Consider the following 72,089-nt stretch of genomic DNA (forward strand, 5'->3'; position numbering starts at 1 on the left):
ATTGTGCTTGTAAAATTTCTCTTCTCCTGAAATCACCATGACAGTTCTGAAACAACCATATAAAGTATGAAAAGGGGAGGAAACCCATTTCTAGGAATTACTACCCAAATTCTTAGTAAAAGCCAACCCCTTAGCCTTGAATATTCCTCCTCTCAATTAGTAAGACTTCAAAAGACCAAACACCACTTCCTCCCAGTGAAGCTGCTCTTTTCTAGCCTGCTCACTCTTTTCTTGAGAGAGTGTACTCTTGCTTTTAATAAAGACAACATTGCTTGTTTGGCTTACATGGTGCATCCTGAGATTCTTTTCTCTCAAAGATCAACAAGAACCCGGAAAAACCTCCACTCAGAGGCCGTTAACATAACCACTTGAAAGAATGAAATTAATAATACTCAGGCCAGTCATGCTAGTTCATGCCTTTAATCTCAGTACTTTGGAAGGCTCAGGTGGGAGGATCATTTGAGGCCAAGAATTTGAGACGAGTCTGAGCAATATGATATACAATGTGTATAAGAAAAATTTTAAAGGAAAATTAGCTGGGTGTGGTGGTATGCACTTTAGTCCTAGCTACTGGAGAGGCTGATGCAGAATTGCTTGAGCCCAAGGGTCTGAGGTTGTAGTGAGCTATGATCGCACCACTACACTCCAGCATGGGCAAAATAGGGAGATGCTGGTTATCATAAGTTGGTAAGTCACAAAGTGTTTCTTTCACCTGGTGAAAATATACTTTGGCATAATGCATTCAAGTTTTATCATATTGAGTTATGTCAGAATTTGAATGAGAAATAAATGAAGTTCTTTTATTAGGGACATATTCCTTCCTGTAACTATTTCATAAGATATCAGTCTACGTTTTCCAGTGGGAGTGGATCTGATTGCCATCAATTGGTAATATGTTTAACCAAGCCAATTGGATCAATTCAGTTAGCTTTACCTATTGCCATTGTGTTTCTATTTAAAATACCTTATTTAACTATTTTGAAAGTTGTTCAGTGAAATGAGTACTTCTATCACTGGAGATTTCTCTAGGAATATCCCATAAGAGAAATACATTTTCAAATAATCATTTAGCTACTCTTATAACATCAGCTTTCCCATATGGGAAAACTTCTATACAACCAGAAAGCATGCATTGAGGTAGCAGTTGAATGAAATACATCTGTAAATATTCTAATGACCAAGCAGGTGCTAGAAGTGTATCATCTGAGATTTTTATTGTCTTACCAGAATTATGGGTTTGAGGAACACAACATTGGTTATGAACCAGTTTAGAAATATTAGAAAAGTCACCTCACCAATATACTTGCATAATATATATATCACTTTTTCTACTCAATGATGAGTCATAGAGTGAAGAGCCTTTACTAATGAAAGCTCTAAGGACTCAGGAAGGACCAGACAGACATCCAGGGTCTGTATGAATCCACATTTAATTATTGGATTTGCCTCCTTGTAAATACCAGTTTTGTTTCTTCAATTCGGGTGCATAGTACTGTGTATTAAATTGGTATCACAGGTAATTTGACTTGGATCAACCATATGGAGTTTTTTCAAATTTCATAACTTAACAATTTCAGTGTTGGCTGACAGAATAAAAATCTGTCAAAGTATTTCTTTGGTATTAAATTAATTCTTGTCCTGCTTGATATCGGGTTAACAGTTTTATTAAATCAATCAGTTTCTTCATTAGAGTTTTGTGAATTCTTGCCCAGTTCAATGGTATGATCAGCTATCTAAGGTTTTCATATAATTTCTGTAACATATATTAATAACATAGCCATACAAATGTAACTCAAAAGTTTAGTTTTGCCTAGTATTTGATGCTTCCTACATAATTTATTACATAAAATATGCCAAATTATTTTAATATCCCTCTTGTTATAAGGAGAGGTATTCTTTTGACATTTCCCAGGGCCAATCTGGAAAATACCTAAGTTAATTCAAGGCCAAGGAAAAGACTTAATTTAGAATTTTATTTTAGGAAGTATGTCAAAAAATCAAGTGTGTAAAACACTTGGTCAAGATAGGATCACAGGTCACTGTGAATAATAGCTATTCATTTAACCAGCATGATAATTTAAAAACTTCAAAGGCAAATACAGAATGTTACATAGTTGTAGAAAAAAACCTTAGCTCTTTTAATAGAGAGGTCTGTTTTCTTAGGTGACCAAAAACCTAAAGACAACATAAAAGCACAGAGAATTATCTTGGTAAAACTCAGAATCTTTATTTTCTAGGTCAATCACCTACAAAGGTAAAGAAAAACCTTTAATAATTTTCTATTAAGAACATCACAATACTCCAAGGAAAGCTTTTTGTTGTATTTTTCTTGCTGACAAATTTAGTAATATAGACATAGCATAAACTTATTTTACTAATAAATCTAGGTAGGAAGGTTTTGCATATGTAGTACATATAATGTTGACAATTCTGAAGATATTCATGCTTTAATCAAATCAACAATATTCTTATTTAACAAAGATTACCCAAGTCATATGAACTTGAAAAGCATTTGATAAGTTCTTATTTTTCTGAGAATACTTAATTTATATAAGAACTTATTTTATGTAAGCTGATTAAATAGAGCTCTTTTACAATTTAATTTTTGCAATATTAGAAGGAGATAGGAAATACATACACATACATCATCCATACCAACATATATAAATATATAGACAGAAACAGATTTTATAGCTTCCATTTTAAAATTATAGCCATATGCCAAGTACAATAATAGAAAACTCACTAATTTATTAAAGAATATCTAGATTCAAATTGTTATTTCTGTCCAATGCAACAAGATTTTCTGTCCAGATGGCTAAAGTTTTTTACTAATATTTGTGAAAAAGATTGTTAAACATTTTTCATTTGCCATCTGTAAGATCCTTTTAAAGAGCCAATCTTTGATTCATTTAATCTTTTATATTCCTCTGTGTACTAGCTAAAGAATGGATTCCATTGCTTTTGTGGCATTTTGGATTTTTCTTTTTTAATGCACCTCACAAATGAACAATTTTATCTTGGTTAAAACTTTCCCATTGTGGCCATTGTAATTCTAAGTTGTTCATAGTAAGGGTAACTCATTTTTCCAAAATTGTACAGGTTCTGGACCCATAATTTTTATATAAAAAGTTATCTAGCTTATAAGGAAGTGGTGTCCCAGAGTCCTGAAGTATCAGACTTTCAAAATGTTCCTACCTGAGGCTTCTAACTAGATCAAATCCAGTTAATTATAGAATCCAATTTGATCCTGGACACTGTTCAGTAAAAACTGCTCAAAGTCAGAGTGGTCAAACACAATTTTATGGCAGGCAGTCAAATCCAAGAAAAAAATTGCTCATGACCTTCCGCTGCTGCAAAAGGTCAATGGGCACAATGCAACTGGTGGGTACCTGTGTTTGGTCATTCAGTGCTCCTGAGGGTTGCTGAAGGTCTCCTTCAGATCCAACTTTTGACACCAAACTGTAAAAAGAAAAAAACTTTAGACAAATTAAATTTACCAGAGTTTATTTGAGTGATGAATGATTTAAGAATCACTTATGATTTATGATTTATGTACACTCAGAACCAGGGAAGGTTTGAAGAGCTCCACCCAGTAATGTGGCAGGCAGTATTTATGAATAGAAAAAGGAAGTGATGCACAGAAATAGCTTGCTTGTTTACAGTTCATAGTTTGCCTTATATGAGCTGGTGTGATGACACATTTGCCTTATATGGACATGGTCTCGTCAATTAGTGGCCTGTGGTTGGCTGAGATTCAGCTATTTGTTAAACGAATGTATTCTTAAGTTAGGTTGCACTGAGGGGATGGGTGTATGTATACATAATGAGTCTGATGCTCACCATCTAGGGGATGGACACACTTGAAGCTCTGATTCAGGGGGGAGAAGAGGGCAAGGGCAATATACGTAACCTAAACTTTTGTACCCCCATAATATGCTGAAACTAAAAAAAAAAAAAGTTAGGTTGCAGATAACCATGTAGGAATTTGAAATATGGAGGCAGCTTGAGGCTCAATTCTATTTAATTTAATATCATCTTCATTTCCTTTGCATTTTTCTCATTGTCTACCAAGCTTTCCTTACACTCCCCCAGCTCTATGTCCAGACAAATAAAATTCCTCAGTTTCCCTGACAAATTTTCTTTGTAGCTACAGTTTTTTGCTCCTGCCACAGTTTTCCTTTGTGCCTAGCCTGGAGAACTGCTGTTTATCCCTAGTCCCAGCTCCATCGGCAACAAAAAGATATATCTTTCTGGATTTTCCCAAGCACAGTTTGTCATTCCTTTCCTCTAAATTCCCGAACTTCTATTCTTCTGTTAATATTGTCTTGTTTACCACTTTGTGGCAGAATTATCTAATTTTATATCTCTTTCTTACGAAAATACTAGGTATCAAAAATATATCTTCTCAAGTTTTCTTTTTGGTTCCTATTACATTGTCTGACATTGTTATTGGTACTTAATACATGTTTGTGAAATAAATTGTAATTTCAAAATTTTCTTTACTATTTTTAACCCGTTATTAAGCTTATATATCTTATTTTAAAATACATGATACAAACCATGCTTATATTGGTATCTGAAGAGAAAGCAGGAAAATATATGTTATCATAGTCTTGGATGTAAAATTTTTAAAAAAATATAAAACACAGAAAAATAGATTTCATGATAGAAAGAAGTACCAGAAAATGTAACATTTCTATATTTTCTCAATTTTAAGTACATATCCTACTATGTAGAAGATTTTACTAATAAATTATATTTGCATAAATTATTGATTACACTGCTATTTTTTCCAAGCAAGAGGTATTGAATCTAAAGCATTGTTATTTCTCAAGGTCTTAAAAAAGTCTTCAATGTAGAGGTCAGCAATGTAGAGTTCTGCAAGTGGCAAATGTATGTTATCATGTTTTATGAATTAATTTTCAGAATAAAGAAAATTCATCATAGTATGTTAGAGCCTGGAGGAATAATACATTTGATCACTTTATTGCATATGTGAAAAAATTAAATCAAAAAGAGGTTTCCCCAGTTCAACATCAACATGTGGAAGAAGTGATTTTTTTTTTATTTTTAATAATACAGTATTGTCTTAATATGATATCCAGAAAGTTCCCTGTTTTAGGCCCACTTCTAATAATTCTAACATCTGGGGCTGAAGTATAAATGATATGCATATTCCAAGTATGTAATGTATATATCTGTCTATACCCATGACCTGGCTTGTATTTTTACCAAGGGCTCCCAGCCCATTCATCGTGGATCCCCTTCCACATCGGGAGGCTAAAGAATATGTCTTCCAAATACACTTGGTATTTTATGGAGGAAAGCTGGGCAGAGCAGTGTATACAGTGATGTTGGGCCCAGGATTCTGGGACAGTGGCTGCACCAAGTCCCATTCTGAATGTTGATTGACTTGGTCAAGTTTCACAGTGAACTAGGGTGAACTGAATTTGCCCACCCATTTCAGTTCTCCAACTCAGGATTCCCAAAGCAATTTAAACTGACTCTCTAAGCTACTTCAAGCAAGAGAAAAGTAGTACGAATCAGGGAAACACTTTGAGTGCCTTACAGCATTCAGGTTTTAACAGAAGCAACCATTCTTTCCTGGAGGGTACAAGCTCTGATTTTGTTTTTTCCCTTCAAACACTTTCAAGCTCACAAGCCCACTTTCTCTGACCTGGGGTGCCAATTTGGTTTGAATGAGTCTTTAACATAATTGTAATTTGTTCACAAACATTCAAAAATTTTGCACATGGGCATAATCAGAAAAAGAGTCATTGTATTTCGGGGTTTGTGATTTGCAGAGGATCTCTAAAGTACGTTGTGTTGCTACTGATGCCTGTATCTAAGAATGGTACTACCGTAATGACAATCTTGAAACATTGTTATTATAACAATAGTCATAATGAAGAGTTAAAGATCCCAGACTTCTGGCATGCATTTATGATTCCCAGTGATTTCCGACTGGGTATAATCAGTTGAGAATATAGACAATGTAAATTACGCTTTTTTAAAACTTATTTGGGCACATGATAATCAGCAAAAAAGATTTGTATTTATACATTGCCATGTTCTTTCCCAGCCAGTGAAGAATTTATGTAAGAATATGTATAATAACTATAAAAATACTTATAAATCAAAGCAATTGATCCATCACATTTTGTTGATTATAAAATTATTTGTAACAATGTAAAGGTGTAAGAGAAAAGATGATTCTAGTAAACTAGCACACAAATTGCAGTGTCATATTAACATTTTTGCTGAAATTAGGTTTTCCAATGTTAATATCTATAATTACTATAAAATTCATTGCATTTAGGCTATTTTAAATGTAAAAATACAAACACATATTGTTCTTTCAATTCCTAAAAATTGGTGTTAGAATAACTGTTTCCAGACTTTGTCCCAGTTACGATAAATATCATTAGGTTATCTATCTTTCAGATTTAGATTCAATTTCATCCACTGTTTAAATCTGATTTTACAAATCAAACCCAAGTGAGGAAACATGGAAATGCATCTTTCAGCAGCATCTTTTGACAGTATACGATAAACAGCATCATTTACAGGACACTGCATCATACTATTTACATTTAGAAAGAAGAAAAATGCTGATTAAGCTTCCATTTGGCCCAGGCCTTCTAGTTCATAGCGTATTAAACAATTCAGACTTTTGGTTTTAAAGCCACACACATCTCTAATCGTAACATGCCAGAAGCAATAAAACTACCGGAATGAGTAAGGCTGTTTACTTCTGACACGCTATAACATTTCTGAGCCAACAGTGTTCCAAAAACATGTGTTATGATTGTCTGTGGATTGACAGCTCAGCACCCAAGGGCCTCTTCCACTCCCCAAGGTTTGTTTTTAAACCCACAAACTGCTCTCTGAGAATAACTGTAAAATTTTATTTCTCATTCAATGACTCACACACTTGTTTCAAAGAAACAAAATTATTTGACCATTCTGTAATCAAATGATATCCATGTTGGGAGAAAAGTTAAACAAAACAAAAGAATTGCTAAACACTGTTGAGTTTTGTTTGTTATATTTGGCGACAGTCATGTACTCAGTAAAATTGCTTGTTTTTATTTTTAAATGTATGAAACACCATGGTACTTCTAGAGCAATACCAAAAATTTATAATATCAATGTAAAAATGTAAAAAGGAAAAACCTCATTACTTTATAATAATTTCAAATGCTTCGGTAAATATCTGAGTTAACACTTGCCTTATTATTAATTATAAAGAAAAATTTCCCTGTTTAAAGAATTAATAGTACTAGCAAATTGTGTATACACAATCTAGATTCATGCCAGAACAAACTGTTTTTAAGCACTCTACAGTATTTCAGAATATGTTTTATCTTATCAATATGTCTAATGATAAATCATTTTTATCTATTCCTTAAAACAATTTCCAACATAGAGTCCTGAAATCCAGTTTTAGTTATTGAATTCAGTTTTTAAAAAGTGGAAGGTATGTATTTTAAACTATTTTACAATTTAGACTCTTCCACTCAAGTCCAAAGTACTTAAGATTTTTATTTCCATTTTAGAAACTCTTGCTTGGAAGCTAATATTCTTTCTTTATTATACCCCATTTACTTTAATTATCCTTGCAAAAAACTATGGAGACAAAGGAGAATACCTGTGCCTTAAATTATCCCTTTTTAAAATTCAGAAAAAATGATAATGTGGACAATCAATTCTCATATTATAAAGATTATAAAAGAGAATATTGAAAAAATTTTAAATCATCTAAATATGAATAGTTACTTTATACCAGTAAAGTTTTAAATCATCTGAAATATTCTATTTTTGTTATTAATAGTTATAGTACATTAGACTTTTTGTTCTGTGTTGTGGTAAATATGTGCATGTATGTATGTTTGTGTTTATATGTACAGAGAGGAACGGGGGAAAGTGAGAGAGAGAGACAGAAGAGTGATATTTAACCAGAGTGCCTTTAAATTTATTACTAGGACAAAATTCAGAAACTACCTCTCTGTCTTGATCTGAAACAAGTCATGACATCATTCTAAATTTAGACCACAGACCACTTCTGGACACCCTGATTTTTTCTTTTCTAAACTATAGTGTACTACTGAATATGTATTTATTGTACACAGTCTTGTGTGTGTGTGTGTGTGTGTGTGTGTGTGAGTGTGAGTGTGTGATCTACCCGTCTGTCTGGAGTTCTTTCCTTCTATGTATTCATCTTTCAAGTATGAACTTAAATGGCACTTCCTATTCAAAGACTTCTTAGCCCACTCTCAAACTAAGTCAAGTTTGTTAATTTTATATGCTCATAATACTCCATATTTGTTGTTTAAAACTTTTTCAAAGGTAGACTTGAATAAGTACGTGTGTGTTAGCATGTACTGTTTCCTGCCCTTGACTCTATGCTCCATGAGGTAGTGACTCTTTCTGCCACTACATTCCTGTATCAACAGGACCCAGCACAACAAATGGTTATAAAGTGGGAGGTGGCTCCATGACAAATGAATATAAGGATGAATGAACACATGAAGGACCAATATTTTGAGATCCTTGAGAATTGAATTTTCTCCTAGGTGCATATTCCTTGGAATTACTAGTAGAAAAGAGTTCCAAGAACTATGGCTAGCGGGTGACACTATGGTCATAAAATCAAACAAGGTATCTACCCTAATAGACTTTACGGTTTAGTGGAGAGATAGATGTTAATCAAATGATTACATAAAAGGAATATAAAACAAAGCACTTTGATAACTGTGTGGAAATAAAAGAGAGATACATGATAGAAAAGTAGATTGTGCTAAGAGAATGCATATTAGGCTGATTTATGCAAGTCAGGAGGAGATTAGTCCAGGCTTTTCTGAGATATTTAAGATAAGGCTGAGATCGGTTGAACAACAAAGGGGGTGGCTGGGAAAAAAAAGCATTTCACTTAGTGGGAATTGCATGCACGAAGGAAAGACTGACTATGTGGCATAAAGAACACAGCATTAACAAGGAACAATGCCCAGTGCAGAGTAAAAGTTCATCAATGGCAAAAGTTGAGAGTTGGAGTATAGGTAAAAGCAGTAAGATATGATACTTGAAGCTAACGGAAAGAAAAGGTGTGGTTCTATTTAGAGCAATGTATGACCACAATTATACTTATGTTTGAAAAGATAATTCTCATTTGGGTGCATGTATTAAGTATGTAAGAGGAGAAGCGCAAGTAGAATATAACTCAGACAAGTAAGGTTATGACATTATTCCAGGTAAGAGATAATGAATGCATCTTTGAATAGTGCCTCCAAAAACAAAGAGCTTTCAAACTTATTTGACCAAGTATGCTTTACTGTTTGTTTACTTATTTGTTTTGTTTTTAATCTATTACATCCTTTAGTGTGTCAAGGAACAAGCTTCAGGTAAAGTTGATTTAATATCATCATACTTTTAAGATAACAAAACTGGGGCCTAAAAATGTTTATAAATTTGCCAGATATGCAGCAAATTGTGAAAGAATAAAGCTAGATCTCAGGGAGTAGTATAGGTAGAATTTAATGAGGCACTAGCAAGTGCTAAAAAATGCTTTGAAAGATTCTTCGTTTTTATCTCACTTAAATTCTCACTCTATATATGTATATTGTATAATATGTGTATATATAATAAGCACACATATATCTCTCTCCATCTCTCTGTGAGTTTCAGTTCTCTTTATTCCACTTCTTGTACTTCTTGGCTTTTTCCACAAGGAAGCAGAACTAATTAACTGAATGATAAGAAACAAATGCTTTATTGTACTACATACATTATTAATCATGGTCACTATGCTCTAAAAATTAGCAGAATTCTTACTAATCAACGGATGATCTCTTCTGTGCTGTCTCTGAATATCAAGCTATGTGAATAATTTAAACTGTGGTGACTTCTGTCGGTAGAGCTTCCTTATTTCACCTCTCTTTACTCCCTCCATCATTCGTGGCTTAGGGGTGTCCTACCTGTCTTTGGGAGTCATGACAACATTCTTTGTCTCTTCAGGATTGCCACTATTTCTACTTCTTATTGCACATAACCAGAAGGAGATCAATAATATCCAAAGCATCATATTTTTTTTCACTGTAGATAGAAAGGTAACCCTTGTTCTGGCCCATAGGCTTATTCATGTCATTCAGCCAGATGGGTCCATGGGTCTGCATTGGAAATAGCCCATCTTCCACCCTCCTAAATGGGTATTTAATTTTCTATATGGCTACTACTACTTCATATGTTCTTGGAGACTTCTTGGGAAGTGGTAGATACGATATTTTGTCATCCTTGATTCCCTGGCTATAATATCATCTAAGTCACAGGGCTGGCAAATTGCAGCCCATGAACTAAATTCTATGCTTGCCTATCTTGTGGATATGGATTTGTTAGAACGTAGTTGTGCCCATTCATTTGTGCTTAATTTCTGGCTGCTTTCAGGCTACCATGGCAGAGTTGAATAATTGTCACAGGCATTGTATGTTCTGTAAAGCTTAAAGTATTTATTATATTGCCCTTTACAAAAAGAGGTTTCTAACCTCGATCTAAACTAATCTTTAGCCCTAATAATAAGAACTGTTTACTTAATATATCATTCTCTTAAAAAATACCTTGATTGAATAATCTGATAGAAATACTGAGGATTTATAGTAACCTAACGTTGTCAAGAAGAAATTGTACAGTTGAGTAAAACAATAAACTTTCTTAACAATAATTGATAGGTTAATATATAGGAGAGAGTAAAAAGCTTAGAGATACTTGAATTTCCCTCTGCAATGAATGAAAAACAAAAAGACTTGAGGTATGAAAAAGAGCACTCTAAATCCTTTATATTTCTCTATTTTCATACATCAGCTCTTTAGTGATTTATTTCTCCCTTTGAATCTCTCCCTCATATTTATCTCAACCAGATTTCTCTTGTACTCTTAAAATTGACTCTGGGTCTCAATCTACCCTAGGGTAGCTTTACCTGAGGGGCCTTGATAAATAGCATTTTCTGGAGCTGATGATAAAGAAAATGTTGTGTAGCATGTGCGTAGAAAGATCAAGGATGATCCTTGGCTTGTTGGCTGTGTTGACAGCCGTCATCTAGACTAAGTGGTGACAGGCTAATATAACAAAGACATGTCAAAACAAAATGGAACAAAACAAAACAAAAAATCAGAGACATATTTTTAAAATATTTTATAAATTAATTTGTCATGCTGGTACTTTTTCAAATTAAATTAATAAAACTATCATGCAGCATGATATGTTTATGAAATATTCCAGGATATTTCTATAAAGATGTTTCAAATTTCTCTGAAATAAATCTGAATTAAAATTTATGTGTAGCCCTATTTTTATTTGATGTGAATAAAAGAATAAAAATATTATAGTTGGATGACTATGTTAAGCATATGATAGTACTAAACGACTCTCCTATCATGATTATTTGCCAGTAGAAATTTCTCCTGCAAGTCATTTATCTCTAATGGTCTCATTTATTTCTTCTCCCAAGATTGATTAACATATACAATTTAAATTACTTACAGTTGATCCCAATAGATTACATTACTATCCTATTCTATGTCAAGTCTCCTCAAAACATTCATGCAAGAAAAGTCTACATTCCACTGTATCTATTTTATAGGTGGTAAAACCACAGAGATTCAAACAAGAGCATAAATGTACCTTCAGCTCAATTGACAATTAAAAATATGAGTTTACAATCAAAATACAGCATGGAATATCAGCACTCCAAGTACTCTTTTGGGAGTATAATGTCAAATTTATGGAAATTTGATGAAATTTCTTTTATTTTTTTTTATTTTTATCCAAGTAACAGTTGCAGATAGTTTAAAGGATCAAATAATACTATAAGACTTATGACAAAATCAACAGTCTCCTAATTTCCACTTCAATTTACCATTCCCCAGAGGCAACCACTTTCAACTCTTTAATTTATTCTTTTGATCATTTCTATATATCTAAATAAATACTCATATTATTACTTTTTGATTTTTGACTCCTAGGCATTCTCTATTGACTTCCTCCATGGGAGATGAGACTTTAGATCTCCTTTCTACCCCTCCTCAACCCCCTTCCACACACATACTGACACACACACTCTTCTTAAATCCAAATTCTTCCAATATAGTTGTATTGTGATTGCCATTTAGATTACCTCAATGTTCCCTACACATAATTCATAAATATGTAAATAGCATTGATAGCTGAGTCCTGGCTCACAGAAGAGGGAGGAGGTCCAGGTTTAAATATTGAACTTTCAACAAACTTTGGAAGTAGGAGTAAATGTGAAACCAAATCTTTTGCATGTTTTGTAGTATAACATCAGATTTCTCATCAGCTTTCCTCATTGCCAGGTAGAAATCATCATTCTGAGGTTTCTAGAGTTATTTACCATGTATATATGTCTGGCTCTCATTTTTTTTTAACACTGCTTCAATATTTTCTATCATCTTTGCCTTTTTTGCTTTAGTCAATTTACAAAATCCTTTGTTATAACTTTATGGGTATTTCAAGAGTGAATGGAGAATCATACGTGTGACCAACTCACATAATTACTGAAAGAGTAATTCATGGCCTCTGGTAACTTGCATTTGAATAAATATTTTTCTGTTATATTTAATGCACATATTTTTATGGATAAATAAATAGAATTGATGTAAATATCTGATTATCCAGTAAAACTCTGAACATTTCCTCTAATTGAGTTGCATTTTGTGGGCTACAAAAATGTTGACCCTAAATGAAGATGAAAGGTGCCCTTTAAAGAGAAAATAATTTACAAAGAGTCAGCATCCAGCCCAAAAATGCACAGGAGAGTGGGAAAGAGTGCTATACAATCTGTATGAGCAATTGGGGAGTGAGTATTCAGCAATGATGTACCTGGAGTGTCTTTTTGCAAATGACCTTGATTTTTTAACAGCATTTGGAAGGCCCTTCTCTTTGTAATTTCATGAGTTGACTCTCTATCACCGATTGCTAGAAAGTATCCACCAGTCCAGTTTTGAACTGCTTGTTAATTTGCTATTATCCAGAATTGATTCTGGTTATTTGCCGTATTTTGAGTATTTTTATTATGTTTTCACCACTGGGGATGAATTGATTTCAAACTGATAGTATTCACTCCTGATAAATTATAACAAAAGCACCTGAGAAATGATAAATATGTCCTAAATCAAGGCTGTGGTATGCAAAGCACTTCGTTAGAAATCAGGAAACTTGAACTATATTGACTAATCTAACATGAACTAATCAAGTAACCTTGGATAATTCAAAAGGCCCAAGTCTCTTATTTTGGGGAAAAAAAACAAAAACAAAACAACTATGAGATCACTAAGAGTTCTTCCATTTTTGAAGACTAAATGATTCTGTCAGAGATATGTATTGGCATAGTTTTATGACACAATTTAAACAAAAGGAGATCTTGCATAATTGGAGTATAGATTTTTACTTCCACAGACTTGGGTTTGATATTGTGTCCACAGTAGGGAAATCTTACAGTTGTTTACAAGATTGCTGAAATTCATGAAACCATCATGTGGATTTGCTTTCTGAAGAATTCAGAGTGCAGGTTGGCAAATTTGCAACATGAAACGCAGCGTGAGATATAAATATATGCTTAAGTTAGTAGAAGGAGAAGAAAGATGGGTTAAAATGCATGAAATGTTTTCCTGAAATCTCAACCCACCTCCCCAACACCACCAAGGAATTGAATGAACAAAACAAGAACAGTGAAGTGGGGTTGGTTATTATGACTCTTCTCAATAACATTTCCATGAACTCAGTACTGCCTCTGTTAACCTTGGAGTAAGAGCTAAACGCATTACTGAAGCCAGCTTCATGTTTTCACCCCTTTGATAATTAAAATATGTCAATGATATATTTGCTAGGGAATTGTAAACTCTAGATTTTCACTTTTTAGAAAGGCTATAGAAAAGGTATTAGGAAAGAGCTCCTTCCAAGCTCAGTATATTGTTTAGAATGGGACTGCGGAGAGATAGAGAATAAGGTGGAGAATATTCTGTTATTTCTGAAAAAACACGGGACAGAGAAAAAAAAGAGAGCTTTCTTAAAATGTCTTGTTCTGATGTAATCTGAGCAGTTGTTGTTTTTAATTTCCCCTCAGTTAAATATGCTTCCATTATGCTGTGTGAAGAGAGCAATGATTTGTTTTGCTGTCACTGTTGGCAAAGCAGGAGGTGTAAACATGTTTTTCAAGTCCTCCAGGGGACTGCGGAGGTCTTCCTCACTTAGTTTAAACTTTGGCGGCCTTCCATTCATGAGCCTGAAAGCAGTCCTTCTCCATCTGGAATTCTCAGTGATGAAACCCTAGCAAGTCCTTAGGAAAAAAGAAAATCAATGTTTTGCCACTAATAGTATTCAGAATATTGAAACTGTATGTGGTAATGTACATGTAACGTACAAACAACGAACTTGTATTTCACAAGTGCAGTATGTGTGTGCGCCAACACATGCTCACACACATGCACCTCCCACTCTTTTTAATGGTGATCACGCATGTACAGAAAGGACAACTGTATGTACTAGGATTGGAAAGGAATTCTATCCTGTCCTGTAACCTTGAGTATTTTCTACATGTCTTTTTAATAAGAACTTGGAGACTGAATTTAACTTTCACTTGGTTACGGCCCTTCTAGGCTTATCACTTAGAAGAAGCAAATTAAAAACTTCTGTCCACCAGAAATGTCCCATGGAAATAAAAAAACTACAAGATACAATGACTCTTAAATAAATGGCTAATTCCTAAACACTGCATTTCCTTGATTATAAAATAGACATAACTTTTTATTTAAACATTTCTGAAATTAGGGAGTATCAAAAACCAATATATGAATTTAATATAATGTTGTTTTTTATGCTTTTCCAACCTCCTATAATTAAAAAGATGGAATGTTTTACAATCACTGGCATCTTACAATGGAGGTACAATGGCATGTAGGAATAATCCTCTTTACAATAAATTGTTAGGTGGTAGACAGCAGTATCCTTCCTATTTTCATAAGCTTAGGAAAAATTAATATTGGTGAACATTGATAGGCCTGGCATAGTGCCATGAATATCAAAAATGTTAAAATATAAACTTTTTGTGTCTTTTTCTTTCCTTTTTTAAATTGAATTATCTATAGTATTCAATAATCAAATATATCATACAGATTGAGTATCCTGTATCCCAAATGCTTCAGTTAAGAATTTTTCCAAATTTCAGATTTTTTTTGATTTTGGAATATTTGCATTATTCTTACTAGTTGAATATCCCAAATCCAAAAAACTGAAATCTGGAGTGCTCCAATGAGCATCTTCTTTAAGTGTCATGTTGGCGCTCAATAAGTTTCAGATTTTGGAGCATTTTAGATTTCAGCTTTTCAGATTTAGGAGGCTCAACCTGTATAGGGAAAATCTTCCTAACTGGTGAGCTTCAGCAACTGATGTGCATGTCTTGAATGAATTATCTGTTTGTCAAAATGTGCATCTAAATTGCCTACATCAGCAGGAGCTGTCACTTTGGTCATCTCAGCAGCATCCACCTTCATTTATGATATTAGTCCATATAAATATAAATATTACAATATTCTGAATTTGCTGTGATACAAAAAGGTTGTGGAATTGTATATATAAGACAGAAAAAAGTGGGAGAAAGTATTACAATTTAAATGTAACTGTTATATAAAGGACCTGGTATTGCTGACTACATGTAATGAAATTCAAAATCAGCTGTTGAATCATCATAGAATAACCAGCTAGAAAAAGTCTTCAGTGACTGAGGAGATGTTAAAATATATGATTGACAACAAACTAAAAGTATTTTAATACGCAGGTACCCAAAAACAGAAATTAAGCTATATTTCACATAAACCGTAAATCAATGACATTCTCTAAACAGGGCAAAATGGCACTCACAAATGGAAATTAAAGGCCATGAGGATGCAAAGGAGAAAGTGGTTTGAAAATGTATGTAGAGGATCACAGTGGATTGGTAATACAGTCAAGAATCTGTGGCAGGGCCTTAAAATAGATAGAAATGTCAGATCAGTACTTTCGTAAGATTGTACTTAGGCTCTAGGAAGATTACTTTGGTAATTAAGCTACTGGGAAGGGGCTGGAAACAAAAGACCCGTTTAAAATACAATTTCATCAGCCTTACAAGAAGTGATGCCAACAGGAAGAGGAAGATGGTAAAGGGCTTATGGAAGTAACTTATTGCATGTGGAGAGCAAGAAAAAAACAAAGTAAAAACAATATAAAGTTTTTATGCTTGAGTGACACAGAAGACGGCAAAGGAAATATGAGAGGCAATACAGAAAATGGAAAGACAGATACGAGGTGTCAACAGAATGTGGAGCTGGAAATTATGAGCAGGATTTGAGAATCAATAGAAAAGTCTGTATTCAGAAAGATCTGGGTTTAAACATTTCTGCATGTTATTAGTTTTAAGATCCTCTATATTTTTCAGTCTTATTATTAGTTGACATTAGTTTTCCTTTTTGTTAATCTACATTATTTTTGATATCTATCAATCATCTCTACTGTAATAGCAGTGACTAATATCATGGCATTCGTAGAGTAGTTGTAGATACTGACAATATATGTCAGAGCATAATAAAACGACCTACCAGGACTTATATTTCAGATATACTTAAGTACTTACAAAAAATAATGAACACCATAATACTCATCTCACAGGTTAAGAAAAAAGGAACATTTTCAAAGAGTCAAATCTTCTGTGTGCTCGTCTTCCATGCCTTAGAGTTAACCTCTATCCTGAATATAGTATTACCCTTGTTACTATATCTAAACAATATATATTATTTTTTACATGCTGCTAAACTTTATGTAAATAATTTCATCAGCAAATTCTTTTTTTCTTTGGTAACATTTAGGTTTGATAAATGTAGCTTTAATTCACATTTTCACTGCTGTCCACTTTTCTATTATAAAATTCCACTGTCCTATTTATAAATATTCAAGCTATTTGTCATTATTTATGCCACTACAAATGAAGCTGTAGTGAACATTCTTGTGCATGTCTTCATGTGCAAATGAGTGAGAGTTTCCCTAGGGTGATGTATTTCAAGATGGAATTACTGGTTCACAGGGAATGTATATCTTTAATTTTAACTAGATATTACTAAATTGCTTTCTAAAGGTTCTGTTATTTTATATATTCACAAGCCATGTATAAGAAATGCTTTTGTGCTAAAATCTTGCTAGCATAAAATCATCAGACTTTTATTTTTTTAAATCTATATGTAGCATGGTATCTAATTCTGATCTTAATTTACGTTTGCATAATTAATGATTTTGAGCCTGCTTTGTTTTTTTTCATATGCTTATTGATCACTGTCATTTCATTTTCCTTAAATTGGGCTTCAAAATTTTTGTCTATTTCTGTTTGGGGCTATTTATAATTTTTAATCAATTTTTAGAAGGCCATCCTTTTTACTATTTTGATGTCAGTCATGTGCCTTATAAATCTGTTCTGTCAATCTGAAGATTTTGTTTTTAACCTGGTTTATGGTGTTTTATGATGAACCGAAGTTTTAAATTTTGATGATACTGTATTTATCAATACTTTACTTCAAAAACATAATACTCCTAAATCATAAATAATTTCTTATATGTGTACTTCTTTATAAAATGTATTTTCTTTAATAGTAATTATATTCACATGATTTGAACAACAAAAAACATTTTTAAAATGGTTTTGCTGTGTATTTACATCTGTAATTCACCTCTCCATATATTCTTATCCTTCTCTCTCCTGATTTGTGTTCCAGGACTTAACCTTATAGGCTACATTACCAGGATTCCTTGTCATCTGGCTTTTGGTTGAGTTTGTACAACGGCAAGGGCAATATACATAACCTAAACTTTTGTACCGCCATAATATGCTGAAATAAAAAAAAAAAAAAAGAACAACAACAACAACAACAACAAAAGGCACAGGGAGACTAGAGAGCTAAAGGGAAGAGGGATATGAATATTTTTCACCTTTTCCTCCCTACTTGTCATCAGGATTTTTCTAATTACTTTGTCCCACTACAATCACAGATCTGTTCTTCTTGTCCTTTCTAGCAGTTCTCACTGAGCTTCTATGAAATCATTTCCTCCCCTTTTTCATCAATAGCAGGGATGGTAACGGCTTCCCACTGTCAATAATCTCTAAGTGCCTCAATCTTCTTTATTAACTTCTTCAACCTCACCTAATATTTGGTTAAAATCTCTTGGTTAGAAATCTCTTCAGTAAAATCATCTGTTGAATTCTCTTTCCTGAATGACCTTTAATGATACAAAGATATGTTAAGAAAACTTTGACCTAAACTCCATTCATCCAATTCCTGTTGCCTACTATTAATACTATCTTTCTGTTAATGCTATATACCAGAGACTTTTTATGCTTATTAAGGCAATTAAAATGTCTCCTCACCCTTTTGTTTATCACAAACAGTAGCATACAATAGACTTTATTCTTCTACTTTTTTTTTGCACTTAATAATGTATTAACATGGTATCCTATTAGTACATATTGTGTTTTTGAATAGATGCATATTATTCCATTTTGTGAAAATACCTTGATTTAATTGTTCAGCTCTCTAATGGTAGATATTTAGATTATTTATTCATAATATGCTATTACTAGCAATTATTCAATAAATAATTTAATATAAATCAATTATATAGAGAATTTTGCTGGGTCAGAATTTTTATGAATCTGTTGTTTTAATAATTCTGTCAAATTGCCTTCTCTAAGAATTGTCCCATTTGTGGTCCCATTTGCAATGTATGATAGGTTCTATTACCCTACAGTCTAAATAGCACAAAGTATCATCAGATGTTGGCAATTTTACCAATCTGATATGTGAGACATGGTATTTTCTGACCATTTTTTGTCTTTTTTATTATTATTTCAAAATATTACAGGGGTATGAATATGTTTAGTTACATGGATCACTTTTGTTATACTAGAGTCAGGGTTATAAGTGTGTCCATCACTCAGACAGTGTTCATTGTATCCCTTAGGTAGGTTTTGCCCATCCTCTCCTCCGCCTTCCCCCTGCTTAATTTTCACTGAGTTTTACTTCACTTTGTCCTGATCATTTTAATTTGAATGACCTTTATGGACTGAGTGGAACATTTTTTCATGTTTAAAAGTCATTTGTATTACTGTTCCTGAGAACAATGTGTTCCCATCTAATACTCATAGTATATTGAGTTCTGGTCTTTTTATTTTCACTTCGTAGACATTTTTATTAATATGGACAGGACAAAGTTAACCCTTTTTTTCTGTAATATGATTTTCAATTTTTTTCCATTTTTGTTTTTCATTTCACATTGTTATTATTGGGTATTACCATGAAGAATTTTTTCTACTTTCGACAGACGAATATTTTAGCCGTTTCTTTAATGAATTCTGGAATTTTTATTCAGAAAGAATTTACCACACTCAGAGATTATAAAATATTGTTCCATGATCCCTTTTTGTACTTTAACCATTTCACATTCTACATTGAAATCTTAGTTCCAGTTGGAATATTTTTCTGCTACAAATTGTGAGGTGTGGATAATTATTTTTTCTTTATTGAATAATGTTAGGTATGTTTTCAAAGCATCTTACTTTATATCTTCACCTCTATCATTTAATTAGATCTTTTAAATATGCTTAGCTTATATTCTCTTTCCAATTTTTCAATATTTCTTGTTTTTGCGTGGTCTTATTTTCTCTTTTATTTCTGCTAATTCTTAATTGTGGTGGCTTATGTGTTTCTCCTTTTGGAAATTTTGTATTGTGAGTTGAACTATGGTTGGGTTTTACATATGGGAATGTTATGTGTCCTAAATTGAGGCTGAATCACTTCACAGAATATTTGCATTTTTTTCCTGAAGGGCAGCACTAGGCAATAACAACTCTTACGTTAATGTTTTAACTTAGAGTTGCCTGGACAACATAGGCAATATAAATAACACATTTCCATCCCCAGTGGAGGAAGAAAGACCTGAACCTGTGAAATCTTGGGAAAGATTTTATTTTCTCAAGATTCTAGTTTCCAGCCTCAAGGAACCTGTGGTTTCAGGATCCTCATAATAAACTTGTTTTCTATTTCATCACTCTCATTACCTGTAGACTACACTTATTTTCTTCAGAGCACAAAGTTTGTGGTTATATTTTACCCAATGATTTTAGAATGTCTACAGCTGGAGGAATATTTTTTTTCTAGAATATTTAGTCAATTGTCTTGCTGGAGATAAGATGTTATAAGGTGATTTTTGGTGGAAATAAAGATAGAGAAATGGTTTCAAGAAAGAATAGCATTTAGAATGTATTTATTTTAAAACAAAAACGTTTGACCATGTTTTTAGGCAGGATGTAAGGTATAAGGCCAAAGGAAAAACGAAATATGCAACCAGGTAATAGCAGTCAAAAGCCATTCCAGACAGAAAGAGCAGAGCAAGTACCTAGAAAGGCACCCAAAAGCACAGGACATCCTAGAATAAAATGAAAAGTATTTTTGGCTGGAGCTCAAAAGCAGAAGTAACACTTAACACATTAACTGCCATATGAGTTGTATTTAACTCATACTAGTTTTGAGCCCTGGGGCCTCATGTAGCATATGTAACTGCAGTTGGTTTGTGAAAATCTTACTTGTTGATGTTCTTATTGTTACAATTGATATTGACAAATTAATTGCACATAACTCATGCACAGAGAAAATAAAAAATGACAAATTTTTCATTAAATTAGAAAGGATTGTTTTGTTTTCCAAGTTTTTATTCTCCTCTCGTAATAAAACACCATGGCCCCAAGTAATTTTTTTGTTCCTAGTGTGGCAGTCAATGTGTTAAGATTACAAATTGATAGCATATCTAGATCATAAATTAGGAAGAAATCTGGAACTCATTGACTCAAGCCTAACTAAAAGTAACTATAGTACAAATAATGGAGTCTCAGGATTTGGAGGTTCTGGCTAGCCTCTTCAGTTTTGACTTTGAACTTTAGTTTTTCCCTTCCTTTTCTAGAACAAATTGTTATATTCTATCATAGTTCTCATTAGTGAGAATCTGTCTTATTAATAGAGGTGAATCCTATTTCCTGCTTGTTTAGGCCACTGGGTTTTGTTAGAACAATGCCTTGACTTGTACAGTTTTACTTTTATAATTTTGAGTCTTGTACTTTGGAACCAATTCCCTGCTATAAGTTTACAAATGTCAACAGTTTTCTTAGGTATCAAAATATACCTAATTTCTGGTCTCCCATGTTATACTTGAATACAATTTGCACTTTTTGCCAACATGCTTTTGCTCCATGTTAAATTTGTTCAAAGCCAAGTCTTTATTGCTTATCAGACTGAAATTTCTTTTAGTCCTCCAGAGATTTCAATCCTCATTTCAATTTTCTGAGACTTCTATGTCTACCCTATTAAGTTGTAATTAAATACAATTTCCCTACCCACTTCCCAAAATATGATAACTAAAATAGTTTTTAATGTCGAAGTTAGAGGAGAGTTAGGAGGTAGGGATACCACATTAGCTATCTGTTGCCGATTAACAAATTAATACAAACCTGGAGGCTTAGAACAACGTACATTTATTACCCCACAGCTTTGATGGATTAGGAGTGTAGGCATGGTTTAACTGAGTCCTTCACTCAGCATCTCATAAGTTGCCCTCTAGATAGATGTTTGCCAGGTCCCCTGTGTCTCCAGTTCACTGACTACTTGTCAGCTTTGGCTTTGTACAATCCAATTCCTTATAATAATCTCTATCACTCTCTATCTCTGTCTCTGTCTCCATATATGTGTGTGTAGTATATATGCTATATACACATACATGTGTATGTGTATAAAATATATGCAAATATAGGTATGTGTGTATATATATGTATATACATATATGCACATATGTATACATTCTGTTGCTTTTGTTTCTCTGGAGAACCCTGACTAATATACCTGTTAAGTTGAACATGTTACATTAATTCTAACCAAGTGTCATCTAACGAGTCAGTAATTACTAATCAAGCATTATCAAATAAATCCTATTATTTAGATGACAAAGCTTGCTGTTACTGGTGTTGTTTTCAAATGTGAATCCTACCATCTTCATGGTTAACTGTTTTACTAATATAACCCATCTGAAAATATGTTGACACATATGTTCTTATTATAATAAACTAGACAGAGATGACTTAAAAACCTATAGGCAGTCTATGGAATCTTATTTTCTGCATAGTTAACTTTGAGGAGAAACAGGCTAATGGAATCTGACTTGTTTAATCAAAATAATTTTTGGTGTTGGAAGGGAAGAATATAGTCATTTTTAAAAGACAGTTCAAATTCTTGTTCAAGCTCTATGATGCTATGCAAACTTATATATACTGTTACTACTAGTTTAATCAAGAAGAAGTTAATTATTCAGATGATTAAGCATTTTTGTCAATGAAGACTAATGGTGCCTGTGAATGCACAGAGATTGGAATGGTTAGAAGTATAACCATAGTGATGGTCCTACTGTAATGTGTTCTAATGAAGCATCAGTTTTGCAACTTCATAAATATGTTATACAATTTTTTAAAAAATTATAGAAAAATGTAATACTTTAAAGGAAAAATGTCCAGCTTCATTAATTAGAACTCTTACTGAAGCCATCATCCAAAAAAGTATGTAAAAAAGAGCACTAGAATGAGATTATCCATTGATTCACTCATTCAACAAATGTGTGTTTGGTTAATTCTAGCATTAGGAATGGAAAGGGGACTAGGAAAGACAATCTTTATTCTCATAAATCTTCCAATCTAATGGGAGAGACAGAAAATTCCGGCCTAGTGGGAGATACAGAAAGAAACAAATTATGGTCAATTATAGTCAAGTATTTAGTACCTGTTAGAATCCTATGAAATAACCGAGCAAGCATACCTAACTTATTAATAATGAATGATGGGAAAAGGAAGGTTTCATAGTACAGTAAAAGGTGATATCTGGAGAAGCAATAAAAGTTAGAGGGTATGATAGGTAAGAGAGGAGGGCTGTATGAAGGAACTGAATACAGAGAACTCAAAATTCTCCAGGTGTAAACTTGAAGGAGTTTTAACATGACAGAAGCATAGAGCTTGATGTGTACATAGTTGGGGTGGTGGATGAAATTAGGGTTACATAGAGATCACCACATGTAGAGTCTGTGAAGCCCAAGTTAAGGGCATTGCAGCTTATCCTAAAGACAAGGTGAGGTTGCTGGAAAGTGTTAAACAAGATAAGATTAACAAGGCTAGTTTTCATTTTAGATAAATTTCTCTGGTTGATTTTATTTTTATGACAGGTATTGAGAAATAAATCACATACTATAAAATTCACCCTTTAAAATGTAAAATTCAGTGGTTTTTAAGATATTCACAAAGTTGTTTAACTATCACTACTATCTAATTCTAGAATATTTTCATCATCCTAAAAGCAAACCTCATGCTCATTAATACTCACTCTCCATCCCCTCCTCTCTTCAACCCCTAACAACTGCTAATCCATCTTTGCCTTTTTGTGTTTGCCTTGTCTGGATATAATATACATGGAATCATATAATATATTTTATATATATAATATACTTTACATATATAATATTCCACTCTATGGATATAACATGTTTATCCATTCATCAGTTGATGGACATTTGGGTTGTTTCCATTTTTGGCTATTATGAATCATGTCATCACGCACATTTATGTATAAGGTTTTGTACAGATATATTGTTATTTTACTTGTGTATATTTACCTAGTAGCAGGTTTGCTGGGTTATATGGCAACTGTAGGTTTATTATTTTGAAGAACTTTCAAACTGTTTTCAAAGCAGCTGCACCATTTTACATTATCACTAAAAATGGATGAGAGGTGCTATTTTATCCACAGCCATGCCAGTACTTGTTATTATCTTTTTTAAAAATTTTAACCATCTTAGTGGATGTAAAGTGGTACTTCATTGTAGTTTTAACCTGCCTTTCCCTTATGACTAATGATGATGAACATCTTTCCTGTGCTTGTTGGACATTTTTATATCTTTGGAAAAATGTCTTTTTGAGTCTTTGTCCATGTTTTAATTGTGATAATTTGTTTTTTTATTGTTAAGATGTAATATTTATTTAGATATTCTGGAGAAAGTTCTCTTGTATTTTCACATCCTTGATTGTGTCCTTTAGAGAACATAAATTTTAAATTTTATGAAGTCTAATTTATCTATATATTTTTGTTACTCATTCTTTTGTTATCCTATATAAGAAATCACTGTATAATCCAAGGTTACAAAGTTTTCTCTATGTTTTCTTCTAAAAGTTTTATAGTTTTATCTTTTAAATACAGGTAATTTATTCATTTTGAATTGGTTTTTGTATACAGAGTCAAGTAGGAGTATCTAATTATTTGGCATTTGGACATCTGTCATTTCAGCACCAGTTGTCAAACAGACCACCCGCCCCCATTAAGTGGTCTTAGGACACTTGCTGAAAATCAATTGTCCATAATATATGGGCTTATTTCTAGGATCTCAATTACATTTTATTGTTCTGTATGTCTATCCTTATGTTAGTACCATACAGTTTGGATTACTATAGCATTGTTGTAAGTTTTCAAATCAAAATGTGAGTCCCCAAACTTTACTCTTTTTTCAAAATGATTTTGGCTATTAGGATTAATATACTGATTTTTGAAAAAGCAAAAGAAATGAGGCTTTCATAAAGATTGTGATAAATTTATACATCCATATAGACTATATTGCTATCTCAATGATCATAAGTCCTCCAATCTATGAACATAAGATATATTTCCAGTTTTTAGGGTTTCTTTATTTTCTTTCATTGATATTTTGTAGTTTTGAGTATACAAATACTACACTTCCGTTGTTAAATATACTCCTATTTTTTATTTTTGGATGTAATTAAAGATAGAATTATTTTATTAATATCATTGCTAGATTGTTCATTGCTAGTCTGTAGAAATGTTCTATATTGATCTTATATTTTAGAGCCTTGCTGAGCTAATTCATTAGTTCTAAAAGTTATTTGTTTGTATGTTTGTTTGTTTTTGTGGGTTACTCTGGGTTTTCTAGGTACCATCAACCCTCTGTATCCATGGGTTTCACATTTGGGGATTCAAATAACCGTGATTGAAAATATTTAGAAAAAAAGGTAAAAAAATAACACCACAACAATAAAAAATGCAAATTTTAAACGAGATATAGCGTAACTATTATATAATATATATTGTATTAGGTATTATAAGTTATCTAGACATTATGTAAAGTATAGGGGTGGACGTGCATACCTTATATGCAAACACTATTCCATTTTACATAACGGACTTGAGCATGATGAATTTTGGTATCCACAGGGATCCTGGAACCAATCCCCTGCAGATACCGAAGGACAACTCAATAAATCAGGCCATTCATTACACATAGGTAGAGATAATTTTACTTTTCCTTTCTAATCTTGGTGTGTATTTCTTCTTCTTGTCCAGTTGCTCTCACTAGAACACCCAATACAACATTAAATGTGTGTCACGAGTAAACATACTCATCTATGTTTTTGATCTTAGGGAGAAAGTGTTTATTCTTTCACATTAAACATAATGTTAACTGTGGGTTTTCCTTTATAAACCTTTAGAAGGTTGAGGAAGGTATATTATATTTCTAGTTTATCAAGTGTTTTTTTAATCATAAAAGGTTATTGGGTTTTGTCAAATGCTTTTTCTACATCAGTTGAGATGACCATGTTTTTTATTTCCTTTATTCTAATAACATAAATTATTTTGATTGATTTGCATGTGTTAAAGCAACCTATTATTCCTGGAATATAACCCTTTTGGTCATGGTGCATAGTTTTTTTATATGTTGTTAGAATCAATTTGCTTGTATGTTGTTGAGGACTTCTGTACCTATTGTATCAGGGGCACACTGACTTCCTAGAATGAATTTTTTGAAGTTTAAGGAATGGATTAAAGAGAAAATGATAGTTCTGGGTAGACCAATGAAAGGGCTCTTACAATAACTCAGGTGAGTATATCAATTTATGGTTTAGAGTAATGATAATTAGAATAGAAATGTGAATAAAAGAAGCCAACATTTAATATCAGGAATTTTAAAAAAATTGAATTTATTCTTGTTAATCAAGGGAGAGCTGTGTATGTAGAATATAGTATCTCTGAAGTAAACAAATTACTGATTTTATATGTAAGAAAAATGAAAGAAAGTCAATATTAATAAAAGAAAATGTTCAGGAATTGGCAGACTTTCAGAATGAGGGTGTGTAGAACATAGCTATTGGTAATTGGCTGCTACTAATTGGCTTTCAGAAGCAGGGTTACTGATATGAAGTTGTAATTGATCAATTGGCGTGGGTATAAATTTATTGGCATAGGTTTAAAAGTTATTCTGGTAATTAATATTATGAACAAAGAAGAATAGGAATTTTTTATTCTCAGAGAGAAATGGGCAAATAAAACATGAAATCAGGGCCTATGCTGATTTGATGGGGTGACAGAGAAGAGAAGTATGTTAAAGATTCCATTCCATTTTCTGGCCTAGATAACTAAATGTGAGCTCTGCTTGGTCAAGAATCTATTTTGTTAACTGATATACTCCAATCTCCTGAGAAAGAACCTGGAATGTGCTAGGCACTTTACAAATATTTTTGTATTAAAAATTATTTTCATTAGCATATGGGAACATTAAAAGAAGTACAAAATTCCAGACATTTTCAAATTCTGGTCTCTACAAGATGTCCAGAAGTAAGTACCTTATATAGTAAACTAAAATAATTAGTTCAGATATTTATTTTGCCAAGATTTTGTAGGCACCAGCGTATAGATGATCATTGAAAATATAAGGCTGATGAAATAGCCCACAGACTTGTTAACAAACCCACAGAGGGGTCTGTTTCCTAGGCTCAATTGCTCACCACACAGGAAGCCATTTACTGAGACAAGGAGGATTGTCAAGGAAGAAAACAAACTAACTGTGGAGGACATCAATGAGGAGGTGGGAGGCTGCCTTAGAATCTGCCTCTTTGACTGACAGGATCAAGGAGTTTTCTAGAGGTGAAATGAATAATGCAGGAAGTTAGTGAGCATCATTACATGTTTGGGGTTGAGTGTAGGGCACACAAACACAGTGAGAGATCATAATGGCACATACATTGCATGATCAAAAAATGGCAGAGAAAGCCCCCCCTAGGGTGGAGAGTTTAGTAGTATAATGAGCTTGGGGGTAATGCCAGTCATCCTTTCTCTCTTGCGTGCATGTGGGTGGTGGGAATTAGGTTGCTCAGTGGATCCTTGGGCAGGATTTGAGGTGGAAGGCTGTTTATCCTGACTTCTGTGAACAATTGTGTAGTATAAGCCCTTGTGATTATCTCCTTACTGCAAGGAAGGGCCGTCATTTATGAAAAGCTACTCAAAAGGGATGGGATAAGTGAAATAGAAATTACAAAGTTCTGATCAGCAAATGTTACTGGCCTGGGAACTTGAAACATAAGAGAACTGCAAAAAGACATTTTTGTTCATGGATCCAATTATAGACTTTATGAGGAGAAAAGACCAGTAGAACAGACATCTTACAAAAACATCTAGAAAGCTATAGAATCTGCAAAGGAGACTGACAAAAAAAGGGAAAAGAAAATAAGTGGAAAAGAAAGTAGTGAGAGAAATGTGAAAGCTAAGGGAAGTTGTTTTTTGTTTCTTTGCATGTTTGTTCTCTTTTTTTTTTCCTCATGAAGAAAGAAGTAGTTGACCTTGTTAAGTTATTCTTAGGGTGACCAAGAAAAGGAAAAGGACTAGAAGGTACCCACTGGATCATCAGTTGGGACACTGGTGTTTCAGTAGAGTGGTACATGCCATGTGGAAGAGGTCTCGAGAGAGGAGAGCGAATGAGCTGTGAAGGAGGAAATCAGGATAAGCAGTATCTGGAAACATGCTTTAGGTCAAAGAAAGGAGACTATTTTTTATTTTTTAAGTTTAGGGAAACCAAAGCATATTAAATGCTGTTGGAAAGAAATGGATAGAGGTTTAAAATGCAAGAACAAGGAAGGATGATCAAAAGACTGACATACAGAATGAGAATTTATGATTCTATGATTTTTTGATTCAAAACTATTATACCACTAAATTTCTACAATTATTTGAATCATCTACATAAATGACTATGTTTTAACAGAAATTTATTGTTAGATGTCTTAATACAAGCAATCTAATGATATAATGTAATATATGACAAAATTGATAAAGTTCATTTTATTCTTTTATAGGGGATATATAGCAGAGTAAAAAAAAATCAGTGAACTTTTAAATCTTTTCACAAATTTTATAACAAAAGACTTTTTGAAAGAACTTCTTTGATTTTGAAGAAAAGCATATTCCCTTTGCCTATAGATGTATCAATTGTTAATATTTTACCACATTTATTCTCTCTCTTCTCTATTCTCTTAATAAACCATTTTAGAATTAGTTGCAAATATTGTGACACTTCACTCTCTAATTAATTCAGCATGAAACATTAATCATCTAAGAACAGAAACATTCTCTTACATAACCACGATAAAATTGTCATACAAAGGACATTTAACATTGATACAATACTATTATCTAATATACAGTCTATATTAAATTTTCCCACTATCAATTATTCCAATGATGTCTGTTACAAACTTTAAAAAAAATCTAGACTGCAAATAAGATTTGTGCGTTTCATTTAGTTGTCATATATTCTTTAGTTTACATTAAACTATAAGCTTCCCACATTTTTTTAAATATTACAAAATATTGACATTTTTAAAGAGTCTATCGTAGGTTGTTTTCCAGAATGTCTTTTAATTTTTATTATCTTATTGTTTCTTCATAATTAGATTCAGGTTAAGAATATTAGATAGAAGTACTACTTGTGTGATTAGTTCATTACATTGCAAAGCACATGATGTAAATTTATAATATTACAGGTGATATTAAGTTTAGTCACTTAGTTAAAATGTTTTTCATCAAATTTATCTGAAAAGGTACTTTTTCCCTTTATAATTAATAAATAATTTGTGAAATGATGCATTGAGCCTGCATGAATATACTGTTTTTTAAAGATATTTTGTTCAGTGTTTTTTCATCTATTGAGGACTTTTTCCAGAATCTATTATTGCTATGGTGGTTGTGAAATGGTAGTTTGCTATCTTAGTAATTTCTTATATATTTAATAGTTTATATATTTTTGCAAAAAATTGTTTATATATTTTTGCAAAAAAGCTATTCTTCTCCAAACCCCTGCAATTTTGTTTACATGTTACTATGCATTCAGTGATTGATTTTTAATTCAGTATTGGCACATTCTGAATATTGCTGTCCCCCCAAAATTCCTATCTTGGAATATAATACTAAATGTGATAGTATTCAGAAGTGGAGCCTTTAGGAAGCGATTAGGTCATGAAGTCCCTGCTCCCATAAATGAGATTAATGCTCTTACAAAAGAGGCTTGACGGAAGGGAGCTTGTTTGTCCCTTCCACCACGTGAGAACATAACAAGAGGGACAGTCTTTAAAGCAAAGCCTTCGCCGGATACAAAATCTGCTGGCACCTTGATCTTGGACTTTCTGACCTCCAGAACTGTGAACAATGAATTTCTATTATTTATAAATTATCCAGTCTCTTTTTTTATAGCAGCCTGAGTGGACTGAGACAAATATTAAAATTTATTTTTTCCAGTTTTATTGAGGTATGGTTGACGAATAAGAAATTTAAGATGTACAATATGATATTTGATATAAGAATGTTTTGCAAAATGATTCCCGCGACCAAGCCAATAAATATATCCATCTCCTGGTATAGTTACTTTTACATGTGGTGAGAACATTTAAGATCAACTCCCTTAGCAAATTTCAAGTTTACAATACATTATTATCAAATAGCATGACTACCATGCCGTCCGTTAGATCTCTAGAACTTATTTATCTAATAACTTAAATTTTGTACCTTTGATCAACATTTTCCCATTTTTGACCAACATCTCCCTATTGCTTTCTGCTCCCGCGTTAGCCTTTGGTAACCACAATTCTACTTTCTGCTTCTCTGTTTGACTATTAATGTTTTAGATTCCACATACAAGTGATTTCATGCAATATTTATCTTTCTGTATCTGGCTTATTTCACTCATCCTATGTCCTTCATATTCATCCACACGCTACAAATGTCAGAACTTCCTTGTTTCTTAAGGCTGAATAGTGTGTGTGTGTGTGTGTGTGTGTGTGTGTGTGTGTATAAAAATATATATACACACCATAATTTCTTCATCCATTTATCCATTGATAAACATTTGTTTCCATAAATTAGCTATTTTGAATAAGCTTCTATTTCTACAAGTGTTTATTTTGTTGCTTAGTGTGCCCTAAATATGTTCACCGAGAGTCCCTTTAAGCTCTTTCCTCTGTCAATTCATTCTCATCAATGAAAATAGTTTCAAACTTACTGTGCTACTACTACTACCAACACATAATTAATACAAAACAAAAGATTTCTTTCATTCTTAAAATATATTCTATCTATTGATAGGAATGGTAACCAAATAGTTCACTCAATCTTTAAAAAATAAGCCTACTAATAGATGTTTTTTAAAAATTAAGTAGGCCCCGAATAGCATAATTAATCACAAATACAATATAAGGATATATTGATCAAGAGAAAGCCAATCAAAATTTAAACCCACATTATAGTACTACCTTCCTTATTTTTATTTTGTGAATATCACATTGGAAAATAACTTACTTAAAAGGATCATTTTGAAGTTAAACTCTTGGCACCTTGGGGCACAAAAGTCAAAAAATCCCTTCTCCCAAGTTTATTAAAATTTCACCCTGGTATTAGATTATGCATGGAGGGAGAAGAGAATCATGGGTACCCATTAAAAATAAAATGTTCATTTCTGAATGGTCTTCAGAGACATATATTTGGGGGGAAAATGCCACCTGGGCAGATAAAAGGGGATGAGCCAACCTAACAGGCTTCATTTCTCATTCTATTTCTTTGTTATTTCAAAATGACATTTATAGTTTAGAAAGGACCAGTAGGCACTGTTATCACTAAAATTGGATAAAATTCCAAGCTGTGTCAAAGACCTTGTTTGAATTCACTTAAAAGTGTTTTATGTCACTGTTCACCACTCCCCTTCTCTAGTCATGATCTGCCTGTGGCAAACTGTTTCTCGCCGGGACTGAAAAGATTACTCCCACTGATACTCCTCTGACAGTGTGAATATTGACTTGCACTTAGAAAGGTCAGACAGTTCCACTAGTTAATAGGAGTGAGAAGAGCAGCTCCAACAAGTCTCTTTGAAAGGAATTTAACCTTCAAATTGCAAAGCATGCTGCTCTGTGGAGCCAATTTTGGCAACTAAGAGAATACATGCTTCTCTACTTTCCAAAAATACTAACAGGAGCCTGAAAGTTGGCATTACAAAGGGAAACAAGCATGTGTCCTAGCAGACAAACGTCCACAGGGACACCATCCAGAATATGCCTTGTTATTTTTATTTTTTAAAGAAAGTTGGATACTGTGGAGTAATTCTCTGAGCCTTTAACTTTCCTCAATGTATAATAGCCTTTTTGACTTTTAAGAGCCATGTGCTGTAAGATGATAAGACACCACATATATTTTTCTCAGCATCATTCTGACACAAGATCAAGAAAAGGGTTTATTCCCAGTGGAGCATGGCATCTCCTCACCTATTTTTTGAGAAGTCCTTTGCCTTCTGTTATTGTCTCATGACTGAGAGTTCAGGAAGGGCTGACATAATTTAAAGTCTCTGGGAATGCAGCCTATCTGTTAATAGCAGTGTCCCGAGGTACAATGTAAGAAGAATAGGAGTGAGAAAACAGGACTGAAAATGAGAATGAGACTTCACTTTTCATTCTGATGGAAAGCAATACCAATATTTTTAATTTTTAATAAAACACATTTATATTGTGGCACCAAGGGCAGAAAGAGTGTGCTGCATATAAATGAAGATGATTCCCTAGTTTGTCTTGAGTAGTGGAAGACAGGAGACATAATGATAAAGAGGACCTTTTACAAGTAATAAGTAGGAAGAAGAATAAGTCCTGGGTGTCTTGGAAAGCAAAGCTTTCACGATTCCAGAGCATATTTTAGGAATGGCATTATGGCTTTCACTGCTTTAAGTTTGGCATCAGCGAGATTTTAGATTGTGCTAAAATCATCCTTAATGTCCTTTCTGCCTCATCAGTGGGGGACCATTCAAGTAACAAAGTGCCAATCAGGGGCTCTTGTTCCTCTTTAGCTTGAAGATATTACTGTGGAGGTTTTTCTGAGAGCATGATCTCTCTGCCTGAGATGCCCTTTACTATAACTATAGTTAAAGGTCTGCTGACTTAGCCATTATAAACCTCTAATGTTCTCAACTACAAAAATCTGCTCTAAAATAAAGCTTAGCATACTAAGTTGGAGCCCAGGAGAACCATGATTTTGATAAATTTGAAGGGAATAAAATAGTCATTTTAAAATAAAAAGAGAGTAACAAAATATAAATATCAAAGCTATTTGAGTTATGTGTGTCACTGCTCTGGTATCTCCGAAAATAGCATCGTTAATTAAAATGAAGTTGGAAAGTAATTTGCTCATAATGTGCACTAATCATTTTTGTAAGTATGAAATATAAAATGTAATTAAGGAAAAGAAAAATGGGTTACATACAGGATAATTTTCTTGATTGAGAAAATATCAGTGAATTTTTAACTCAAATATTTTCTGAAAATACAAAATCTGTGTTGCTATCAGAGTCTTTGCTGTCTTTTAGTCAATAAGTCATACACTCTAATGCTTAAGTGTCTCCCTATAAGTGTCTTACCCATCTTTAAAATCTTTGTTAGTTAAAGTGATCCAAAAATAATAATTTGTAAAAAACATAACAGTAGGTTAGGGGGAGACAAAGCGTTACAAAGGAAGTAGTAGGAAATAGATCTCAACATTTTTAATTTGACAATTCTAGAAATGCATTGATACGTGGAACAGGCAACATCCATAAGATGAGTATGCAATTTACAAAGGAATAAACAGGGTGATGCCTTACAGAAAATGTTTGTGAGATACTGTGTTACTGAGAGAGATAATCTGGCTGAATGTGGCCTGGTAATTATTTGCCATGTATAATACCTCCTTTTGTAAACTGATCTACAGACTAGAAGGCAACAGAGAACAGAGACTTGGAACAAAGGAAGCTAATTTATTATAAAACATGGCTGCCAAAAAAGTATAGCTGAATGAACGACTCTTCTTACTCCAGGTTTACCTCTGTCTGGGTATTTTGACCTCTCTTCTATAAACAGATTGCTCATTTATAAACTAAGATAGTGATGGATAAATATTAATAGCATTTGATCACTCTCTCTCTCTCTGTGTTCAGTGGTCTCAAGATATTAGATAATTTCTTTGAGAACCCCCTTAAAAATGCAATGACTTCTCTAACACACCATATGATCCCATTTATATATCTATATGTAATATTAAAACTATCAAAATAAAGTGAAAAATTGCTTGTTGCTAAAGACTAGATGTGAGCATGAGGAGAGTTTCTGGGTTTTCTGGTAGTTTTCTGCTTTGAGATCTGCCTGAGCAACACACATACAAGGTATGCTCGGTGTGAGAAAATCCATTTCTCACACATACTAGGGCTTTTTTGGTAGGTTATATGTTCAATAAAATTTTTGAAAATTGAAAACATCCATTTAATTTTTAATAAAATACTGTGGTGTAGTATTTAAAAGTGCCAACTCTGGAGTCTCAAAAGACCTGCTTTAAAATTTTGGTTTTATCACTCTCTAGTTGTATAGTCTTAGGCAAATACTTAATATTTCTGTACCTTAATTCATGACCAATATTGTGAAGAAACAAATTAGTTTGTAAATTTCTGTACAAATATTACTCTATTTCTTAAAAAAGATTGATGTATATGAATCAGAAATTTCTTGCTATTCTCAGATTTTCAATTTCTATTAAAAAACAGAGTAAGTAGCCAAAAATACTGGTTTCTCTGCGGTATGAATTTTGTACAACTGCTAAAAGATAGAGTAAATCAATAGAACAAAATACTTGAGGATGAACAGCAATGGTTAACAGCACTTCAAATACAAAAGTCCACTAGGTAGTTAAATAAGCGAGACTGAATGTTGGAGAAATAAAGACAGAGTTCTGGCAATCAGACAAATTTGATTAATGAAGCTGTGACCGTATATAACAAAAGAACAGAGAAGAAAGGTAGAAAATGTGATGGAGTACTCATTGAAAGAGCACAGGTTAATAAAAGGAAGAAAAATAACTAATGAAAGGTGCAAGGTGTTTCAAATCAATAGAAAGACAGTGTGGAATATGGATAAGAACAGTGTAATACCAGCTGTGGAAATACAGGGAAGAGTTAAGAGATCATTTAGGCCGCAGAAACAACCTATTCTGACAATGTTGGCGATGCAAAGGAAAACGATAGATGGGCAAGGTAAAGATGCCGCAGTCAAGGAGGAAAGTATGAACCAAAATAAACACATTTTAGTCAGTTAGATGATACAAAATAGAAAATTCATGAGATCTGAATTAAGGAAAATGTGGATAGAAAAAAAAATACGTTTATGCATATAATATTTTCATCTTTCTTGAGTGAAATTGAGTAGACCTAGAGCAATAAGTAAGAGTAAGAATTATATAAGTCACCCTGGGAACTAAAATTTGGTGGTTATAACAAAAGATTAGGGGAAAAATAACTTCTTAGTTGCTAGAACTGAGAGCTGCTTGTACAGCAGTTGTTCATAAGTTCCCCACACACACACAGTTATATCATCATCACTGTCTTTTCATTGACTTTATATATAAAAACATGCTCAAGCTTCTCACATCTTAAAGAAGTATTCTACCTTTAATCCTGCATTTCCAGCTCTACCCTCTTCACTATTTTCCTCCTTTCTTTCATAGTCAAAACTATAGAAAAAGTAAACGATGCTCACTGTGTCTACTTCTCCACCTCCCATTCATTCTGCAGTCCCTACAATATGGCTTCTGTACCAATTATTTCCCTGGAACTGTTCTCTCTAATGGGTCCATGGACACACTTATTAAACTAACTATATATTTTTATCCAAATTATACTCATTCACTGTATCTTTCTTAAAATTATTTTATAATTTTCTGTCACGCAAATTCCTCCTGATTCTCTTTCTATTCTTTCTCTGAGCAATCCTTACATAGTATTCCCATTGGTGTTTCCCCAAAATCTTCTATTTCCTTTCTCTATGTCATTTCTCAGACAATATTTTCATCTTTCACAGTGTTAACTACCACAAATCCTCTGATAACTCATTCATGTCTACCTATCACTTACAACAGTTCCTGGTGCTGAGGAGGCATTTTATTAATATATTTTGAATAAATTGATGGATGGATGAATGGGTGGATGGATCTATATGAGAAATCACAATCTAGAAATGCTTGGGATGCATGTGAACCCCTGGCATTTTGAAGGCGATGACACAACTAAGAATATACTCATACTGATATTTAGAATTTGGGGATTCTATCTTTAAACCTAAATTATAAATTTTCTTGAAAAAAATTAGGAAGATCTAGCAACAATGACCCCACATTCTAGCATGGCAACCATCAGTTGGAGCTGACTCGTATATGTGCCTTTTAGAGAAGAATATGTTGTCCAGTTTGTCACAGTCTGACAAGCCTATGCCCCTCATGTATGCTACCTGTCTGACCACGATAAACATTCAATTAAATACCTCAATAAAAACATCCTGCAGATGCATAAATTCAATATGATCCAGACTATATTATTCATTCCTACTCCAATTTTCTCATCAATGACTTTGTTACTTATGTACCAAATTTCAGTTAAGAAAAATGTTCTCCATATTACATAAGCCAGAAAACAGGATCCTTGGAGTATTTTGGCATTTACTTACTGCAACATCTTATCAACTATACCTCATATCAATATACTCCACCATAAATATATCTATAATTTTTCTCTGCTACTTTAGGCACATATCATCTTTTGCCTACAAATGATGTGACAGGTTTCTAACTGATCTTCTGGCCTTTTCTTGTTTCTTCTCTATTCATCTATTTAAAAATTTACTATATATCCCTCAAGTCTCAGCTCCAGTGCTATGTTCTCTATGAAGCTTATTCAGCTTAGGAGGAAATTTATTTATATCTCCCTGTATCTAATAAACTATTATTACTATACACATTTAGTAAGAATATTACATTAGCCTTAATGTAATATTTTATTAGAAAAACTAATGATAATTACAATGTAATAGCCAAAATACATTAAGCACTTTATATAGAACAGGGACTTTGCTAATCACATAAGTATGTATGTTCTTATTTTGCAGTTTTATGAGGTAGATAAGATTATTATCAACATGCAGAGATGAAAAAGCTGATGTATAGACAGATTTATTAACTTGACCAAAGTAGGGATGGAGTTTGAACTAGGCTATTTTGATTGCAGAGAAATAGTCTCTTCTAAATCTGGGATTTTCAACTATTCAACAAACAAAACTGATTTATTTTAGGGCTTTAACTATAGTTTGTAGTTTTCATAATCTGTGTGATTTACATAGGGACAGTTTAGAAAAGTGTTATTTAATAACTGAATGAATGAAACACCTGATTGAACTGGCAAGGAGATCATGAAACAATCTCAGTTTCATTGTCCTATGACTCCCCAACTAATACTACTTAAAAGGTGAGAATTTTTTTCTCCCTTTGTCTTAAGGTCATCTTCCAAAGTAGTTGAAGTCTATATGGCTTAAATGTTAAACATGTTATAAAACAGTTTGGTAAAGATATTTGCATTTAGGCTTCAATTCTATGTGTCATTGGCTTCTAACTTGGTATGTTGGTGTCTCCTATCTGGGTAGTTCAGGTTCTGAAGGCCTAGTTTGTATCTTAACCATAGTCTGTACATTTATTTTTTTATAATAGCCAATTCAGATATCGTAAAAATAATCTATTTCTAGTCTCGCATCTGTAACTAGAAAATTTGCCTTGTAGTAGACGTATTTGCTGACTATGAGATCTAGCTACAACAGAAAAATGCATGTAGCCAGGAAGAGAGAAACAGGCTAGGTAAAGAGTAAAGTTATGATAAAGAAAAAAGTAGAATAAAAACATAGCAAATTCAAGATTTTGTGGGTTAAAGAGTTCCAAATGCTGATATTCTGCCAATTTAAATCTGCTGCTAAATGACTGAATTGAAGAGGAATGAAGGTCATAGTTAATAGTTGTAGATAGGAACACAACACTTATTACCTCTACTACATTCTTATATGCTATTTCCCTAGGACATGCTATTTCCTTAAGATATCTTCTAACTTGAAGTAAGCAGGTCCTGTTTTTTTGCTGCCGTTAAGGAAATTATAAGTACCTGAAGACAGGTACTAATTATTATGCCTCTCGTATATACCATGTTGTTTAGAACAGTACACCCACTGGATCCTGCAAAATCAAGATAAACTATACATCAATCAACTAAGCAGGAAGCATTTTCATCACAATGAGATACAATATATAAAGTTTCACCACCTGATAATCTTTAATTTAGATTTGTTTGTCTCTGAGAACTTTTTTCCTTTTGATCTTGTAACTTGGAAGCAGGAATTTAATGATCCTAAATAATTCTAGTTGAATAATTGTATTTGAAATCAATTTGATTTGAGAAAAGCATTGTTTAAGCCCTATTTTTTTCTAGAGAAATATGTATTTAGACTGTCAGAGAGAACTAATAATTTTCCTTCAAATTCGTATTAATTTCTCACAGAACAAGAGAGTTAATTTTTGTTTATAGAGCTTCTTTTGTGTTGGTGGGATGATTCATATCAAAATGCAGCTTCTGTCAGATGTGTCATTATAATGTAGGACTTAATAGTTCTTTTTGTTAAATTATAACGCTATAATATGTGGTGATGTCTTAAGTTTTCTTAATGACAATATAACTTTGTGAAACATTCTTGCTATTGAGAATAAATCCATGCATTAGAGAAGTTCATGACACATTTTTAAAATATAGATGTTACTATGACTCACATATACTCTAGCTTAACCTCAATTTTACAATTGCACAATTAAATCCCAAACATAGTTTATTCATTTTCTGTCAAAAGTTGATCTCACAGACGAATGTTTGAAGGGTAATATTTAGTGGGAAAGGTAGCTCATTTAGATGATAATAGAAATGGACTTTATAAAGGGACTTTTGGAACTTTTTATAAATTGGGAAACTGGGAATCAGGTGATATGCTCAAGTCCACGACATTAACTGATGCTAATGAATGATTTAAAAACTAACCCAGAATTTTGTGCTACAACCTATGATTGATAGCTGGTTCTAGACTAGTCCTCTTACAGTAAACAATGATAAGGCTAGGAAAAAAAAAAAAACGTACGTGCCAGTTGTTTTTAGGAATTGAACTGTAGGCTGAAGAACACTTTGGTCCCTGAGAGGAGACTCAAGTGAGCATCTCAATAGCTCAGGTTTTCTTCCTGGGCAAGAAGGGTGGGACAGTGTTGGAGCCACAGAGAGTCATTTGAATAAAGCTCCTGGGAATTCTTGGCTGTGGACTGGGCTATGAATGCACAAGATGAAATTATTAAAAAAGTGTTACCAGAAAGTGATTTCTACAAGGTTGCGAATAAAACAGAGATACCAGAGGTCAAACATCGATGGGAGATGCTAAAACTCTGGCTTAGACAGGGTAGAGGAACTTCCATAATAATTTGTTGTTATTGGAGGACATGGTAATAGATTTATTTATGTTTTTAACATTTTATTTTTTTATAATTATTAGATACATATCAGATTAGTGATTGTCTGAAGCAGGGTAGGCAGTAGGTAGGAACTTTTGAATATAAAGAGAGAAAATAAGCTTTCTGGAATGCTAGGAATGTTTTATATCTTGACTTTGTTCTGGCTTACATGACTGTACACATTTGTCAAAACTCAACAAACTGTATATTTAAAATGTGTACAATTAACCTAGTCTGATACTATCGCCTTTAGAAAACAATGACCTCTGACTTAGCTTTTGTAATTTACAAAAGTTTGGAGTTAGAGAAATTCTTGCATATGATTACATAATAAACTTTTAATGTAAAAAGGACAACCAAATCCTTAGAGCATTAGGGGAACCACTTCTCTCTTCTGAGTTTTTAACAGAGTTGGGGCTAGAATCCATATTCCTTAATTACTGTCTAGGGTCTTCATGATATGATGTAGTCTCCCAGCAAACTAGTACTGTTAGGGATATGGAATGCATTCTTATAAATGTTTCACTAAGAAAAGTGTTCAGACACTCAAAAGAAAATGGTTCATTGTGGTTTGTTTGGTTGATACCTTTAGTTTAAGAAAGAATAAACTGTATGTATTTTTAATCTTATTTTAAGAAAGCTGCCAATTTTGTGAAAATTAAATAGATTCCTACAGCAAGGAAACAAATATGTCAAGAGAGTATTTTAAAAATAAAATACTGAAAACCAAATATTTTATTACTAAAAAATTTTCAATAGTCTTGATGGAAAATTTAGTAAAGTGCTCTATTAATATATGAGGATATAAAAAAATCCATGAATATTCAAAATCTTAGGATGGGGAGCATGAATTTCATTTTATGTCTCTCCAGAGCCTTAAGGCACCTCCCCCGTATCTGTTCCCTGACATTTCTTTTGTACTCATGCGTGTCTGTGTCTTACGTGTCTTACTATTCTGGGGTTAGAGCTCAGGTAATCCAACGAAAAATGAAGAAAGGGCTTTGGAGGAATGGTGTGAGGGGGGAAATACTGGGAAGGAAAATAACTTCTCAGGCCTAGAGACCTGAAAGAGTTTACTTTCCTAACCCTGTTCTTACTACCTCTTTTGAAAGACTAATCTAGACCTGAAAGACCTTAAAGTATTCTATCAACTGAAGAGAATATGACGACAAAAATTTCAGCCAAAATTTAAAATAAGACCCCGTCTACCTATAATAATATGAAGCTAGATTCAGGGTAATAAAATCGTTAAAAGACAGAGGAGCTCCTCTCCTAAAATAGGAAATACATCCTAAGGTTAAACCAAGTTTTACAACTTAATTTTTTGAAATTAACTTCCTATAATATAGGTCAAAAGCCAGGGTATCAAAGGAAATAAATCTCAGGAGCGTATGAATAGTGACACATTGTTGGTGGGAAGTAAATAGGCACAATGACTTTGGTAAAAAGTAGTACAGTTGAAGTTGTGATACCCTACAACTTAAGTCATTTCTTATGTATTCTCTATTTTTGTCTAGTTAAGTGAGACTAGACTGTATATATTTGGTCACAATATTTATCAGCTTCCACACTCAGTTTCATAAAATCATACACGACCTTGTATAATTTAGCCTAGAGTGCCTCATGATCTCCCATAGATTGCACACAGTGTGAAGGCAGACAAACCTGCCTTTTATAACTTCAATTCCAAACTAGATTTCATACAGTGCTATAATATACCAACTGCCTGGTGAAAACCTGATATGTGAATGGAGACATAAGGAGAAGAGGAAATTAGGAAAGGAGAAAACCTAAGCAGTACAGATTTGTTTTATTCTGTCTTGTGATTTCACCTGCTGTGTATTGTGGGCCCTGCAATACGTTCCCTTACAAAGTGAACAGATTCAAATACAGATTCAAATTAGCTAAAGGCCCCCATGAAAGTAGAAAACCTATATGCAGGCACAAAGGAAAATATAGCAGAAAGAAATGAATTTCACTTCAAATGTGCAGCATTAACTCCCTAGCTGACCCCCTATTTGACCCACCCTCCTGTGCCCAAGTTGAGCCAGGATAAAGCACCCAAGTCTCTCCATCTCACTCTCATAAATCCAGATCCTTATTTTTTTATTATGCCCAAGAAACACACACACCTCAAAGAAATAGAAAATGAGGACAATGACTGAGTGGATTGAGATGATTGCTTTTGTGTTCTTTCTATAGAGATGTCACTTCATTTACAGATCTTTAGAAACAATTATCACCTTCTCCCTAAAGAGAACTTTTGCCCACTTTTTTTTAGTCACAACTTTGATGCTATCTTCTATTTTTGACGTGATATTCAGTTCTTCACCCCATCAACAATGTTTTCAGCTAATTCTTTCTAAGTTATATCTAACTCTGCATATAAAATTAATTTATGGGAATATATTTTTAAATAACTGCTATGGTTTGAATGTGTCCCCTAAATTACATGTGTTGGAAACTTAATCCTCAAATTTATATGTTGATGGTATTTGGAGGTGAGGCCTTTGGGAAGTAATTAGGATTAGAGGAGGTCATCAGGGGAGGGCTTCCAGAATGAGACTGGTGTCTTTACAAGAAAAGGGTGAGAGACCTAAGCTGGTACAATCTTCCTTTCTCACCATGGGATGCCATCCACCACATTGTGACAAAGCAGAAAGCCTCCACCAGATGCCAATCCCTTGATATTGTGTTTCCCAGCATCCAGAAATGTAAGACACAGATTTCTTTTCTTTATAAATTACCCAGTCTCAGGTGTTGTGTGATAACAACAGAAAACAGACTAAGATAATAACTATTTCCCACACCACCACTATTCTAGAAATATTTTTATTAAATTTATAGTGATCCCCAAATTGCCAAATTTAGCACTCTATATTCAATCATCAACCTATTTGACCCTTTGTAACAGAATTATCTCTATTTCCTACTTTAACTTTTTAAATTTCTTTCCTCCTATGAATTCCTGGAAATCATATTTGCTTGGTTTACCTCCTATCTATCTGAAAATAATGCTTCTGTCTCATTTATTGGCTCCACTGTCAACATATTATTAATAACACATTTTAATATTCTCTGAGGTTTTGCCCTTGTCACTCTTACATGTTTTTTTTTTTTTTTTTGAGACAGAGTCTCACTCTGTTGCCCGGGCTAGAGTGCCATGGCATCAGCCCAGCTCACAGCAACCTCAAACTCCTAGGCTCAAGCAATCCTCCTGCCTCAGCCTCCCGAGTAGCTGGGATTACAGGCATGTACCACCATGCCTGGCTAATATTTTCTCTCTCTCTCTATATATATATATGTTTTTAGCTGTCCGTATAATTTCTTTTCTATTTTTAGTAGAGACAGGGTCTCGCTCTTGCTCAAGCTGGTCTCGAACTCCTAAGCTCAAACAAGCTCAAACAATCCACCCCCCTCTGCCTCCCAGAGTGCTAGGATTACAGGCGTGAGCCACCGCGCCCGGCCCACTCTTACATTTTTTTATTCACATTCACTGGGTTCCTTTCATAAGAGTTGCTTCTACCAACAAATCTTTTTTTTTTTTTTTTTTGTAGAGATGGGGTCTTAATATGTTGCTCAGGCTGGTCTCGAATTCCTGGGCTCAAGCAATCCTCCCACTTCAGCCTTCCAAAATACTGGGATTGTAGGTATGAGCCACTACTCCCAGTCTACACTCAACTCTTTATCTCTTCTTTTGTTCCCTGTCCTGAACTGCAATCCAGTCACCATCTGAACATTCAATAAACCACATGCAACCCAAGCTTAATATATCAAATATATTACTCATTATCTTCATACACATTTCAATCTGTTTCTCCTGTATTAATTATCTCAATTATTCAGTCAGACATGTAGGTTCATCCTTGAGGCTTCTGTAGTCTTATAGACAAAAATTTCATCACTTAAAGTCTTATATATTTATCCATTAAAACAAATCTCATTTCATATTATGCTCCTCCATCCCCATCATTACTGCATTTGTTCAGATTCCCATCATTTTTTGCTTGAATCATTCTAACTTACTTTTTGGACGACTCGTCAATATTTCCCTTTTTTAGACTTTCTTCTACCTGCCCCTACCTGCAGCTAGAATCATCATTTTTAAAAAGCCTAATTACCGCCCCTGCTTAAAGACAAATCTATCACTTCTCATAAAAGACTTTTCATTATCTGTCTTTAAACTATTCCTTCCAACCTCATTGTCTCTTATACCTGATACTTCAAAATATTACATTTCATTTTTACTACCTTGACTGAACTGGTATTTTTATATGATTGTGTCTTTGTATATGTTACTGCCTTATGGTCACATTTCTTATTTTTATTATTCCACCTGGAGTCAGTAATTTATTCCTCACTACTTAATTAAAATGATTTTTCCTTCAATACGATATTCCTATCATCTCTAAGACTGTAATGTACGGTACACACACACACACACACACACACACACACACACACACACACGCACGCACTCAGGTTTACAAAGAAAGGGATAGATTTAAAGCCCTGATTTTCCTGCTACTTACAAAGAAAACCATTTTCTAAAAGAAATCCTCTACAAAAAATAGTATCGAATGGGATATTATCAAACCACTGTTTATCAGATCTTCTCAGAAGCCTATAGAATTAAAAACAGATTATTATCTTATACTCACTTACCTTTAAGATATAGATACAAGACAACTAATTTTATTACAAATTTTTATGATAGATTATAGATAGATGGATAGGATAGGTGGATAGATGGATAACCTTTGAAACTCACTTCACCTTTCTAGACCTTATTTTTCTCATCTATACAAAGAAATGTTTGGACTAGATCTCTTAAGTTTGCTTCCATGTATACAATTTTATCTTAAATGGCTCTAAATATATCCTCATGTTTTTTCTCAGAAGAAACATATTTACATTAATTCTATCACTCAAATGACGATCCTTTCATGTGTATGGATTTCATAGTCAAATAGACACATCTCATATATTCTTGATATATTTTAATATTTAGCTATAACACAATTTTAAAGCTGAGTTTATAACAACAGAGAAAATACAGATATGGAAATATGAGCAGACTGTGTTTGCATCTGCAGTGAGATGAATTCAAGCCTTTTTTTTTTTTGGTATGCACACTTGTTCTAGTTTATAAAGCATGTCTCTGCCTTTGGAAATATGCCGACAAAAGGTTAAGTTAGATATTCTATTCTGTGCCACTACTACAGTTTAGCCTCTGTAGACCTTTATTAACTTCTTAAATTCCCACCTCACTGAAGGCATTGTTGTCCTAGGTTGTAAAAAAATATCTATTAGGAGGCAAAGTGGCTTAGCGTCCGGACAACCAGGTTGGAAGCCCAAAGGTTTCAACTCCTCTTTTGTCTCTGTCAAGGTGCATAATCTTGAGCCCGTTCTTTATCAGTTGGTGCCTTTGTTTCTTCCTGTGAGCAAAGGGGTGCAAATAATCCCATGGCTTTTGTTTTCTCTAAAAGCTGTTGTAATTATAAGTAGGATATTAGGTATGGAAACAAATTGACCTCTTCAGAAAAAGGACACTTATCATTTGGTAAAATATTATTTCATATTAGGGTGTACACACATGTGTATTGCTTTTTATCATCTTTATTTCTTCAAACCTATCTGGTTGTAAGCTAAAAGACAGGGCTATGAGAGCCAGTATCCTTGTTTGTCCTCTCTTTTCAAAGAGACAAACTGTTCCTTCCAATTGCTGTAATATATCTTTGGTGAGGAAGGGAGGGAAAGGGCACAGAAAGATAGAGGCTTAACAGAGTTTTTTTTTTTTAATTGTTTAATAAAAGGTAATGGATTACTAGTTCTGTTATATAGTGACTCACACTCAAGAGAATAAGAGAGAGCAAGAAATGATCCTGTTCTGACGTTGTCAGTTGAAAAAATGCCATGCAAAGATGTCAGGCAGCAAACAAAAACCCAGAACAAAGAGGTGGGGTAAGTGGAAAAGGATCTTGGGGGAATTCTCATAATTACTAAATATTAAAACTCTCTTTACCTCATGCTAACTATCAAAACTGACCTCACTGTAGCAAAGAAAAGACTGTCTTAGCCATCCAGGACCAAACTGGAAAAGATGTAGAGCAATTTGACATGAACAAATAAATTTCAGGATAAACAAATTTGCTTCCCTCTGGCATGAATTTAATTATGGGCATTGCAGTAGGTCTTGATAAACACGCTTTGCCCTGACTAGATATCATGTTAATACAATAGCATCCGCTGAGATAAAATCATATTCATCTACTTTCTCAAGCACTTCACAGATTTTTTGAATAATAGCAGAAAGATTTAAACACCTGACTCCTGTTCACTGCTGTGGTAAACACTGCACAGTATAAAACAGAAACCAAAGTTTATGAGGCAATGTAGAGTCAGGAGAAGAAGAACACCTTTCCCCCAACCCTGCTTCTTTCCTTATTTTAAGATATCTCATTTAACTAGTTAATCATATTTACTTCTCATTACTGTTTAATTTTCAAAGCTTTAGGCAATACTCCTGCTACTTTAGAGTCATCCTAAATGTGATGGGATTTTTCTTGATTTTTATGTGAATTGTTGAATCTTAGTACTGGTGTCCTCTGGATACTGATCATTATGAATTCATCTTAGTCAATAAATTGTGGAAGGTCCTAAAGCCTCTAAATCGAAATAAAGAGTCATATACATTTTGTCTAGCAGAGGATACTTTTTCTTCCAATACCAGATAAACCATAAACACATGAAAATATTAGTTGTAAAAATAGAACTTTATAATTTAAAGTATTATTTTTACACAAATTAATTCCAGTGTGAAATTCTAAAATGACTAACTCAAATTTTCTGTTTTAATAAACATTTATCTTTTATAAAGTAGCACACAAATAGCAAAAGAAACATCTCTAACAATATCACTGTGCTAGGAAACATTGCCTAAAAGGGTTGAGCAATTAGGAAAAAACTTAAGAAAACATATATTAATTCCAAGATTAATGGAAATTTTGATGTGAATAAGATATATAAAACTATAACCCAAAATTTCTTTTTTTATCTTTTTAGCTTTTTAAAAATAAATCTCCAGTTGTAACTAGAAAACACCAAATAAAAGAATTGAGTTATTATCACAGAAATAAGTGTTCCAAACCACCTTAAGATGTCCCCTAAAACCACAGTCCCCAACCTCAGGGCCAGGAAGGAATATGCCACAGAGCTCCATCCACCACCACCCCACCTCCTCCCAGTCCATGGAAAAATTGCCTTTCATGAACTCATGAAGTGAGGCCGCATAGCAGGAGGAGGGCTGTGGGCGAGTGAGTGAAGCTTCATCTGTGTTCCCTCATGTCACCTCCTGAGCTCAACCTCCGCCTGCCCCACCCCATGCCCTCCTCCCCCATTCATTGAAAAATTGTCTTCCATGAAACCAGTTCCTCGTGCCAAAAAGGTTGGGGACTGCTGCCCTAAAATGTATAGTAGATCTCACTTCTTCTTTAAATTTTTAATTTGCATCATCTATTGTTTATCTTAATGTGGAAGTCAGGCAGGGATGTGATTCAGAGTTTGCACCATTACTATTCTGAAACTTCGCAGAAGCTGATGGAGCACAGTCCATGAGGAAGTGCCTACTCAATTTTGCTTACTGAACACAGTTGGATTTGGCATTGTTGGATCTAAAGGATGCATATAAGACATAGTCACTAGCTTTGGGGGAAAAAATAAAATTTGTGAATGAGTAATATACTTAAGAGATTACCAGTGGGCATTTTCATGTTGATAATTCTTGACTAAGCTCCATTACTGTATGTGTGTATATTGTGTGTGTGCATGTTTAGGACTTAATATCTGCTTCTAATCTCTGGTGTACTGTTTCGTTTCTCATTATGATAATGTGTCTGTACTATTCTTTTGTTTGTTTCTTTGTAGAGTTCCTTTTCCAATTACCATATTATCATCATACATGCCTTCCAATATTTCCATATAAAAACAACAGTATTCCTTATGATATTTTTACTTAAATATACTGTGTTTTTAGAAGATTCTCTTGTTCAAATGATAGGAGTCTAGACTGTACTTTAAATAAGAACTATGTACATATATTAGTAGTTTCACCAGGTACACTTTAAGGCCCCTCTCTACCCTTGGGTATTTTTAGTCTATGAAAATCTACCTGTAATACTTAGATATTTGTTCTGTATAAACATGTGGTGCTTATATAAATGATATCTAGTTTCAGAATATATAAGGAAATAAAGCAATCACCAGGACATTTTCTTTTTATGCTTAGACAAGGATTGTGCTAATGGAGAATTTTGTAGCCTGAGACATAGAAGAGGTTACCTGTTGTAATTTTGGGCTCATTCATGTATTATTACACACATAAAAAAGGCCTCTTAGAGGCAGGGTGTAGAGAAGGGTGTGATGTATCAGATGTATCAGCTGCAGATTTCATTTCCAAGAATGGGATGATGGTTATCACATAGTTTCACTTTTTCCTGGAGAAACTCACCATTCAAAAGATTTATTTAAAAAACTATGTTTATAATAACTACAAATCATAGCATAAGGCCTCAAATTCTGAGGCACTTTTCCATTGTATAAAAGTAATTTCTAGGACAGAGACAAAATGGCTGACCAGAGACATCAGCTGCCAGATCGTCTCAGAAGGAAGGAAAAGCTTTAGATGAAAAGGGGAAAAACAAACAAAAACAACAACAAAAACATAGATCAGGTATAATTTTGAGGGAAAAGTGCCAGAACCTACCAGAGATTCTACAGGAAGTAGTTGCGGAGCAGAACAAGAAGATGCAAGATGTCAGCAGAAATCAACCCATGAAAGGCTTGGAGCCCAGTGAAAAGGGTAGATGGGGGTTTTGTTTCTCCTTCCCTCATATCTCTGGTAGTCAGCAGGCTCCTGAGCTGCTGGAGAGCCTTTTCACTCTCATGAGCCCAAAAGCAGCTGCCACCAGTAAACTGGGAGCTTCTATGGACAAAGCACCAGGTTGCCCACCCCCTTGCGGTCACTTTCCATCACCACAGACCTGAGGCAAGATGGTAGGTGCCATATTACTTCTCCACCCACTATGAGCCTTTGTCCTCCCCGCGGAGCTTCAGCCCTTCAGTTCTTGTCTCACTCGCTTCCACACAAATGTTTTCCAACTGCAGCCCAGACTGTGGGAGACATGGGTGCCAGTGGGTCCCCAGGAGATCTGCGTGACCCCAGATCCTGGCTATTCTGGGCAGGCTGCCTTCTGGAGAGAGGGACAGAGATAACCAAAGTGCTAGCTTTCCTCCATCCAGAAGCTTTTGGTCCCCTTCCCCTCCCCTGCCTATGGCTGCCAAGAGAGACAATTGAACTGGGGCTGTTAAGAGAGGCTGCTTCCCCTCTTTAGGTGCATCCATCACACCAAGGCTTCCACAGAGAGTGGGGTTCAAACCTTTCCTCTTAAAAACCTGCAGTGCACGAAGGGGTGCTCTCTTGGACTGTGAGCTCCCTGTTTGCCGGCCCTCCCCAGTGCTGCTTACCAGGTTGCTCCATCAGAACAGGGCACACCCTGAGGCAGAGGAACACCAAACTTGCTTGAGCACCTCATAGGCAATCTGGGACCAGCACACTTCTCCCTGGCGTGGTCAGTGATTGATCTTTGGGGACCTGGGACAGGCCCACAGGCCAGATCCCATACTCCCAGGACTTAATCGTGTTGCTCAGGGGCACAGAGCGGAGATTTGTGAACTAATTTTGGGAAGCAAGGGAACCTGCCTGGGCAGAAGTGAGATGAGAGTGCTGTGTGTGTCCCAGCTGCAAGGCACTCATGGAACATCCCACCCCCTATATGAAAGCCGCATGTCCGGCCTGGGGCAGGATCCTGGACAGGGAAACTCCTACCCTGCAGCGCCATTGCAGGCAATCTTGGCTGGTTTGGGCACCTGCCGGCAGATGCCAAAGGGAAACCATGGAGCAAGGGAGGGGAGAGAAGAGCAAAGCCCACTCTTGAAAGCCAGATTGTGAATTTCAGATAGCACTGCCGGCACAAGAAGACTTTCTAGCTTGGTTGGGCACTTCAGCTCCCTCCCTGGCGGCTATTCCGAGAAGCCTGGGAGGGACCTTTGAGCTCTGCAGAGACAGCTACCTTACCAGCATTTGTGGAGGCTGAGGGCAGGCTCGCCCAACCCTGCTACACACAGCCTCACTCCCCCACCTGCCTCTGCTGTGGCAGAGAATAAGGACTCACCTGGAAGTTTCAGGTCTCTGCTTACCACCTGAGGCATCTGAGTGCTCCTCCTGAGGGGCTAGAGCCAGACACAGGTCCCCAGAACAACACTACAGCTAGTTCCTTCCAGTAAGCACCACCTACTGGCAGGGAGGTAAATTTGTACAGCCCTTTATAGCATTTACAGACTCAATTGCCCAGGGTATGGTTGATTCTTACTGATAAGCATCACCTATTATCTCAGAGACTAAAATGGGCGTGCCAATATGATTCACACTGTTAAGAAGACCACAGGGCTGGGGAAAGAGAAAAGATTGCAAAGACTTTCATCATTCTTCATCAAAGAGAGACAGAGAACCTGCCCACACGCATAACTCATCACTGCTACAGCCTACAAACAACAAGCAACTGAGAAAACCACTTCACTAAGGATATCTATAACCAAGGCATCCATCCAGAACCTAGACCCCACCAAAACACCTACAAGCAAAGCCAAAGTTTCTTACCCAGCATATGCGACAGACACTTCCTTATGCCTGAGGGGGGGCAAGAAAAAAAAAAAGCCCCATCTAAATAAAAGAAAATCCTAAGTGAAGTATCTTGAGAATGGAAAAACAAACACCACATGTACTTACTATTAAATTGGAGCTAACTGATGAGCACACATGTGCACAGGGGGAAGTAAAACTCAGTGGAAATCAAGGAGGGAATGGGGAGGAGGGGAGAGGTGAAAACCTAATGGGTACAATGGACACGATTTGGGTGATGGGCACACTTATAGCCATGCCTCAAGCATTACAGAAGTAATCCATGTAACCAAAAACATTTGTATCCCCTTAATATTTTGAAATAAATACTAAAAAATAAAAAATAATTTTTGGCTGTATCCTGAGTGAACTTCATTCTATAAAAATCTGGATAAATCTTTAAAAATGAAAGTAAAACTTAAAACATACTTTTCCTCAAATCCTATATAGAAATACAAATAAAGCGGACCATGCTGAAATGGGTCTTGGCTTTGCTATTCAATTATTTAATCTGCTTAGAATCTAAGCAGTTCTATGTGTGGCTTGGTGGCTTGTCTGGGTAACCTTGATGAAGTCCCTGAAGTTTCCTGAAACTGTATTTCCTTATCTTTTAAATAGAAATGCTAAAGTCTTACCAATTATCACTCATTTTTGAAATGAAGTGCTAAAGTGGCAGGCACTCTATGAGCCTGTAATAGGACACCATTTTAAACCCATCATTAACATGTGTCCTTAGGGTATGCAGCCCAAGAACTAGCAGTCCTTAACTGGACTTTATTAGACTTAAGGGAATCCAGAGCTCTCTCCACAGTGAGGACAGCTCAAGTGCAAACCATGGAGTCAGAATCGTCATGCAGAGTGTCAGGAGAAGGGCGAAGTAACGTTCTCAGGGCTCTAGGAATAGAAGAGATCATTTTCCTGGCAGTGTCACCAACATGCTTTCACAATTCCACTGGCAATAATTGCACAATCAAAATGACTTGGGTGACCTAAAAGGACTTTTGAACTTATGAAATAGGTTTATGAAAGCCCCACATGACACACAAACCCCCAAAACTTTGACCCTGATAAAGGTCCAGAGAGTAACATGATTATGTTTTCTGGGTGAATGAACAAATGGGTATGATGTTCTTGAGGCTGAAATTTAAAGCACAAAATTATAAGTGCTAGATATGAATCCAGTATTTGTTTGGAGACTCTGAAAGTATACAAGAACATGGAAAAATAATTTTATTGGACATAAATTTTGTGGTATACACTGAAGGACTGAATGATGCAAATAGTCAATCACAAGAACTCGTATAGTTAAGCTGGTGCATACTTTTATTACAAGGCAAAAAGTAAGTGGGAACCATAGTAATTGGACCAGGAAAATCATTTGTTAAAGATGTAGGATCACAAATTAAATGCGTGACTTTCTATCTTAACTTTAGTCCATAACATGTTCATTAGGCTATAAGGAGTCCCACAAATACAAATATTTGCAAATATAATCTACAATGAGTAAGAAATGTTTTAATGTGGTCAATTTACTCACAGTCTCTGAATTACAGACTTCTACCTTTATTTGTATCTCTTTTAAACTTTCAATTTGATATCTCTAACAGACACTGCTTGTGTTTAACACCATTTTGTTTCCTCTTCTTCCTAGGCACATGGCATTTCCCAATTCCCATGCATATATTAATACTTAGGCAGTTGAAATCTTCTAATTCACTTCCTACTTCTATTTATTTATTCACTTATTTTTTGTCTTTTGATCGGTGGAATAGGACTGAGAGTGACCTGGCTCTAAATTTTTTCATACAAACTCTCATGTTATTTCTTTCCACTCACCTGTGCACTGAAACGAAAGGACTTTATGGCCTTGCCATACGGAGGAGTCACATAGCAAAATACCTAGATTCCTGAATCACCACATGGAGTACCACTGCCCTGGAGAGATACCAGACTAGGAACATCCACTTTACGCTGTTCATCTGTAAAAATAGACTTTAAAAAATACATTGAGATTTTTTTAATTATTTATTTTAACAGTCTATTCTGAATATTATTAATATTACTGCCAAAACAATTTCTTATCCCAGCTTCCCAAAGATTTTTAAAGATAGTCTCATTCAGTAATCTACTCAAACTGTATATTTTGATGTTTTTTATTTCATATTTTATTTATCCAGGTTCTCTATGATTAATATTTCTTTCCCAGTACTGATCAGCTTCATTAGTTCTTTGATTTCCCAACAATACACCCTAATTCAAGTTCTCAGTCCTCTTTTCTGAAGTACTCCCAACAGGATCCTAAATGAAGCCTCTGGCTACCTTCTGCCTTTTGCAAACCATACATATCATTGGGTTAATCTTTGAACCTAATTACCTGGCTTGAAAACTTCTTGGAAATCTCGTCCCTCTTACCACAAATATCTTCAACATGGATGGCCTGCTGCGGTTAATAAGCCCCCAAACTGCACCATCCTGACTTCCTTTTTTATGCCTTCCTGGGTTCAGAATGACCTTTTATATTTTAATTCCAATTTATATATTTTATAATCTATATTCTTCATAACCTATCCAATACACCCACAGTGATAGATAGTCCACTTACTATAATTTCCTGTCACCTACCTTCATTTGAATTGTTCTTATTGTTTCATATGTGCATTACAACAAATTCAACCTCTCAATTCTCAGTGCCATCATCATAAACAACAGTATTAATTGCAATAAAGCATCTTAGAATTTTATTCAATAAATTATCTGATTCATATACTTCTTAGTTATATGCAGAATTTATTATTAGGTGTCAAACGTTCAAGAGACAATCAATAAACATTTTGGAAAAAAAAAGAAAGAAGAAAGGAGAAAGGAAAGTTGAAAAGTCAACTTGAGTGTGAAGAAAAGGAAAGTTAAAACTGTCTGTTTAGAACAATGGTTTACTATGTTTTTGATAGAGATTTTCAAAACACAAAGTATTAATCTTATTGATGGTAAGCCCCATGAACCTGCATTTTTATAAACAATCTCTTCAGCAATTCTGATATGCAAATAAAGTTGAACATAACCGACTCCAGAATATTCCCCAATATTCTACTAATAAAATTTTTAACTTCTTAGTAAATAACTTGAATTAGTAATATACATACATGAAAAATAAAATGTTCTTTTCTGTCCTATGACTATTAAGCTGAATTATTATATTTCAGCATCTTTAATGATATATGTATTATAGTACAGAAAAAATTAGAGATATGGAATAAATTCTGACTCCATCCTGTACTGGATCAATGACTGTGGGGAAGTTACTTCATATCTTTAAGTCTGTTTCTTCATATATAAATTGGGGATAATACCTAACTCCTATAATTTTTGTTAAAATTAAATGACAAAACTTAATAAAGTTCTTCATAGAGTGTCTATCTGATGTACAGAAAAATTCAATAAATATCAGTGCCCTTATCTTTGTCTTAAAGTGTCAATGTGAATTCATATGCTTTTATATTTAAAGCCAAATGAAATTTAACATATATTATGATTGATACTTTTTCATCAAGAAAAATATAAAGTAGTTAAAATATGATTTCTCTTTACATTATTTTTGCCTTCTACCCAATGTCTTTTCATGTTTTCTCTCCAAACAAATATTTAATAAGTGACACCTATATGTTGAACAATACAGTAGACAAGAGGAATTGTAGCTGTTATCTATTGCTGCTTGACAAATTAACCCAAACCTAGAGGCATAAAACAATATTTTTTATATTACTGTTTCTGAGAGTCAGAAATACAACAGCAATTTTGTAGTTATGGTTTGGGTCTCTCATGAAGTTAGCTCAAGATATTAGCTAAAGCTTCAGTCACTTTGAGACTTATCTGGACTAGATGATATATTATCAAGTTGGTTCAATTACAAAGCTGTTGGTTGGGGGCTTCAGCTCCTCACTGGCTGTTGGTAGGCAACTTCAGTTGCTCAAAATGTAGACTTCATATAGTTGCTGACATGTCTTTCTAATATGCTAGGTAGCTTACCAAAGCAAGCAAGAACTTTGAGGGTCAAAATTATACTAGCAAAAATACTGCCATTTATTAATAGATTATCCCTTTTAGTCCAAGCTAACATTGCTTTTTCATTAATATAATGATTTTAAACTATTTGACTTTCTTGTTAATCATAATATGCCAAAAGTCACACCAACAAATATCTTTGATATATACCCTTTTTTATTTTAGACTTTTGCTAAGAGGCAATTTCCTTAAACTTCTTAGGAACTCTATTTGATTTAGAGGAATTATGAAGCATACCCTCAGAATCCTTAGAAAATATTTAGGCTCTTTTTTCTCTGACAAAAATGGTATTCTGAGGCATCACCTTAGATTTTGATGAGGTCTTAGTAAAGATGTTGCAGTTTCAACCTTGATTTCCTCTTTAAAGTATATTTTCCTGACACTGCTTGTTATCTGTAAAGGTTGAGAATTTTCAAAGTGATCAAGTCCTTGTTCTTTTGTGTTTAAGAGCATGTACTTTAATTTATCTCTCTCGTCTCACATTTTAACATAAGCATCAAGGAGAAACCAAGTGGCATCTTCACCATTTGGTCTGGAAAACTCTAGCTATACATCTCAGTTCATTAGGTACAATTTTTACTTTCCATTTTTTTGCATAAAACTTCTTGTTACTACATCAAAGATGCCCTTTCTTCTAAGTTCCAGTAATACTTTGATAACTTTATTTTCAGCTCTCATGCACAGCCTTCTAAATTGTCATCATTCTTTTAGATAGAGTTTCTTTAAGGTTCTTTAAGCCTTTATCTTTTATTTATTTCAAATATATACCAGTTTTTATCCATTGTCCAAGTCCAAAGTGGCTCTTAGATTTTAAAAGTCTGTCATGGCAGACTTGGTGAAACACTTCCAGGTAATAAAATTTGTATTAATTATGACTTAACCTTGGAATTTACATCTGTTATTTTTCACTACATTTTCTTTGTTATAATAGAATCGTAAAGTACAATCCACACTCATGGGGAAGGGGTTCTAAGCTCATTCTTTGGAGGGAGGGGTGTCAACGTATTTGATATGGGGTTATATTATATAATGCTACAGACACCAAAAAAATGAATAAGACCTATCATTTCACTTCAAGCCTTTCATAACCAGTAAAAGTAAATATATAAATAAACCTGGTACAATATAAAATATGCTTAGAAAGATTTATGTGAAATGTTTTTTAGATACAGAGGAAGAAATAATATATTTGTGTAATTTGGATGAATTTGTAAACTTTCAAGGTATGTAGTAATTCACAATTCAGCAGAGCTGGGAAATGATATTGTAAGCAGAGAGGACAGCATGAGAGAAGTCATACGTGCATGAAAATTGTGGCCAGTTTGGGAAACAGTATTAGTAGTCCATGAGAGATAAAGAATGTAAGTAGCTAGGGGTTGCAGGATATGGTGTTGGCTGGTGTTCAGTTGTGAAGATAATTATAGACTACAATAAGAAGATTGATTTTACAGGCACTATATTTCTTTGAGGTTTCATATTTTATTATAAAATTCATGTGGTATTTCATCATAATCTGTAATAAATCAGTATTTTATTTAAAAAGTTTACCCAATCTGAAGTAAAATTGCCATTTCTAGAAGAGGTGCTATTGCTCTGGTTTCCTATACAATTCACACGTTGCTGAATAATTTCTAGCAACCCACAATGCAGATGCAATCCATGGCACAATCAATGATGCTGAGACATAATGAGTTACTTTTAAAAGGGGGGATCATAGTCAGATCTGTTTGAGAAAGTTAACTCGGGATAATGAAGACTATAATCTGCATTTTGAGAAATTAGAAAAGACATGTTGAAGGTTATTGTAAAAGATGATTGATGTTTAAACAGTAACAGTGTAACTTAATAGAAGAAACAGCTTAGAGAGAGTTTACAGGATAGTGGAACTCCTTTGAATTAAATGAATTATTTATATTTCATAAAATGTTTGTTTTCAAACAACTGGCTCAGGTAACTATTACTATGTGCACAGAATGCATTTCACTCTGAGAGGCATTCGTTTATTTCTTGGTCTATCTTGTAACAATCACCATTGGATAGAACTGTGCAAAACAGACAGAGGACATTCTACCCTAGAGATTCTACTTCACTTTTAAATAATGACTAGCTATTTCCATAGCAAGGCTGGAAGAAATCTAATTAGATAAATTTACCTCATCTATTTATTTATTTATCCAGGAAATCTAAAGGGTGTAATTTGTGACCTTAAAATCGTTGTGTTACAGAGACCAAAAGTGGGCTCAGAGATTAGACGTTATGCCTATAGACTCCCAATCTACCGAGCTCTTAATCCATAAGTAAATTTTCACAGGAAACAAATTTATGTTGCTAGCACTCTATTTTCAAATAAACATGTAATATTTTTTCAAATAAAATCAAGATATGTATTAGTTACATATATAGCTGGCCCTCCTTCTATCCCTATATCTTTAACTTTAGTAGTTCACTACTGGCCTGAAAGAACTCACCTAGACAATAAAATCTGTTTCCAAATCTACCCTCAAACCTACTTTTTGATGTGACAGAGAAAAAAACAGGGCAACTTCCGCTTAAATCTTGTTTTTTAAGACGGTGACATAAATCATGTATACTGAGAAGATTCGGATGTTTAAATGCCTTACTTATCTTCCATTAACAGTCAATTAGCCTGAGGAGAAAACTTTTAGTAGAAGGTGTGGGAGGAATTGTCAAAATGCTTACCAGAGGCGGATCAAAAAGTAATAACGATCTCCATGCCAAGATGCCTCCTACTCCCCAAATCCCCATGAAATCTTAATAATCCCTGAGTTAAGCAGATGTGTTTCTATATGCCTGAAACAGAGGGAAGGAAAAAAAAAAAAAGAAACCCCACAGAACTGGTAATTTGGAAAGAATTCACTTAGTGAGGAAGACCAACATTAATATTTTCCAGTGGAAAATAACTGAAAGAAACTAAGCCAGAGAAAGGTCTTTACAATACCAATGGCTTAAAATCAGAGTTGGAAAAATAATTCTGGTCTTTTATAAGCCTTTCAGAAGGGTATTCATAGTGTGTAGCCCATAAGAAAGAAGTTATGTGAACACGTACATTGACAGTGTGCCCTGGAATTCTATTTCAACACAATTTATACCTGGCGAGCACAGAAAATGTGAATTAGAAAAAAAGAGTGGAGTTTTACTGAGTGTGTAAATCCAATTTTTCATATAAGATAGGGTTTCCCAAATAGTATATCAGGATATACCTGAAGCTATAAAATCCTTATACCTCACATTAACATTTGTAACCTGGCATTGCCCTCCACCCCAACCCTTGGACATTGCTTGCTAGAAATATGGAGGGTGAAGCACACGGCAGGACTTAGGAGCTCTAGCTCTGGAGAATGAAAATATTTTAATGAAAATATTCTTAAAAATATTAACCTAGAACATGGAATAGAGAAATTACTCAACAAATGTAATCTAGAGCTATTTATGTTGATCTGATACTCAGAAAAAGAGCTGAAACTCATCAGTGTCCCTCACTTCTACACTCTACTCTAAAACTTCCTCTAACTTTCATGCTCCATCCACTTACAGGTTTTACTCACAATAACCATCATCTTCTGTCATACTCTCCACTCCACCTCCTAGCAATGCTAAAATTAGGGTTTCCAAAAAATTAAAAAGTTGATCATTCTTTACAAAGATAAATAAATCTATCCAGTGTAGAAATATCAAAATAAATTGGCCAATTGTGAGAAACTCAAATAAGAACAACTCAAACAATGATGTTACAACATTAAGAGAAGAAATATCAAGAGAAGAATAAAGAAATTGATTGCAGATCTTTGCTATCAAAAATGTGGCCTGAGCCCAGCAACATCAGTATAACATGGGGGTTAATTAGGAATGCAAATTCCCAGGCTCCAGCCCAGACCTACTGAATTACAATCTACCGTTTAACAAGATCCCCAGGTGATTCCTATGCACATTAATGATTAGAGAAAACACTCCCTTAGGCCTGCATTTCCCAACCCTGGGGCCAAGGCCGGCAGGACCAGGCAGAGCTCCACCAGACCTTCCTCTCACTCCCTCCCTCCCCCATCTGTGGAAAAATTCTCTTCCATGAAATTTAGGAAGGGGGGGGACACAATCAGAGGTGAGCAGTGAGTGAGCCAAAGCTTCATCTGTATTTACAGCCGCTCCCCATCATTCACATTACTGTCAGAGCTCTGCCTCTCCACCCCCACCCTCATTTGTGGAAAAATTGTCTTCCATGAAACAGGTCCCTGGTGCCCAAAAGGTTGGTGACCGCTCTCTTAGACAACAGAAGACAGAAATGGGAATATATTTATATATATGTTCATTTTGTCTTCATCTTTTTCTCTATTCTCCCGTGTTAGAGGATGGCAACAGTGGTGCCACTGGCTTAGCTAAGTTTTCTTTCCTTAGAAAGCAAAGGAGAATGAGAAGCTAAGCTGACGGATTTACTGCGGAGCTATTTAGAGCTTTTCTTTATTCTTTTTATTTGTAAAGTTTGTGATTGTCAAAATAAATAGTATTTATGGTTTGAAACTTAAGTATAGTCATAAATCCTCAATTTCAAACTTTAAAGGCTTATTAAATTACTTAGCATGTACTTGCTTTTCGTGTCTCCCACTAAATAAACAAAAGTACGTAAGTTAAGCTTTTCTGCATTTTGGGATAATCCATGCCATTTATTGGCATCAGCAGTTAAGGATTTAAAAAATGTATCCATTTAGATTTTCTACTTTTTCGTGAATGAGGCATAACAAGGAGAGAGAAAGGCAGTTTTAGGGGCTGGAAAACTGGGAAGGAAAGCATAGAGATAAAATATTAACATATTAAGTAGAAGTATCCAAAATATTGATCTAAGAATCTTGCTTTTAAAAGATCTGAAATTAATTAAATCACTATTGGCATGTATTGTAAAGGAGTTACAATAAAATGTATGAACTTAAAAATAATATAAATTATCATAGAGTGAATTGTATTCTCCCATTGGATTTTCTGTTTCATATATAAACTTGTCTAATTAAAGTGGAGTTATTGCTCAGATTTTCCATGCTGTCTCTTTCAATGTTGCTTTTCTTTCACCCTATAGTGGTCACTCTGGAAGATAAGTATTAGAGTGGTAAGTTTCTCCTAACCTTTTAAGCCAAAATTTCTATGGAATCAATTGACTAAACTTTTAGAAGAGTAAATAGCTAACATACTTTGTGTCTCTTCTGTACTGTTTCTGTGTGGGAGGGAAAGGAATTAGTGTCAATGTTTAACTATTTGTGAACTTGAGACAGGACTATACTTCTGCAAACTCAACTATTTTGTTTTTTAAATTCTTTTTCTGTTTAGCAAGTCTAAAACTACTGTCTAGTTCTGACTACACTCTTTCTGCAAATGACCCTGAAAATATTTGTATGTCAGTATCGCTTAGCATTTCCAACCACAGCCTCAGTAGCATGCTGAGTGTTGATGGGTTTTTAATACTAATGATATCAGCTTTCCTCTCCTGCAGGGAATCAAAATCATATATCTAACTCCCTTCCTATGGCAGATTTCTTTCTTAACTAAAACAAGCAACTTATTCATGTCCCTATAGACTCCCACTTAGTTATACAGTATTTTCTTGAGAAAATATATAAATTGAAAACCCTGCACTTTGAGCCTAGTTTAATTTATGTATCATTCTTTAAATGCACATCATGTAGCAAAAACAAAACGTGACAATGACACCTCAGTGTTGTATAGTGGTATGCCAATTTCAATATTCTTAAAGTGTTTGCTTTATTTCTCACAACTCCTTCACTATTTTTTATAATTGAAACACAATTTCATTAAATTTACTATATCCACCATTACCCAGTGTCCCCAACTTTTGGGCAGACTTGAGCCAATATTTTTAAAGCAATGAAAACATTTATGCTATAGATTTCAGTATATGCTCACTAAGAATATTGTAATTATAGCATCTTGGGAGTAATAATAGATGTGAACTTAAATACAATCTTAAGCTCTTCAGCTGACTGAATGGACCCCTCCTGGCCCAGGAGACCCCAGAAATACCCTAAAGCTGAGTTTCAGTTGCTGGCCATGAGAAGTGAGGCCAGACATGCCTCAGAACGAACCCCTCTCTTCTTGGAGATATCCTTTGTAACTCATTAACAAGTTTAAGGCTACACAAGACAAAGCTTACACCAAAACTTCAGGCCATCAATTTACTCAGCTCATCACCAGAGTTTCGGTAAATGTCCACTTGTCTCTGATTAATAGACATCCTTATCTTAAGTTAAAACATTCCAGGCCTTTAGAGTAAGCTTCATTTCTTTAACTAATTACAAATTAAAGAATCTTTAAACCCACCTATAACCTGTAATCCCCACCCTCCTTTAAGAAGTCCTGCCTTTTCAAGCCAAACCTATGTACAATCTCCACTTACTGACATAGGGTCTTACGTGTAGTTCCTGTCTCCATGAACGTATAAAACCAAACTGTAATCTGGCTACCTTGGTCACATTTTCTCAGGACCTCTTCAGGCCATGTGCTCTGGGCTGGTCACACACGTTTGGCTCGGAATAAACTTCTTTGAATTATTTTACAGAATTTGGGTCTTTTTCTGTTAACATAAAGATTGTCATGTCAGAATCTCATGCAGCGTCATCCACACCAGATCAACATCCACACCAGGTAAGAATCCGGCTTCTTTGATCAGGAGAAAGTGGGGCCCAAACCTGCCTGAGTATTTGCTCTGTTAATGAACAGTTTCGATGAATAGAAACTATTTCTCTATATTAATACTTTTTGTGTCTTTGCTCACTGGTTCTTATCCATTAGAACTAATCAGAATTACATAATTTCTCTTCTGACCTACAGCTACTGAAATGTAAGAAATTTTGTATAGGTTTCTTCTTTCTCTCGGCTTAAGATTTCTTGCTTCTTATTTGACAGATCCTCAGTTGACAAAATTCCTGTCACATAGTAGGCAGTTAACAAATCTTTGCTAGGTAAATGACATTTCTTCAAATGTGGTCTGGTGCACATAGAGTGGAATAAAAATCCCCTTCATGTGCTCACTATGCTTTTATTTTCTAGTTTGAGTTTTGGATCATCTGAAAAACTGTGGCTTTATCCATGCTTGATTTTACTCCAGACACTCCAAATTTATTTACATAAAGGATTCAGTATTTCAATTCATTAGCATGATTACTGAAGTGTGTCATTATCAAAATCAGTAAGCATGCTTTCTATGCTTCATCAAAATCATGATAAAAATGTTGAAGGGGCCAACTGTAGAACAATGAGGCAATAGACATTTCTCTACTACCCTCTCAGTAGTATTTCTCAAAGAGGTGAGAATTCACCTGACTTTACCTACTTGTCGAAATTTTTTTTTTAATTGTGCATCTCTATATATTTTATGAGAATATTTTAAATTTTTTCAAAAATTCAGAACTATAATCCAAATAGAGAAATAAATAAAATTAGCTCGGCAAGGCTTATTCTCGCTGAATTAGTTCTGGTTCCTAGTGCTCCTAATATTTCTTTCTGATTACTCCAATACCTTATATCTAATAATTCATTTTCTAAAAATTTTAATGGAGATGCTCATTATAAATGCTTAGTTTATAATTCTCAGAATCCACATTTGAAAATGGATTTGGAAAACTATAACATTTTTCCATCTTCATTTTCTTGTTTCTATCCCCATCTGAATCATTTCTGTAATATTTCCAACAATTGTTATTTGATGAGATAAAGAGAGAGAAATATATGTTTTTTTACACTATTCTATAAGTTAATTTATATAGGCACAGTGTCTATGATGAAATTAAACTTTATATATAGCCTCTACATATACCCTTACTTTTCTCATTTATTTTTCTCACTAAGGAAGGATGTTCTCTGTTTTTCAATTTCAAGGCCATCTTCTTTGATGCAGCAAAATAAAACTGAATCCTATTTTAATTTTTTCTATAAATACTGCCTCATTTATAGGTCTCTCTTTTATATGATCAAAGTGAAATCCAAAAATGTGTTCTATTTATGATACCCTTGTCTTATGTTCAATTCTAATTTCATTGTCAATATCCTTCGATGTTTAAAGCAGTGTTTTTTATTTGCTAGTATGTGTCTTGCTCCTCCTTTCAAACTCTGAAATGTAAAATAGGCATCTACATGGTTAAGATAATTTTTAGTTACTTTTTTCCCTATTAATATATCTTATATCTTTTGTTATTTTATATTCTTAACTGGTTTGATAAAAATTTCCTATCTTCAATCTTTATTACTTCAGTCCATGGTGTGATGTTCTTTTTTCTGTGAAATGCTTAACATATTTCCTGAATTCCACACAACTGATGGTGCATCCTAATTTCCTATTTATATGTTTTAGTCATGATCACTTTATGCCAATAATATAGTTCCACACTCTTTAACTACCTTTTTAGGAATTTTTCATTAATAAGCCAGACCAGATCTTCAACATTTTGATTTTTTGGTGAGGAAAATATAAGAAGTATCAATTCTTTATGCTTTAAAAATTGATAACATTTCCATACAAAGCATGCATAAGATTTTCTTATTTCACATATATGTGCTCTTTCATTGCTAAAATTTAGCTAGATGATGTTTACTATCATCCAAATAATCATCACTAAGTTCACTAATGTATTTATCTTGATTGGGTGGTTATGCTACAGTAATAAATTAACCATAATATCTAAATTGCTTAAAAGCAACAACATCTTGTTCATGATATGTGTTCATCTAGGCCTGGTAGTGGTGAGAGCTTTCTGTTCCACTTAGTTTTCAAGGACTTGTGCTGACAGAAATTACTTGGAGTATGACAATTCATTGTGTGCCAGCTAGAAAATCATGTGCATCTCTTGTATGTTCTGTCCCAGAAGTGCTACAGATCACTTCTGCCGATAGTCATTGCCCAGAACCAGGCAGACAGCCCTGGCTAATTGTATGAATAAAAATTGGAATAAAATGACATATTTGGTGAGTAACATTATCTCTGCCTTGTCTGTGGATTACTTTGCATCTATATGTTTCTGTATATCCAATTACTTTGATTAGAATTGTTTCTTAAAAGTAACAGCCATATTCCAATTATGAGTGTCCAGTAGGAATCAGGAGAAAATATCTATCTATTTTTAATGAAAAATTAGATCCTCAGTTTATTTGCAGATCTTAGTATACAGTTATTAAAGTTCTATATATCAATATCTCTATACCTCTGTATACACTTTTTATGCATTGTCTCTATAATAAATGTGTATATGATATACCTCTTTCGTTTACAAAATGTAGTTTGTGGTTTGAGAATTTTTTCGTTTGATATCTGAATTTGAAATAATATTGGTCAGATAGAAATATTTTGCTAACTATATTCTTTTGAATACTGTAAGAACTAATGTCTTTGACAATGAAAATTTTAAAGTCCTATTTTTAGCTTACCCACAGCCATCTGTTTTCTCATAAATCTGTGTTCTTTCAAATTATAACTTTCAATTGGAAGCTGTGAATATTCCACATATGTTCCTTAATGCTTCTATTTATTATTCTGTTTACTAATTTCCTAATCAATATCACTAGAAAGATAGTCAAGTTTTCTTCATTCATTCATTCTTCATGTATTAACTTAGTAAATGTGGCTTGAGCATTAACTCTGTGCCAAACATTGTAATGGTGTAATTTAATCCTCCCCAACATATCTTTTAAAAAGTAGAAGGTGAGTAGAAATTAAAGTAAGGATGGTTGATTGAATGCACACATCTATTTTGTTATCTAATGAATTCAAATCAAACTAACAATAATAGTCACTTTAAAATGTATTAACCCACAAAAGTTAAAAGAAAGGGAAGAAAGACAATAGCATCATAATTGTGAAAGCTGGAAATCATTTGGATGAATGCAAATGACTAACACAGCCAAGAAATCAGAATCATAAATCCACAAAGGACAAGTCAGAACAAACTTGTTAATTTTTTTCTCATAGAATCATGGAAGTCACAAGGCAGTCCTGGACATGAGGGTAAAGGGCAAGAAGGCTAAACTAAGGAGGACTAGATGAAAACCTTTTCAAGACTTATTCTGATATTCAAATCCCTTCATCAGTTTTGCTCAATAGCTGATTTCTTCTCCCCCATTTTTTGAACAAATAGGGTTTTATTCTGTGATGAAAAAGTTAAAAAAAATTAATAATAAACCTTTATTACAGGTAAACTAGGTACCATATTTTAAACAAAATACCATGGAAAGCAGTATGGATATTCCTCAAACAACTATGGGTAGACCAACTATTTGACCCATCAATCCCACTGCTGAGTCTATCCAAAGAAAAAGAAGTCATTTTATCAAAAAGACACCTGCACCTGAATATTTATCACAGCACAATTCACAATTGCAAATATATGGAATCAATGTAAATGCCCATCAACTGATGAGTAAATAAAGAAAATGCGGTACCCATATACTATAGAGTATTACTCAGCCATAAAAAGGAATGAAATATTGTCATTTGAAGCAACTTGGATGGAACTGGAGATCATTATCCTAAGTGAAGTATGTCAGGGATGGAAAAACATATACCACATTTTTTCACTTATAAATGGGAGCTAAATGAAGGATATATATGGTCATAAGGAGCAGCAATGGGCATTGGAAACTAAGAAGGGATAAAAATCTACCTATGTAGTACAGTGTTCACTATCCTGGTGACGGGTACACTGAAAGCCCTGACTGCAGACTGATATAATTCATTCACATAACACTTGTACTCACTAAATTTTTTGAAATTAAAAAAAGAAAGAAAAACAAGGTCAACATGTATACATAAAAAATAGTATATACGAGATATAAAATCCCTTTACTGGGTTTCTTAGCTTACCAAAATACTCAAGCCATATTTTTACTCTTCAAGAAACACATTTGAAGAGACATTCATTAAGAATCTCCGCAGCCTCAGAGAAGAAACAAAGGGAAAGAAAAAAGAAAAGAAAAGAAAAGAAAAGAAAAGAAAAGAAAAGAAAAGAAAAGAAAAGAAAAGAAAAGAAAAGAAAAGAAAAGAAAATCTCTATGGTGGAATATCTTTAACTAAATATCCAGTTAGACCACCCATAGTGAAGGTCATGTTCTGCACTTTTCACTCACATGCTCAGTGCTGTTCATAAACTTTACAGTCCCGCAATCTTAAATATAAGTAAACAGCAAAGGATGACTAGGAAGATTGGAAAACTAATAATATGAAAAATGCCAACCAAAACAAACAAAAGCAAAGAAAAAGAGAAAACATTTGAGAAGAGTAGTCAATACATATTGAGAAAAGAAAATATAGAAATAAAATCTACCAGCAAGATAAATAAAGATACAACAACCATGAAACAAGAAAGAGGTTTCCTGGCAAAGAAATATTCAGAGAATTTAAAATGAACTTTTATTTATATTTTTAATCTTCTTTTTTTTTTATTTCAAAGTCTTATGGGGCTACAAATGTTTTTGGTTACGTGGATCACTTTTGTTATGCTTGAGTCAGGGTTAAAAGTGTGCCCATCACCCAGGTAATGTTCATTGTACCCATTAGGTAGGTTTTTGCTCATTCTCTCCCCCTGCTTGATTTTCATTGATTTTACTTCCCTCTATGCACACATGAGCTCATCAGTTAGTTCCAATTTAATAGTGAGTACATGTGGTGTTTGTTTTCCCATTCTTAAGATACTTCACTTAGTATGATGGTCTCCAGTTCCAACCAAATTGTTGTAAAAGGCATTAAGTCATCCTTCTCCATGACTGAGTGGTATTCCATAGTATACATGTACCACAATTTGTAAATCCACTCATGAATTGATGGGCATTTGGGTTGATTCCACATCTTTGCAATTGTGAGTTGTGCTGCAATAAACATTCGAGTGCAGGTGTCTTTTTGATAAAATGACTTCTTTTCTTTTGAGTAAATATCCAGTAGTGGGATTGCTGTTTCTAATGGTAGGTCTGCTTTTAGTTCTTTGAGGAATCTCCATACTGTTTTCCATAGAGGTTGTACTAATCTGCAGTCCCTGAAACAGTGTATAAGTGTTCCCTTCTCTCCGCATCCACACCAGCATCTATCGTTTTTGGACTTTTTAATAAAAACCACTCTGACAGGAGTACAGTAATATCTCATTGTGGTTTTAATTTACATTTCCCTGATGATTAATCACATTGAGCATTTTTTCATATGTTTATTGACCATTTGTCTAACTTCTTTTGAGAAGCTTCTCTTCATGTTTTTGTCCACATTTTTAGTGAGGTTGTTTTATTTTTTCTTGCTGTCTTGCTTGAGTTCTTTGTAGATTCTTGTTATTAGTTCTTTATTGGGGATTACTACTCTATGGAACTAGGCATGATTTCTGAAAGAAAATATTCTCTACCTAAAATTTCTTAGCAACCCAGCTTATCAATTAAGTATGTTTAGAGAATAAAGAGATTTTAATATGAACAAATTCTTAAAAATGTACCTAAATATACCTTTTGTAATAAAGAACACTGCAAGAAACAAAAGAATCACTTGCTATAATTATATTTTAGAATACTTTTTTAGGAAAAAAAGTAAATATGTAATATATATTGCCATTGTCTTTCATCCAAATTTATATTTAGCTTTGGAGGTTTTATTTTTAATTTCAAGGAAAATAAAGATAAATATAGTATTAATGGCTCCTTTGCCTGTTTATGTTTTTTGATTTTTCTATTTGTTATTGTAAATTTTTTTCCACTTCAGTGTGTATATGTATTATACAGACAGAAAATATACATATATACACACACACTCTCCATGGTTCTCAAAGTTCGCCTAATTCCCTTTGTAGTAAAAAATAGAAAAGTTCATTAATGTTTTTATAGAAGAATCTTACTAAGTAGGTTCCAAAGTTTCTGAAAGAAATTTCACCTTTGAGTGCCTCCTAAACACTATTTAGATAGTGGGGTAGAAAATAGAACAGACTAGCAAGATGGAAGTAAAGAAATTCTGTTGGATTTCTCAAATTGTTTTTAGAGAGTGCATAATGAGATAGGATTGCAATAAAACACTTAATTTTCCACAATATACATGATTATGAGTCTTATGTTTTCTTGTACTTGATAATAGTAATCCATGTAAAGGTAGAGAAGATTATTGAGGGAGATTTTCTTTCAACTATCATTGGAATGTAAGACCAATGAAAGTAATGAATTTAGTTTCTTTTTCACCCTCTAATGTATAGCTATCACCTGAAATGTTGCCTGACATGTAATATATATAGTTAATAAATTATGAATAAATAAAATAATGGGCAGATGAATGAAAGACAAGACATAGAAAGTGTTCTCAGGATGATGCAGAGGAGAGATTCCAGGATGATAGCTGTACTCAGGTACAGGCAGCAACTTCCTCAGATTGCAGTAAGTGAGATGATTCTAAAAGATATTTTTTCACAAAAATGAAATTGGTGAAATACCTGATACACCAGAATGCCTTGTGAAATAACAGAGGCAGTAGGCAAAAGTTTAGAATTAAATTAGAGACATGCACATATGAAAATGAGACAATCAAGAAAGCAAAATTAACTCCAAAAGAAAAATAAAATAGGTGAGAAAGTAGGAAAGAAAAAAAAAAAAAAAAAAAAAAGCAGAGCTAAGGCCTAATTTTCCATAGTTGGAATTCAGAAGACAATGTTTCAAAACTAAAAAACCAAGAACTAATAATAGAAGGCCATTATCTAGAGACTTGAGTTGATTTTGAAAATAATCAGTTAGAAGAAACATTAGCAATTATTGCTGAGAAAGAATTTAATTGGGGTGCCATGTTTCAAAATAAACATGTAGAAATATTTGCAACTTTTTGCTATTTGCAAATAGAACTAATAAAAACAAAAACTAATAAATAAATAAACAAGGGTTGATGAATGTTCTTGTTTGTCAGATATATATTTACCCCCTTTACCCCACCCTAGGAAGTGTCTGCATCCTCTTTGAAACTAACACCACTAGTTATCTTTTCTCCTTGAGATTACCAATATAATTCTTTCAACCTTCTCATGACTGTAAAACATTGTTATTGTTCTATGATAAATTGAGGTACTAATTCTTTTTAATACTGAAAACTTCTCACAATTTATGAGAAAGCTATAGTACCTCTTGACATTATTGTTTCTATATTTTCTCATAATTTCCATCTGTCATGCTTCTGAAAATTATCATTAATGTTATTAGGATAACATTCTTTCTAGTTTTCATCCTAAATTATTTTCTGCATCTAGTCTAGGAACTTTATACTCGTAACCCTTTAAATTTGTTTGCTATGAAGACAAGCTTTCTTCCAAAGTCCGCCTTATTGACAATGACCTCATGCAGTGATTAAAACATGGCACCTATTTTTCAAGTCATTGAAATGAATATCTTGGTGAACATATTTCCTGTGGTTCAAGATTTCAAATCCCCCATCCGTATGTGTGCTTTCCCTGGAGGTTACACACATGATACATTAAGAAAAATTATCTGTCAGTCAGTTATCTCTACATTCACGTTTCTGTGTCCAAATCTGAGTCTCTTCTCACTCTTTTCAATTGCTTAATTTTCATTTATTTCATCTTCTATCTTCAAAATCTCCTTCAAACTCACTTTGTTCCCCAATAAATATCTAATCAATTATTAATATCCAAAAAGTGGCTATTAGAGACATTTTTTTAATCCTCACCTTTACTTGGCTTGACCTCTTGATGGCATTTAACACTATTAATTATTCCCTTTTCTTTAAATTCTCACTTCATAATTTCCAAAGCACTGATTTTTTTCCTGAAATTATGGCTATTTATTCTCAGTATTGTTGCTGGACTTTTTCTTCTTTATTTCACTCCATTTACATTAACATTTAGCTTTTCATGAAATAATCTCACCTAGGCCCATAGTTTGAACTACCACCTACATTTTATTTATCGCTTTGTATCTCAAGACCAGGGCTCTCCCATGACCTGCAAGTGATTAGGCTATCCCGCAGCAGACTCTGTTCTCCATTCATCCTTCTACCCAAACCGCACCTCTTTCTTTGCTTTCTATCCTGTGACAGTGACCTTTACAGCTGGAAGTTATTCTAGTTGGATTCCTCTTTCTCATATCCCTCATTACAGAGTTACTACATCCTATTAAGACTTACTCTTGTCTTTTCTCCATATCTACTCCTTTCCGTTTTTACAGCAGATGACTTAGGGTCCCTCTTGAGAGAGATTTGTAATTGGTATCTCGGCTCTACACCAATTAGTGGGATACTTTAATCAAATCATTTAATCTCTTTAAGTCTCAATTTCCTTATCTGTAAAATGGAGATAATAGTAACATCTAAGTCATAGAATAAAGTGTTAATGATATATGTAAAAGCTCTTAGCAATTTCCTGACACTAATGCTACTTTTATCCCCAGAACTTTAGATGACTAGCCAAGATCTGTGTAAATGAAAAAGAAGAGTAAAAAGAAGGAAAAATATTAGTGTGGGTTAGAATCCATTGTAAACCTAGGGTTTGTAGGACATTTGATTATGTTCCTTTATGATAAACCCTGTGACCATGATCTTTCCCTCCACACAATGACTGTGGTCTTAATTCATCGTGAGATAGTTACAATTTATTGTCCTTTCTTTGAGTAAAAATTTTCTAAAATTACTTTCTTCGTAGATATATTGCCTGTAGTAATATTTTCACATATTGTTGTAGTAACTTTTAAAACAGTTGCATTTCTGGAGATTAGACTAGAAAGTGAATTCCTGTCAAACAAATCCGATTTTCTCATTGAGTTCTAATTTAATTCAGGGATTTGTTCCCACCTCGCTGATGACAATGTGCAGTGGAAGATGCCAAGACTGCAGCTTCAGCTATCATCAGCACAAATCAGAAAGAGGCAGCGATGCAAGCATCAGCTCTTCACATAACATTTTCTTTTTTTTTTTTTTCCCAGGATGCAACAGATGTGAACAGCAGGGAAACAACTTTTATGTCTCTGGCAGAATTCCATTAATCTAACTCTTCAGAGACCACATTCCAACTTTGACACTGATTTTCTAATTCCTTTTTGGCCAGTATCTGCAATGTGTGTTGCCAAAAACTGGGTAGACAGGTATATAATCCATCAAAAAAATATATATGTATACACACACCTATATATGATGTTGGAAGTTACATCTTAAAATCCATAGCAAAGAATTCAATTCAGCCACAGGCAAATCAACATTTATAAAAATTGTATTGTCCTGAATAGTGGCTTTTTAAAAATATAAATATAAATTGTGACTAGAAAGAACAACTTTCTTATAATTCAGTTGTACAGTGTAGTTTTCAGGCTAATTATACACTGGAAAGAAAGAAATGACAAGAAGTGCACACTCTAAACCTGTTCATGTACATGTCATTTTGATGCGATTTTTCCTCAGTTCAGGCTTTTTTATTGAAATTGCTTCATCTTTCCAAAAATATTAGTGGAAAGGGCTACAATTACACTAACAAAATGGTTCTTAAAGGCTCAGTGACCTTTAGCAATCCCTAGAACATTTTAAGCTGCTCTCAAAAAAGAAAAAAAGCAGAAATACTGAATGTTCTGCCCACACATAGGCATATGGGTCCCCTCAGTGTCTCAAATCACAGGAAATTTTTCATTTTACCCCCACAGCTTCAGCTAATGCATGTAATAGAAATGAATATTAGTAATTTATTCTCATTTATTGCAATATGAATGTAAGCAGAGAAAACAGTAAAAATCTGCAATGTCTGCACATTTCCTGGCACTCTTATTTGGGGAGGGGAGTAAGAAATATTTATGGACATTCTTTCACAGCTGTAATATTTAAAGGGCTACAAGTCTTTCCTCACCAACGAGAACTGCAGATTTAAAAAAGTGTCCTATAAAGATTTCCATGAATTGATATTCTTAAATTTAGGGGGTGAATGTCTGTCTTTACATGGATAAAAAAGGACTTGGATGTGTGGGTTGGCTTAAGTTTTTTATTATGTATTTCTTTATAGCAAGTTATCATGTGACTTTATTTTTTAAAAAATAGATGTAGCTACCTTCAGTAGTAAATGTTAGAGACAAAAACACTCTGGTATTCAAGAATCCCTGAAAACTGGTGTTTATACCTGTAGTTCTTTGTTATTCATTCGTTCTCTGCATACCCAGAACCATGCAAAAACAAGAAAGTAACAAGATTTTTTTATAATATTTTTAAAATTTTAAAAAAATATTTTGGATATAGGGGATTTTATATTTTTCTAATTAAGTAGTACATTCCCTGAGCCACTCAAATAAAAAGTATTTAAATTGGCATTCTGCTTCCTCACTGACTGTAAATTTTGTCAATTTCTACCTTACCATCTTGAATCACCCAGTGGTGACTCACTTGTTTTTGTTTTTTCATATCAAATTCTGAGACTATGCAATATTATCCAAAATAAATCTGCCTAATCAACTGTGCTTAGGGACAGAAGACATGTCTTGCTATTATGGAAAAAAAATTCCTGGATAAGAGGATAAGCTTTGCCAGCTTAATTCATACAATTGAATATTTGTGTACCAATATAATTTTCTTAATGAAGTAACTAGAAATCTTTGTAGAGTAGGGTATGAAAAGACAGAACAGGTCAGTGGAATGTTTTATAGTACTGGAAAGTCTGTAGCTGGAGAGAAGCAGCAACTTTGTTGAAGGAGGAGATATGTGTTATCCAGAGGGTAGAAACCCATGCTGCCTGGTGACAATTTTAGAGCTGTCTGAGGAGGGTTTCGGGGGTGGGCACATGACTAGAGAATTCTAATCTCAGTTTTCCATGACCTTTGGCAAGAGTAACTACATTCACTGTAAATATCAACCTTTAGGAGAAGCACCATGATATGGTATTAAAATAAAAGGAGAAATTCTCAACCATATGATTTTTCACCTGTATACATATTATTAATACGTTATACAGCATAAGCTTTTTACCTGGTATATGCAATACAGGTAAGAAATACAGACTTAAACCTTATCAGGATGTACTCTGAAAAAAAAAAAAAAAGACATGGAAAATTTACAGAAATATTCCCCAAAGCATCTTTTATATTTTTGTTCACCAACTTCTTTTTCTCTTTTGCCCAACTCAGCCAACAAAGTAAATCCTGTGTGAGAATATAAGGTTTTCTCTCCCACTCTTACTGCCTCTATGTAGTCAGTTACTGCAGTAGCTTTACTTCAAGCTGACAGTTTTCATAGACAGTTATCTAAATGGATTTACGTCTTAGTTTCTGTGGTTATACTGTGAGTTCTTTATAATATACCAATAAAATATTAACTGAAGGGGGATGTAGGCTCAGTGTGTGATCTGGAAGTTAGCATTTACCTGTTTTCAAGGAAAATTACTTACCCACACTGTCCCTGTTTTTCCTCTGTTTAACAGGGGAAATGGAGATATTTGAAGATTTCCTTT

The sequence above is a fragment of the Lemur catta genome, chromosome 1, assembly GCF_020740605.2.
Source record: "Lemur catta isolate mLemCat1 chromosome 1, mLemCat1.pri, whole genome shotgun sequence".
Classification (NCBI taxonomy): Eukaryota; Metazoa; Chordata; class Mammalia; order Primates; family Lemuridae; genus Lemur; species Lemur catta.